Here is a 72,089-nt window from a genome sequence, read left to right on the forward strand (position 1 = left end):
GCATTAACAAATAAGCGTTTACAAGAACTTATCCTCCGATAAGAATTTAGGTAGAAACGATAATTCATAAATTATAGTTTTCAATTTAACATTACTATATTATAGGTATTATACATTCTTTTACTGTATGGCCAAAAGGCGGTTATCAATCTGATGCTTTCTACTGCCAAACTATTTCTAATTAACAAGCGTTACCTTTTTTTCCTATGTGCAAACAATATTTTAACTGAACCTTCCTATATGTCAGTCTGGATAGCTGTATGACTCTGTGTGTAACTGATTTTCAAACTGAATAAATCCAAAATGTAGGAAAAAATAGGCAACAATCTGATATTTTGTTAACAAGCGTTACCTTTAACAAAAGTTACCATTCGAAATCCCTTGCGTATATGCAATATTTGCTTCAATATTATACTTACATATAATGCGTTGAACGTTATAAATTAAAAATAGTTTTGTCATAATTTGAACACTTTATAACGTCTATAATAAATTTATAACTAATGAACTTAGTACAGGGTTTATCTTACAATTATAAAGTTCAATGACTTCATCGGCAAATAAATTTCTATCATGTATTGAGGTACAAGTGTTTTCCAATACCTGTTTTTGTTCCCCGCTTTCACTCAAAGTGGGGGATATCAATTTGGGTCTGCCTGTCCGTCCGTCTTTCTGTCTGTCTGTAAGGCTTCTTTTCCGCGTGATATCTCGAGAAGCTTTTGAGCTTTTGCAATGAAATTTTACATAACAAAATCAATAGGGGCTTTCCTTAGGCCACATGGAGAAATTTCATTGCAAAAGCTCAAAGGCTTCTCAAGATATCGCGCGGAAACGAAAGTGTTACAAGCAGACAGAAAGGCGGACGGACAGACAAACCCAAATTAATATCCCCCACTTTCAGTGAAAGCGGGAAAAAACATGACTGCCATTGAAATGGGGTATCAATTCTGTAAATGACTGCACAACGATGAGCAAGAAAAGAAATAAAAGACAAAATTATTAAAAAAATAAAATGAAACACCAAGACAAATTTTTATTCCAAATCATATGTCTCAAACAAAAAAAATCAATTCAAAGTATACAATTTGATGACCTAATCAACGGATCAAGTTCATGCAGCGTTAAACCTTGTTGCGACGTGTATATTTTCCCAAATTGATCGAATGTATATTTATATAGAGCACTTTTCCAGAACAAACAGCACTAGATGGCGATTTTACATCATATACCTGGTGCAATTATGCCTTTTGAGATCTTGTTTTCTTCTAGTGTTGTATAAGCACATATTACAATGTTGCACGATTCTACTTCTTATGTCTCCTCAACTGCCTCTAATATACAGTCATCCATCCTTAAGAAATAAAAAGAAAAATAAGAATTATCGTGCATACGCAACGTAGTTTGAACTTTACTGTCTTTTTTCCCTGGAGTTAAAGAGTTCCAATATTTAAAGGAACTGTGTGCTACATTTAAATGTCTATATATACTGTTGTACACTTCTTCTAAAACAAGTTTGGATAAACAAAACATATAGAATATATGTTTAGTAATTTTTGTATATTTTTCTTCGAATTATACATTTATGATCTATTTCTTTATCTGAATATTCATACATAATGTTTAAAGTTAATGAATATGCAAAAATAGATATTCTTACGAGAAAAAGATTAACATAAACAAAGGAACTATTTTCGTCTCATTTTGTACTTGAGCCGAATTTTCATCAATTGATATCTTTTCAAAACCCCTGGTAATGCATGCTGATTTTTTTGTCTACGAACATCTGATGGCACAATGATCTTAAATTAAGGAGGTTGGATCCTGTCATCAAAAGTAATGAGAATTTTTTATCAAATATATTTGTAGAATTTATACACATAGCTTTTTTTAAAAATCAAAACAAAAATTGGGGGTCAATGCGCTTCTTTTGGCGCTACAGAGCATTTAGTTTGACCTTTTTGCACTAAAAATACATCTTACACATAAATCAATTTTTAAGTTTTTTCTTCAATATTTTTTGTTGAAATAAATTATAGGAATAAAAACAGTCTTATTTTACCTTAAATAGACACATTAAAATTTGTGACAACGAAGAAATTTTCAAATTACTCCTCGTGTTCAATTATTTGACCTTTTTGCACTCAAACATTTTCATTTTTCTGGCATTAAAAATTTAACAAGCAAAAAAATCATTTGAAAGTAATGACATTTTACTGAATTTAAGAAGAATGGTTAAATGTATCGTATATATTCAGAAAAGAAATTTAAAAGTGGGGGTCTGTGACGTTAATTTTTAGATATTACTAAAATAGTGCTAATTTTAAGCTTAAATTAGGGCTATTTTTTCTTCATTTTCACAATATATTTGCTATATTTATCAAATATGATGACAGAATTCATGACAGTTTATTTAATATATAATTTATGACCAGTATAAAACAGTCCACTGCAAAAAAATAACTATGTGTGCAGACTGCATGTAAAAATAGGAATCCAAACTTAACATACTTTAGATACTTCGAAAGAGAAAAAATGATCATTTGATATGGAATTAAATCATGGAGTTTTAACTGAATGTAGTTAAATTGGCATTGTAGAATCCAAATTTATTGTAAGAATTAAAATATTATGGAGAATTTTTGAAATATAGGTTAAGATAAAAATCTGCTCAAAAGCGCAGGAGCGAACCTCGTTAAGAATATCTTGAAAAATTATCAGTAGGTACGGTACGTTGCATATGTCCTTAACATTTAAATATAAAACTCCGAATCATACATGACATTGTTCATAATTTTTAATATTTGCCATTTAGGGAAATAATTATATCTCTTGTGGACTATGAACAACGTACAAACGTTAGGTGCATATGTAAATATGTTAGCAAACGATTGCGTTTTTTTTAAATTTCTACTTAAATATTAATACAATTTTAATACAAACAATTGACACTTATTCAGCAGAATATGCAAAATGATAATTACGTTAATTCATCATGTTTGTATGTCAATAATCATACTCACCTTGCAATTTAAGAGGTACTTGTTCTTCTCTAGGTTTATTTACACGCAAGAACTGCTGCTAATTTTAGTATGTCGGTTAGATACTGTGAAACTTGATTCAGTTAGATATATGTCAAAATCTTTTATTCAATATCTATACTTACAAATTAATAAATTTTGCAAATAAACTCCGAAACGGGTGCACCAGAGTTCTTACTTACTCCTTTAAGAATACATAACATACAAGATGATGTTCGTAAACTATATTTAGATTTCACTCGCATAGTAAGTATCATACATTAATTAAAAATCTACTTTCATTTTCTATAAACAGTCATGAAATAGCAAAAACGTGAGTACGGTGGCGGTTCCGTTTGGCGGATCTAAGTTACTGGCAATTAATGAAACTGACAACAAGCAATCGTTTATTTATTTCATAAAACATCATCACTGAGTTATTCAATCAAAACTTGATTTAAATGATATAAAAGAATTAAGTTGTAATAACCGATTAAAAAGGAAAATGTGCAAATTCTTTTCGTCATTCACCGATCTTACTATTGACGGAAGTTTCTAGAACATCATATAGCATCGGGCCCGATGTTAAAAAGAAAAACGAGGCGATTATTAAAAAAAGAGTTCGTGTGGTCATTGAAATAAAATCATTGATAACACTATAAGTTGTGAATATATTTATATATCGAAAGACTATTAGTAGATTTTCCTACTAAATTTATCTGTAAAATTTGTATATTCCTCACTGAGAGCATCGTGGCAACGAACCCGCAGTACAATTTGTACTTCGTAATAAACCAGAGGCACATGTAGCGTGGATGGATCACACCCCCCCACCCCATCCCACCCCCTCCAAACTAACTAATAAAATATAAGAAGTCTTTATTTTCTCGAAAATATATGATTTCTCCGTTAAGTCTATCTGTATGTCATTATGTGCAGTTGATCTGTACTTTTGCAGTTTAAGAGTTTAGAGGAATTGGCCATATACGGTGTATTTTTATTATATATACCGTATCCGGCCAATTTTAAACCTTAACAAAAGTACAAACCAATTGCACAGAATGACATGCAGATACAAAAACCCCATTTTTTCGAGAAAAAAAGACTCCTTATATTTTATTAGTTAGTTGGGGGTGGGGTGGGGGTGGGAGGAGATCCATCCAGGTGCCTGTAAATAAACTTGCTTATATGAAAAGAAAAAAAATTAATGAATAAAGTATTGTTCAAATATAATTAAAGCTGTTAAAATTTTGTGCTTTAATCAATACATTTCAATTTCTTTTCTGAATACAGTCTCTTGTATCAAATACTTGGCCTATTCAAAGGGCGTTAAAACTAATTTTTACACCCCCTCCCCCCCCCCCCCAAAAAAAAAATATCAGTAAAATGTGCATATTCGCTGCTTTTATCCTTGACGGAAATGAAATAAAAGCACCTGAATACAATATCCATAACATAGTATAACATACAGGTTTCACAACAAACGTGAATTAATGAAATTGTTATTTTTCAAGTTTTTACGAAAGGAGGGGTTGGTGGTGGCGACGTACATCTACTGCTCCAAAACTAAATGCAGGATTTTGAACGGAGCATTTCTTCCTGGTATAAGCCTGTAGGCTGTCAGTAGAAACTTCAATATATGTAATTGGAATTTTTCTGTCGGTGTAGTGGTTTATATACAATTCTCCGCGCTTGCGCGGGATTTCATCTAGTTATACTATAATTTAACGTAATTTTGGTTTATCAACCGCTTGTAGAGACTAGAGAAAGAGCATCCCTTGATTCTTAATAAAAGGCCAAAGGATTCCTAACAATATGGAAGTCAGGGGATATACTTTCCTTCCTACTCTTCATGGTTGATTTCCTTTCTCCTTTGAAGTACATCTCCCTTATGCTTCAAGAAAAAAAGCTATTCAGGCAATTGAATATACTATAGAAGCTCTCAAGAAATTAATAGCAAGGTACTTAACAAACCAGAACAAATGTCAGACAATTTTTTTGTAGAATTGTTTTATTTCATTTATAATATTTTGCTTTCTTTTAAGTGATGGACCATCTTTAAAGAAGCTGAAAGGATAGGACACATACCAAGGGATTCAGTTGAGTAAAGAGAGAATATTTAAATATTCAAAGTTGCTATGTTGGATGAAGTTATTTAACAGTTCTCCAAGATATTCTCAGACTTTTGTTCAGAATGTTAAAGCAACAAATATTGCTGATCTAATGACATGTTGCTTGGATTCATTTAAAGCTATAACTAGCAAAAATTTTGAAACAATTTTTTTTAAATACTTTTTTGTCAATTTTGAATTGTTTATTGTTAAACTTACTATATTTGATGAATTTCTTTATTGTTCCTTTTTTCAGGTGTTGATCTTGTTTGTTTCTACTAACTTGTATGTTCTATTTTCTTAGTACCAATGTCCAATTAATTACAAAGATCAATGAATTGTTGTAAGTCTTTAACATGAAATATAAATTCATAATAAGATATTTTTGCCATTGTTACTTAAAATCAATGTGGAACAAGTAGATGTTGAAGAAAGCTGTTCATGGAAGGTATATCTATAATATCTATTATAATGACGATTATTTATAACATTAATCAAATGATTTTGAAGTTCCTAATATAAAAAAAAAACAAGAGGCCCATGGGCCACATCGCTCACCTGAGCACATAGGCTAGGCAAAAGCACAAATCAGTTCAGTATTGAAAAGATTAACGGGGGGGGGGGGGGCTTGAATTTTAAAATACCTGATGATGCTTCCATGTCAACATAACAAATGGCTTTGTTGTATATTCCTTTGTAAAAATCTGATCCCCTATTGTGGCTCCTCCCTATCCCAGGGGTCATCATTTGAACAAACTTGAATCTACACTACCTGAGGTTGCTTCCATATCAATATAACTAAACATAGCTTTTCTGTTCTTGAGAAGAAATATTTTTTGTATATGTTCTTATGTAAAACTTTCGATCCCCCTATTGGGCCCCACCCTACCCCTGGGGGACATCATTTGAACAAAATTGAATTTACACTAACTGAGGATGCTTCCATATCAAAATAACTAATCACGGCTTTGCAGTTCTTCATTAGAAGAAATCTTCCTTTATATTTCTATTTCAGACTTTGTTCCTCCATTGTGGCCCCACCCTATCCCAGGGGGGTCAACATTTGAACAAACTTGAATCTACACTACCTGAGGATACTTCCACATAAATATGATCAATCAGGGCTTTGCTGTTCCTGAGAAGAAGATTTTTAAAGATTTTTCCTATATATTTCTATGTAAAACTTTGATCCTCCATTGTGGCTCCGCCCTACCCCCGGGGATCATGATTTGAACAAATTTGAATCTACACTACCTGAGGATGCTACCATATAAATATGACTCATCATGGCTTTGCTATTCTTGAGAAGAAGATTTTTAAAGGTTTTTTCAATATATTTCTATGTAAAACTTTGATCCTCCACTGTGGCCCCACCCTACCCCCGGGGGTCATGATTTGAACAAATTTGAATCTACACTACCTGAGGATGCTTCCACATGAGTTTCATCTTCCCTGGCTTTGTGGTTCTTGAGAAGATTTTTAAAAGATGGTATTAATTTTTCACTAATTCTTTATTATCTCCCCTTGAAAGAGGGCGTGGCCCTTCATTTGAACAAACTTGAACCCCCTTCACCCAAGGATACTTTGTGGCAAGTTTGGTTGAAATTGGCCCAGTGGTTCTTGAGAAGAAGTCGAAAATGTGAAAAGTTTACAGACAGACGGACGGACAGACGGACTACAGACAAAATGTGATCAGAAAAGCTCACCTGAGCCGAAGTTCCAAACATATTGGCCAGTGTTGACTTAATAATGACATATTACCTTCAAGTGTACAAGCTGAAAGGGGGGATGTTTCTCAGCTCAAAATTATAAAGTCTGATTTGAGAAATAGGCTACGACAAAATTTCTTAAACAACATCCATGCAGTCAAGCTCTTATCTGATGACGTTCGTACGTTTAATCCTGATAATGCTATTACAAATTTCTTTATGAAAAGAATAGAAGATTAACTGAAAGAGTGTCCCTGCCAGTGTTTTGGAGTCAGAGTGAGAAATGCTGCTGAAGCTGATCATGAGACTGAAAGGCAGAATTAGTTAGATATAGTAAGAGAGAATGAGTCAGAGATAGGAAGAGAGTATGAGTTAGAGATAGTAAGAGAGAATGAGTCAGAGGTTTTAAGAGAGAATGAATCAGATATTGTAAGAGAGAATGAGTCAGAGATAGTAAGAGAGAATGAGTCGGAGATAGTAAAAGAGAATAGTGTAGATGGGAGAGGGACTGAGTCAGAGAGAGAGAGAGACTGAGAGAGAGAGAGGGAAAACTGAAACATAATCTACGTAACCTTACGAAACCATGAAGTCAATAGATTTAAATTATTTTCATATTCTTATTTTTTTAGTACCTCGGATGGAATATTCCATGATTTATTGTTGAATATAGAAATTATTTAACGACTGAGACTTGTTTTTTTTAATTCTCATCAGTGGGAAGAACGAGTAAACAAATGAAATAAATCATGTATAACGAGAAAATAGATAAATTAAAAATTCAGCCACAGAATATTCATTTTTTGTTTATATCATTTTCTTCGGTGTTCGCGCCAATACTAGCCGTCTCTTACTACAACATTCAAAACAAAATAAGACTATAAGAACTATGCACAAAATATTCATATATTAATCTAAATTGTGTTCAGTCCAAAACCTTTCGTTAAAATCAATTCTATCTTCAGTATGTTATTACTACTGGAGTTAAGTATTACTAAAATACAATTCAAGATTATACTGAAGAGGACCGACCGTCACGGTAGCTCAGTCGGTAGAGCGCTCGCTCCGTGAGGTCGTGAGTTCGAATCTCGGCCGTGACTGACCTACGTCGATAAAAAACAAAAAGCCCAAGGGCCTTGAATCGCTCTTCAGATAAACTGTACAACCTGTCACTTCTATTTGAAGCTTCTAAGTATCCTGTATATTAAGATAAAGCCTTGAAATTCCAAAGATAGGTCATCATGACCTACATTTTAGATGAAACACTCTGAGAACCCAAGATGATTCTAAGCCAATTAGTACCTGAGAATTGGTCATGGTGACCTACTTATCACTTGTTATTCTCTGAGGACCCAAAATGCATCAACTAAGTTTGATGATTCTCAGCCAATCAATAACTAAATATTTTTTAAAAATTATAACCATAAAATTTCAAAAGTAGGTCACAGTGGACTTTTTTCCAGATGACATACTTTGAGGACCAAAGATGCATCAACTGACAATGTTTGATGATTCTAAGCCAATTAGTACCTGATATATTTATATAAAGTCATAAAATTTAAAAAATAGGTCACAGTGACCTCCTTTTCAGTCGAGATGCATCAACTGACAAAGTTTGGTGATTCTAAGCCAATTAGTACCTAAAAAATATTTAAATAAAGCAATAAAACTTCAAGAGTAGGTCACAGTGACATACATTCCCATCAACTTACTCCGACGACCCAAGATGCATCAACTGACAACCTTTGATGATTCTGAACTGACTAGTACCCGAAATATTTCATTCTAGCTATATAAATTGAAAAATTGGTCACAGTGACCTACTTTTCAGGAGACGTACTCCAAGGACCCAAGGTGCATCAACTGACAAATTTTGATGATTCTAAACCAAATAGTACTTGAAATAATTAATTAAAGCCATAAATTTTCAAAAGTAGGTCACGGTGACCTAATTTTCAGTTGTCGTACTCCAAGGACCCAAGATGCATAAACTGACAAAGTCTGATGATTCTAAGCCAATTAGTACCTGAAATATTTTAATTAAAGGCATAAATTTACAAAAGTAAGTCACGGTGACCCACTCTGAAGACTCAAGATGCATCAATTGACAAAGATTGATGATTCTAAGCTTATTAGTACCCGAAGTATTTAATTATAGTCATATAAATTGAAAAGTAAGTCACGGTGACCTACTTTTCAGTCGACCTACTCCGAGGACCCAAGATACATCAACTGACAAAGTTTGATGATTCTAAGCCAAAAAGTACCGAAAATATTAAATACAGCCATAAAATTTCAAAAGTAGGTCAAGGTGACCTAATTTTCAGTTGTCGTACTATAAGGACCCAAGATGCATCAACTGACAAAGTTTGACGAATCTAAGCCAATAAGTACCTGAAATATTAAAATAAAAGCATAAATTTTCAAAAGCAGGTCACGGTGACCTACTTTTTTGTCGGCTTTCTGCAAAGACCAAGGATGCACCAACTGACAAAGTTTGATGATTCTAGGCCAATTAGTACCCAAAATATTTAATTATAGTCATATAAATTGAAAAGTCGGTTACGGTGACGTACTTTTCAGTCGACCTACTACGAGGACCCAAGATACATCAACTGACAAATTTTGATGATTCTAAGCCAAATAGTACCCGAAATATTTAAATATAGCTATAAAATTTCGAATGTAGCTCACGGTGACCTACTTTTCAGTTGACGTTTTTCGAGGACGTAAGATGCATCAACTTACAAAGTTTTATGATCATAGTCCTTAAAATGTCCAAATTATGCCTCTAAAACGCTTTGAAATCGAATGCCTGCAAAGTTCAAAAAGTAGGTCACTGTGACCTACTTTTTAATAAATATGTTTTGAGGCCCCAAAACGCATCATCTTACAAGATTTAATGATTCTAAACCTCTCAGTATTCAAATTAATGGCCTTAATTGTTTTGAAAAAGATAAGCCATAACATTCAAAAAGTAGGTCAAAGTGACCTACTTTTTAGGCGACGTACTCCGAGGACCCAAGATGCATCAACTGACAAAGTTTGATGATCATGGGCCTTAAATTGTTCAAAATATGCCTCTTAATCATTTTGAAAAAGAATGGCTGCAAAATTTAAAAAGTAGGTCACCGTGACCTAATTTTGAGTCAACAAGATATGAGGTTCTTAGATGCATCAACTGACAAGATTTGATGATCCTAGTCCTTATAGTAAGCAAAATATCAACATTTTAATAAAATGTAATTTTTGGTCAACTTTGAAGTGACCTCGAGACCACACCCTTTGCCCCAGGGTGATGCCTTGAACAATTTTTAATCTACAACATATCCTCATCCTTTTGTGTAAGTTTGATGATAATCTGCCCAGTGGTTCTTGAGAAGATTTTTTAGCAACCAGTACTTTTCTTTCTATTTTCCTAATTATCTCCCCTTGTTTAAGGGTCACAACCCTAGTTTTAGTATAAACGGGAGCCCTTGGGCCAAGGATGCCCTGTGACAAATTTGACAATAATTAGCCAAGGGGTTCTTGAGTTATGGCCCATATTCTAAAAAGGTTACGCACACCGCACAAATGGCCATAGCATTAGCTCTTTGAGCCTTTGGCTCAGAAGAGCTAAACATTGGTAGCATCTGTTCATTCGCCAAGCGCTCGGCATCTTGAAGTGAAAGTTGCGGGTCCTTCGGATGAGACCTTAAAAACCGAGGCCCTGTGTCACGGCAAGCGTTTGCACGATAAAGATCCCTCACTGCTCAATGGCCCTGAATACCGAGTAAAGGTTGAAATTTGAAGCCTTTCACCGGTATATGATGACGTAAAACAACATACAATCAATCAATCAATCTAAAGAGAACCGAGTAAGATCACGGGCAATGAGATGTCTCAATAACTCTGAACCCTTGATAGAGACGAGGTTACATAAGTTTACCATGGGTGTCAATGGGATGGGGATCACAGCTTGTTCTCTGATATTGATAAGGAAGAATAACAGAGTTGTATTATTTTTATTTTTCCTGATAACAAACAACAACAAAATGGGAAATTACAAGTTCAATCACCAGCAGGCATGGTTTACAAAAATTTCCTAAGAATTGTCTTAAGAAAGTTCCTCAGAATAATCTTAGAAAAATTTAGGATGATCCTAAGACAAACTTAGACATGTAAATCAAAGCTTATTAATGTTGTCCTAACTAAGACGTCTTAGGTGGGTGTGAATTGGTCGAGCAAAACTTTAAAAATGGACATCCAGGAAAATCTAAAGTTCATTTCACTGAAGAAACCCTTCAACATTTATGTACATTGTATCTACACTGAACCAAACTTCTAAGTGTTCACCTAACATTTTTTAAGTTTTAAAAAACAAATGCATACAATAAATAATTTCTTTAATTCATGGTTAATGATGCATATTTCAGTTCGATGTTGCGTAAATTTCGTGTAAGTATCTCATCAGAATTTTAAGCAAAGTGTCAAGGACATGATGTACCCTCAAAATGAAAATTCACATAAAATAATCTCTAAGGAATATGACCACCACTCGCTTAAATTACTGCAAGGCATATTCTTTTCTCATGAATACCATGTACCCCTGAATAGGGTATTAACCCATCTGCTGCCACACCTACTGCATGGATCTTTCTAAACCGTTGAAATTGTGTGGAAGGGGGGGGGGGTGCTTTGACATTCCTTACAAAAATCCCAAATGTATTCAATAGGATTCAGATCCGGGAATTTGACAATGCATCATCACAGATACCTTTTGGTCAATATTCTTGGGCGTTTCGCACGTAAGTGTACCTCTTTAAGGATGATTCAGACTGTTTGAGATGATATTAGAATGCCACCAGCACCAATTAAAATAAAAGTGAGTAAAACATGGTGCAAGGATGATCCGGATAACAACATTCCAACGGCTCTCCCTCCTTTCTCAATGGTCATTTTGCCAATGTTTTGTTTTTTAGTTACACCAGTTTTCAAAAATTGATAATGGTCACAAAAAGATGCAGATCACACAAAACACTTGCCGCAAAGAAAAGATTTATTGTTTTTACGCTTCGTCACGGTACATTGGTTTTCATCGGTGATAATTGATTTTCTTTCAACAACTGTTGGGAAGACTCGTTGGTTATAATAATTTGAAAATATCATACCATTCTATCTTGTAGTTTTTAAATAAATACTTTTATTAGAGTGAACAATTAGAAGTTTTGTTAAGTGTAGATAATATCGTTTATTAAACTGATTTTTTTTCTTTTTTCTTTTTTTTTTGATGCTTGTATTAAGAGAAAATTAATTGAAAACGAGATTGTATTAAGAGAAAATTAATTGAAAATGAGAATGAAGAGTAAACTTCATAGGATTACTATTTATACTACCCTAACAGAAAATTAAAGTTAACAACATGTATTACAATATTTTATTACTTTGTTTTATTATGAATCTATATAAAACTTTTTTGAGGGGTGGGTGGGGGGGGGGGGGTAGACTCTTTAAATCTCTTAAATATAATACCAATGATGTAAACATAGTAATAATATGTAAATATATACAGGTACTATTATTAATATGAAAAAATGCATGTAAAGACTAAGGAAAATAAAATATAACAATTTGAAATTCATAATAAGTAGAAAGTACTTTGAGAGTAAACTACCTCTAACTTTAACTTTTCTGTCTGAGCAAATCTGTTATAGAATATAATTCACTCATTTTGAATCATGAAAAGAGCTCGAGGTTTGTCCGTGGATGTTAAAAATACTCTTCTTTATTCAGTCAAAGTCATTCGTTGTATACTTGTTTGCATTATGAATCCCCAAATAAAGAAGAATTATATTTTTTTCCAAATCGGAAAATCATATTTTCTTAGTTAAAGTACATTTATCAATAATTATTGTTTGTTTGTACGTTGTTTAACGTCCCTCTCGAGAATTTTTCACTCATTGGGAGACGCCTCCACTTGCCGGTGAAGAGCTGCAAATTTTGTCCTATGCTTGGCACTAACGGCCATTGAGCAGTGAGGGGTCTTTTTCGTGCCAACACCTATTGCGACACCGGACTTCGGTTTATACGGTCTCATTCGAAGGACCGGTCCCACAGTGGGATTCGAACCCGAGACGTAAGGATCAACTCCTTACCTCGCGACTGTAGAGCAGACGGTCTAACCACTGCGCCACGCGGGCGACCCATAACTATTGAAAAAAAGACTGTAATATGTATAAAAAGGAATAATTCTAATACATATAACATTGATAACTGAAGAACTGTGGATGAGGTGAAGAAGAATGAGTATTCTTACAAGAGCAACTCAACGTCATGATGTATGACTACAGCAAAGGATGGGGGTATATTTGAATAAAATATTATTACTTTTTAAAAAAAATTACCGACGTTTGTTTAATAAGAGAAAAAAAAAGAGAGAGTTGGGTATAAGGAAACAGAAATATTTAGATGAAATTTGATGAATTAATATATTTAAATATTTTTATTGTATATTATTATGCAAAATTTGGTCAATCAAGATTGTTGTCAGTGTCCCTGAACACTGTATGAAGTCTAATACGGCGATTTCGACTATCCACAGGCAACCTTGGCACGGCATTTTTACTTAAGATAAACTTAAGATACTTCAGTAGCTGTCTAAAGATTAAGGCAATTGTTAAGAGTTTTCCTAAGATAAGACACTTTCGAAAACAGCGCTAAGAAGTAAAATGAGTTCTTAGTATATCTTAGGACGATTCTAAGTTCTAAGATCGCATTCGTAAACATGCCTGCAGGTCCCGACATATGTCAATCATTATGACATCGAGACAAAAATGCTTTTAAAACATTAGCAGAACTGAAAAAGTAAATGAATGGATTCGCCGAGTGAACAAGTATTTTTAATACCTCACTTAAATTTAAAAGAGTAAATTCGTCGCTAAAATTGCTATTAAGAATTGGATCTTTATACGTCATACGATCACTTAGAGCACTCTGAACGATTGTAAATAATGAGTTGCCCGTTCTCAGCAAGAGAATTAATAAAACAGTTAATATCATCCTCTTTTTTAAATTCCTAGCAGCTAATGATGATCTGATAGTTTTACATCGATTGACAACGAAATAGATGTTAAGAACGATGATTACAGAGAGAAGGATACCATCATCAGCTAAGTACAAGAAATACAGATCAGGGATGTTTAGAGACCATATAGCCTCAACAATAAGACATCCATACGCAATACTAAAAATCAGACAAATTGCTGAAATAATACAGATTTTTCCATTTGTGAGGTAGACACGGCTTTTTAATGGATGGACAAACATAACGTACCTCAATGATAAAAGTACTACTACATTCAAAGATGAAAACATTTTCGTTGCGTAGGTGGTTACATAAAAAATCCTTCGATATTTAATATATGCACATATTTGTGAATGTATATAAATGAAATATATATAAAAAGTTTCGAGAAAAAAATTAACGTGATAGAGGACATCTGCCACAGCTAGACTTAAAATACTCAGGTAAAATGGTTTTCTCAGCTTAGGATTCTGCAGGATTACTGCGATAGTTAATAAATTACATATAATTCCTAGGGCAGAAAATGCTGAGGCAAAGAATTTTAGTGAAAAGAATAACGACTTCTCCGCACCGAATGAAGAAGATCCCCCAACAATAAAAGACGTCGAGTTCGCAGGATTTTCCTGTCTTGTAGAGTGCGTAAGTGATGTATCTGTACACAAATGATTAAAAATATTTTCCAGCGAGAAATCTTCAGTTACTCTGACGTTCAATAAAGGAAGGCCCCAGATAGCAAGACTACATCGGGCCGACGTTGGTTGATGGTTGGTAAGTTGGTATAGTGTTGGCGTTGGGCGGTGAATGGTGGCCCAACATTGGCCCAACGGATGATATGTTGGCGTGAAAGCTTGTCCATCGGTGTTGGGTATGCGATGTTGGGCCAATGTTGGTCCATTGTAGTAAATGTTGGCATGAAACATGACTATTATATGTTGGGTATTTGATGTTGGCCCAATGTAGGTCCAACCAAGTAGATGTTGGCTTAAAACAAAGCCACTGTGTGTTGGGATGTAACGTTGGCCCAACATAGGGCCAACTAAGTAATTTTGACATGAAACACATGAAATGTGTGTTGGGCATGTAATGTTGGTCCAATGTTGGCCCAACGTAGTAAATTTTGATTATAATGAGGTATTGATATGACTTTCAAAGTTGGCCCAGCGTTGGTTCAACGGAGTGAATATTGGAATAAAAACAACTTTCATTAACATACATGTTGGTGATCAGTTAATTACACATATTAAATTTGTATCTTTTAGAACCACTTAAGATTCTTTCAATAGAGACATCTCATCTTTCGTTAAAATATTATGAACGAGGGATTATCTTAATAGCCCATTTATTAATAATTTACAGTGTGTGTGTTAATAAAATCGAAAAATTATTCCAGAACCTTATTTATGAAAATAAGATTTTTAATACTGATTTATGTTTGTAATTTACGTCCGAGACCATTGCAAATACATGTAGAAGTTTTAATTATTCTGCACAGTATATAATTTTGTAGATTCTAAATTTAGCATCATGTAACTTAAAGTGCTGAATTTTAGAGCTCCAAATAATTAGGCCAGTGGTGAAATCCACTGGCTCAGCAGGTGACTGGCCGGTTTCCTAGGAAACAGACATCCTAATCAGATCTGTTTCGTAAACTCGGAGTGGTCACATTTTATCACTTGCAACACTTGAACAAAGTATATACATGTGCGCGTGTCCGTTTTGAATCGCAAGAAAGAGGAAATGGATTGTTTTAGCCCTTGAAATGTAAGTATTGTCGTTTTAGGTGTGATTGATAGAATTTTATTTCTGTGAAAGTTTTAACTTGAGTATTATAAGTTTGTACAATTGAACAAATTATTCAAGAATTGCAATTTTCAAAAATATGCATGTATATTTACTAGTAATCTGGTTAAGTTATAACTTATAAGTAGTAAGTGACATCATTTTTGAACGGATTAAACTGATATATTTTTTTTCATATCATTTACCAGTATAGCATCTGGTGGGGAGAAAACTCTTTGTGTTACAAGACCATTGATGTTTGGAATTTAATGGACAGTGAGTGATTTATCTCAATTATCAGTGTGAGAGACATGAATTTTACAGACAAAGAAACAATAACATGAACAGGAAAAAAGGAGTGAATGGTTCAGAGGTAATATGGACAGGAGAACATTCCAAAGTTTCACAAATTTGAACACTGGGACTCTTATTCTAGAGGAATATTATATAGTGACTGAAGTGATATGGGATAGACTTAAGAAAACATTGAAGTACCTTTTATTTCCATAGGAGTGACCAAAAAAAAAAAAATAAAATAAAACATTTGTTTGAGGAACAAGCTAATTTACCATGCAGGATTTATTCAATCAGTTGTGTTTTACTCGTAATTATGGAAATAAAAAGGTTTCAGGAATTCATATTGTTGAACTAAAATAATTCAATCGCCGATCTTTTGCCAACATGTTTATAGAACGTAGGGCCAACGTTGGTCCAACATTCATTCTTAGCTTTAAAAAAAAAACATTGAACCAACATTGGGCCAACAGGAAGTTAAACGTTGGGCCATTGTTGGGCCAATGCCAGATAACCAACCATCGAATGTTGGCCCAACGTCGAGCCAACTTGTTGGTTGAACGTAGGGCCGATGAGCAAGATGATGTTGGGCCAACGCATAAAACTGACAGAGGGCCAACATAATTTTCACCGTTGGGCTTGCGTTGGCCCAACGTAAGCTTGCTATCTGGGGCATTCAAAAAACTGAGAACCATTTTTCAAGCATTGATCGAGTCTTTCTGATAGAAATCTGGGTATGTTTTGGATGCCAGTAATGGACTCACTACTACTTTGTATATCTTTTCCGGCCTTTTTTGAAACCAGTGATAAATTGGAAGAAGACACTTCTGTTACATCACTTGAACTCATGGCGTCTGTCGTCGATTTCTCTGACAAGACATATGTCCTCTCCGTCGTTCCTTTGGTAATGGGACACACTTCTAAGGAGTACGCCAATATGAGGAAACAGGCACACAGAGATTTATTCAGGATTCCTGTTTAACAAAGATGAGAATATTTGTAACCAAACGTCAAAGATAGCTTATGTTAGGTGCTTTACATTTCCATTTGCTTCTCAGGGTATGAAGAAAATGAATTTTACCTTATCTTTTAGTATACTATATAGCTGTACACTCTTGTTTAAAAGAGGAATTGAAAGTAGAACAAAACACCTGTGGAATATCCAATAACTTTTTAACAATGCATATTGTAAAGTCGAACTTCCTTTTGTTCAACCTCTTCTTTCAGAGGTCTGATATGTTATATTTTAACATTTGTGGGCAAAAAATGTGTGGTTGTTTTTATTTTTTCATATTACAAATAAAAGATATTTTGTGTCTGGGGACAAAATATCAAAGTTATTTTTTAATTGACATTGAGGAAGACTTTTTCCCCTTCTGTATGTTCTACTTTAACTATCTGAATCTAACAATCTTTTTGAACATAGAACACCTGGACTCTACACCCCCAATACCAGCATATTCGTTCTCATGTCTCTGATCATGGAGTTTGACTTGCTTTTGAAAACCTTTAATAGTAGCCATGAGCTGCCATACGGGGGAGGCATCATACCTTTCTTCACGCACCTTGTTTACATTGGACACGAAACTAGGCCAATTTACAGACAAGCATAGTTTATTACAAACCCAGAAATAAATAATATAACTTACCTAGGGCTTTGTGAGATGACTTTTAGTTGATTTTTATTTATTAAAGCTGAATACAACTCGTAAATAGGCATACACCGTATATAAGTCTTCCTATCTGGGGTATACCCGCATTTGTTACACCTGGCTGCTTATGTGTCACGGGTACCTTTGTGATATGGACGACACGTGTTCGTGTTTGATATCTCATATTACATTTGTAACATTTTATTGCAGTAAGCGTGTATTTGTGTCTGTACTGCAGTGACCTGTACAAGTGATGTAAATTGTATGAGTAATTTTCTTTTCTACAGTGTAAGAAGTCACAGTTACTTTTATCGCAACAGAGAGTTTTAAAATAGCTATTTCGAATTCGTCCGCCCACACCGGAGAAAACTGAGTACACTGAATACTGTGACTAAGTTAACGACTTATGTAGGTGCCGTACAGGTAACGGAAAACAGAGTAATTTAATGTGGCGGAGAAATATAGATCTCTGCCTTTTACGAATCGTGTTCAGCTTTAATCCAAAAATCTAGCTACAAGGAATACACATGTGAAAAATGAAAGCCATTTCTCTAAATGTTTAAAAGTTATGGCTAAGGTAAAATTTCAGTTAAGTTTTTCATAAGTAACACCATCAAGATCGTAAGCAAAGAAAGGTCTTGTCTCAAGGAAAACACCAACTTTTCATAACCGATGCATAAACAAAGTACATGTCTTGACAGTTATGGCCAATGTGAATTTTTTTTTTTGTGGAAAAAAACTAAAAATACCAAAGAGTATATGTCCTGAATCTCCAATTACGATCATTTAAAACTTTCACATTAATCTTAAAACATTTGGATATGTAGTTATTCTCAAAATTCAAGAAAAAATATTTCTTCGTATCTTTGTTTTGGGGTAAATCCATCATGCATCTATCAATTATATTATCAAGTAAAACATTAGAAGTTACTTTACATGAGTGTATTTCTCGAAGACTAAATATTGTGGTTAACATATAAATTTATTATACTTTCATGTTAAATACTAAAATCTGATTGGTTTAGACGCATTTAACAATCCGTAATGTTACCCTCAGCGTTAGCAACACACTTGACAACGGGTAACATTACGAAAATATCACATGCGTTCAAATCATGCGCGTACGGTTCACCGTAGAATTCTCATAACGTCGGTTGTGCGTTTGAAAGAAGCCGAATAAACGACGTCAATAAAAGCTTGCGTCCGATGTAGCTTACTTGAAAACAACAAACGACAGACGAAACATCCTTGCGAGTGCAAACTTTAGATGATAAAGGACTTTTTGAGTAGCAAACAAACAATAAAGAGGTTGGTAAATCTTTTCCGAAGATTTCTTATTGAGAAAAAAAGAAGCAGGGAGTTTGAAAGCTTTCTAAGCGTGAACTTAACGACGTTCTCCGAATTTTTTTATGACACCCGAAATCAATAAGACAATCAGTATAATAAAATAAATAGTGCACGTTTTTGAGGGTAACAGTTGAAATTGACACCCCTCGGAAAACCATTGTCAACCTCCGCTGACGCGTCGGTTGACAATGGTTTTCCTTGGGGTGTCAATTTCAACTGTTACCCTCAAAAACGTGCACTATTTATATAATGTTTATTAAAAGTTCATATATAAACTTTGGTTGATACAAACAGAAACCACCTTCAAATGTCCAATTATGAGCAGAGCATACAGGGACCTCTGCAAATAGATCATTGATTAGCTAAAGAACTGTAGCTCTCTGGTTCAGAAAATTCGGACAGATAAACCAGAGAGCTAAAGATCCAAGCATTGTAAAAACCTTCGATTTACACCGCCGCTTTGTTGTCGCTCGCTTTGGTATTATTTCTTGTATTAATTTTATGCGTTTCCCCATTTTACATATGGTATCCGATAATTATTCATATATCTTACTCCTATTCTTAATACTTTATTTACCTTTCAACGGTCTCAAATGGCCCAGTGTGGTCTTGGAACAGAATTTTAAAAAATCCTATCCCGACGTCCATTTTGGGAGTCGTGCGGAAAAAAAGATTTTAAAAGAACATCCATTTACTGAAAAAATGTGCATAAAAATATCTGGAGGTTCAAATTACATGTATATTCACTTGTCTATAAAGAAAACAATATGTATGTTAAAAAAAAAAAAGAGAGATAAATAAAACCGATAGATAAATAAAAACCGATCGGGCGTGTTATTCTAGCATAACACCAACATGGAGCTCGGAATACAATCTTTTTAATTGATACCCCAAGACAACATACGGCCGTTTGGAACCGTTGAAAGGTAAACAAGAGCACCGCTAAGCAGAGCATCCCATAGCGACAGAAACTTCACCGGTAATGGCAATGTCTCCATACGAGAGAAAAATTCTCAAGAGGGACCCAGCATTACTATATAAAGTTTAAAATAAGGTAAAGAAATTTAAATGTATTGCAACACGAATTAAATTTTCAAAGTCAAGGTGCATATCATCTTTGGGGGCAGGGGTCCATTTTTAACAACTAGAATTATGTCCATAGGACATGAATGCCCCGCCGAGGGTATATTAGTAATGCAACATGAAAATTTGTATTAGTGAATGAAATTTGATGAGAATATCCTGAATAGTTTCTTTAAAATTGAAATCTAAAAAGTTGGGTATAGATGATAAATTCTCACCAAATTATGTATAAGTGCATAAGCTAACATGTATACATCTTAAATGGTTTCTTTAAAACCAAGCAAAATGCAAATTTAAGAAAAGTGAGGTCAAGGTCACGGGAAAGGTCAAGGTCAAAAAATGTTGATGCAGTTGAATTGCTCTCATCAGTATGTATCAGCGTCAGCATATGAAGTTTGATAAAAATATCTTGAATGGTTTCTTTAAAACAGTTACACTAATTTAAGAAAAGTGAGGTTCAGGTCAAATGAAAGGTCAAGGTCAAAAATGTTGATGCAGTTGAATAGCCCTCATCAGTATGTATCAACAAATGAAGTTTGATTACACTATCTTGATTGGTATCTTTAAAACTGAGCTTAACACTAATTTAGGAAAAGTGAGGTTAAGGTCAAAGGGCAAGATCAAAAATGTTAATGCAGTTGAATAGCTCTCATCAGTATGTATCAACATATGAAGTTTGATTACGCTATCTTGAGTGGTATCTGTAAAACTGAGCTAAACACTTATTTAGGAAAAGTGAGGTGAAGGTCAAAGGAAAAGACAAGGTCAAAAAATGCTGATACAGTTGCATAGCTCTCATCAATATCTATCAGCACATTGATGAAAATATCTTGGATAGTTTCTTTGAAACTGAGCTTTGAACTGAGCTAAACGCAAAGCGCGAAGGATGGACAGACGGAAAGACCGAAGATGGAAATGACCAACATTATATGTCCCGGCCGTTTTCATGGCGGGGCATAAAAATCAAGGTGCATTTCATCTTGGTGGAGGGAGGAGGGCGCATAACATGCATACATGATTGGGCAATTTCCCTTATTCCTAGCAGATACATATCACGTATGCTCTAACTTTCGGTAATTTACCTATATCTGAGTATACCTCACAGTTGCCTGCAATATGCTTCAAATCTGAGAATACCCAAGGAAGCAATATTTTTTTCGTAATAAAAAATGACAATATACTTGTGACTTATGAAATGTTTTTATAGCTTTCAAGAATAAATTCCATATTGTAAACAGACACGTGTGGTAATGAAACCGCGACATTCATCAAACTATTTCAATTGCCGACAAGCTGTAACGGACACACCAACACGACTAATGATGCTTACTCCTCCATCTGATTCCATCTCTGTTGATTTAAGAGGTTCGTGTCTGCTCTGCTCCTAATTTTTTTTGAAAATTAATTTAATGGTAAAATTTGGAAATTCATTTCAATATTAAGATCATCTCCCTCATTCATGTACTGTATAGGGGATTAAGTTCACGGGTTGTAATTTTTAAGTTTTTCTCTCCTCTGACACGATCGCGGTTTGTTGAATTCGCGGAATCGGTATATAATAAAAGTTACCTCCCTTGTCTATATCCGTTTAATCCATAGCACAGCTAGAACGACATTAATCAGACATTAATCAGCGTTATGTATTCACTTCACGAACAACAGGGTAGGTTTATATAAAATAGTTAGATTAAATAATTAGTTGACGACTAATTAAAACAAGTGATGTTATTAAAAGTCCTTGACTATAAACGTCGAATGACTATCTTAGATGCTATTACGATGAGTGCATGTACAAGCCAAGATCTTTCCGAACGGATGATACATCGCAGCAAAAAACCACTGGACGGTAAGAAATGTGTTAATGTAGGTCGACGAAATAATATCCCTCCACATTTTCAGCAAGTTTGATTGTTATTTGAATGATTTTTTAAAACCAAAATGTTGATAAAAACTAATACGCATGATTATGCAGGTAACAAATACACGTGGTAACATAGTTACGCACGGGTAATCAAAACCCATGACCCACGTGATTTGATTGATGAAACATGTAGCGTTGGCTATTAAAACAGCTTTTTAACAAATACAGGTTATTATCTGTTGATCTAAATCAAAGTAAAGCGTGATTATTAAAATAATTGAATGACAAGTACTACTCTTAATTACTGAAATGACCATGTACTGCACGTATATATACCTATCGTAGTCTATTTTCAAATTCCAAATATAACATGGAGGTTATTGAAAACTTATTCACTGTTAATTGAATTCTCGGATTTATTAACACCGTGAATATAACGAATATTAACACCGCGAATTATTTTCCCCCTATACAGTATTTGGTCTAGTCTTTGGCACCCCTTTTTCAGCCCTTCAAGATTTTTTAATTAAATATTTCGGATTTCCAACGTTTCGACATGAACAACACTGATGAGAAATAATTTGTCGAAATGCGCATTTGGTGCATCAAAATTGGTTCCGTATATAAGATATACATTATGACCCCTGGGTCAAAGCCTCTGCTGGTGGACTGTTAGTCCCCGAGGGTCTCTACAGCTCAGAAACTAAGTACGTCCGTACTAGCTTGAAAATACGGATATATTTAATTGCTGTGGTAAAATTTAGAAATTCATTTAAAAATTAAGGATTATCTATCTGATGCATGACTCTGATCCTTCGACATATTTGGCTCCAGTCTTTGGCACCCCTTTTATAAAGTTTGATAGACGGCTCAATGCTTACTACAATCATGCTAATAGTTTGATGTCTAGGGATAAAAAAAAGGAAAAGATTTTTTAAAACTTGCATGAATTTTAGTGGTATTAGTCCCACCCCTCAGAACCAGGAGGCAGGCACAATAAAATTAACAAATTTATGGCTCCCCTTCACCCATAGATGCTATATTGAGTGAAATTTGTGAAGCGGTTCCAGAAAAGAAGTTGAAAATGTTCACGCACGACGACGGACAAATAACTACCTTTAAAATATTGCCTTTTAATATATCTTCACGGGAATTTCCAATATAAGATTTAATACAATATTAATATTGTTTCGCATTTTTCTGCTTTACGTTATTTTTTTTTTATTTTGAAAAAAACGTGCTTATTCGTCTCCTTTCAATTAAAATTAAATTCCAGAAAAGAAATTGAAAATGTTCAAATGTTCACGCATGACGACGGACAAATAACTGAGAGGATAGGTCACCTGAGTGACTCAGGTGACCTAAAAATATGTTGAATTACCTTTCAAATATTGCCTTTTAATATATCTTCACGGGAATTTCCAATATATTAAAATTTAATATAATATTATTTTTGTGTTCGCATTTTTCTGCTTTATGTTATATATATATATTTTTTTAAAAACTTGCTTATTTCGTCTCCTTTAAATTTAAATTAAACTTAACTTCCAGAAAAGAAGTTGAAAATGTTCACGCACGACGACGGACAAATAACTGAGAGGATGGGTCACCTGAGTGACTCAGGTGACCTCAAAATATGTTCAACTACCTTTTAAAATATTGACTTTCAATATCTTCACGGGAATTTCCAATATATTAAGATTTGATACAATATTATTTTTGTGTTTGCATTTTTCTGCTTTATGTTATATTTAAAAAAAAAAACCTGCTTATTTCGTCTCCTTTAAATTTAGCCTTTAATTTCCCATGAAATAAAGATGAATACTCTTATTCTAAATACCTAACCATCAATGTTATTTTTATTCAGTAAATGGGAAAAGGTTTGACCAGATATCAAGCTAAAAACTCATAAAAGTTATTAGTTTGACGTCTGTCTCTTACAATGTAAATTGAAATAGACAAAATTTGTTATATAACGTCAGGAATATAATTATATTTCTTACCATCAATTAAGGTCATTATTCTGCTTGAAGTCGCTTCTTAATCATAAACAGAACAAGCAATTGCTCAGAAAGAAATTAATAATAAAATTAAATAGAGATAAAATGAAAATAATTATTCATTTGAGGGTTGGGAATCATATTTTCTTTGATTGTCAAACTCTATCGCAGATTTATACTATGTGTGGATGCTTTTTTGTGCATTCATGAACTATCATGCTAGTAGTAAATAAATAGCTATCTACACTTAGATTTATTTACATCTTTAATGAAGCTACAAAGCAGGCGACACATGTGTTCCTTGGAACACTCTAGTTTGTTTAAATGATTTATTTCTGAAACTGTGAAAAACAATGCTCATTCATTACAACATATTTTGTTCATTGTGCTCTCCCTTTCTCTCTCTCTAAATAATCTGACCTCGACTGGCAAGAAAATAAATAATCTGTCCTTGACATGTGGTACTTTACCACCCCCACCCCCCAAAATGATATAGAGTTTTTGATTTTCCCCTTTTGGGGGGAGGGCCGGAGGCTTGTCAAACCTTTTTCAGTGAAGAAGAAAATAAATAATCTTTTCTTGATCGTCTTGAAAATAAATAATCTGTCTTTGAGTAGGATGAAAATAAATAACCTAACTCGAAAAGTTGTGCCCCCCCCCCCCCCCAATGAAATGGTCGTCCCCTCAGGTCAATGATGTCTATGGATTACTCCGTCTAACCTGATAAATAATTGTGACCGGTGTACATGGCGCACTTACTCCTCTTAGGCCCTGATCCTACATATGGGGCCTCCAGCGGTTCGTGCCCTATTAACAATTGGTATTGTTCCTAGGATTTAAGACTATGAGATTGACAACTGTTTGTTCTTTTCACCTCTAACATTGTTATACATACAGCAACCTTCAATTATATAACCTAAGAAATTTAAATATATCCGTATTTTAACTTTAAAAATATTAACTTTTCCCCTTACCTGTAAAAAAGACCGGCATTCTGCAAATCTATTCATATTGTGCTACAATAACACATGGAATTCTTCCGAAAGAATATAACAAGCAAGCGACAGACAAAATATTAAATATTCTTATTTTGATCATTTCGAGTTCATACATCGGGTAGTCTCATCATAAAAGGGGAAATTAAAAACAGACCACGTCAAGTAAAACCGATGAATGGGTTATAATTTATAAATTAGAAGTGAACAGGAAAATAAATGTAAGAACTTGGAATGGTAGTTTAGTAGGCACCTGATCCATGTAAAGCAAAGAAATCAAATATTTATCGCAGACGATATTCTGAAGATTTACTTTAATGGATGATCAGATACGACATAATGTAAAAAAAATCCTTTCGGTCTCTTCGACGATCAATTTTCTGTATATCTACTTTGAATCTACGTACGCGGCTAGGATATCACAATATACCAGCTGTAGTAACTTCTCTGAACTACCTAGACATGACGTCATATTAGCATATGATATAAAGTTTGTGCAACTTGAGCTGTCATGACAGGGAAAGTGTCAGAACTTAAACATTCCCTTCATATGACATGTAGAAATTGTTTTAGTTGATGTCTGTGAATTGTTGTTTTAAGCTTCATTGTGCTCTTTGCAATATAATATCTTTATTCCTGTCTGATCTGATATGTAGCGTCGCAGAAAATTCAAACTACTAACAACCAGAAGTCTCTGATGAGACTAGCTCTACTGGTTAAGGAAGAGAAAAGTAGCATTTGCACTTGAAACAGCAATAAATAGAATAATGTTCCTTGGTCTAGTTGCTTTGTGGAAAGATTGCTTGCAATCAGATTAAAACTGTTGCAGGAATAACATTTTGAAAGAATTTCAGGAAAATTTATATTCTAAGAAACCACGGCAAGACTGTTCATCAAAATTAAACAGAAAAAAAGTAATATAAAATCGGTGTAGTCTACTTGTGTGCAAAGATATATTGAAATCAGATGTAGACTGAAAGAGTAGGATTTTGAAAGTATTTTACAGAAATTTCTATGTTTAGTAACCATGGCAAGACCATTATTACAAATCAAAAAATGATACACATGTAATAGGGTTCGTTGAATAAAAACGAAAGCGATGATCCGTGGTTCATAGTGGTATTTTATGAAATAATAGTAACAGTAGGATGTAGAGTAGAGTAGACCCTGTAATAACAATAACAATTATTAGACAAGCTAAAAATAGACATTTAACTCCATTATAGTATAAAATCATGATAATAAATCTCATACTTTAAAATTCATATTCTCTTTGAATTAAATTGTTATAAAAATAATTACCACTTCTTTATCACAGATCAATTAATCATAAAAAAAATTCCTTTATTAGTCCCCTACCGGTGAATCCGGAGGGGAATATAGGTTTCCTCTGAGTCTGTCCGTCCGTCTGTCTAACTGTCCGTCAGTCTGTCTGTCTGTCCCACTTGGTTTTTCGCAATCTTTTTCTAAACGTTTGCAGATTTTGAGCTGATTTTTGGTATGCGAGTGTAACTTGATGAGTTACAGATTAAGTTTGCATTTCGTTCCGCTTCAATGATTTTTGACGGAATTTTTTCAGGGTTTTCCGCATTTTTTTCTAAACGCTTGCAGATATTGAGCTGGTTTTTTGGAATGTGACTTTACCTTGATGAGTTATAGATCAAGTTCGAATTTCGTTCCGCTTCATTGATTTTTGACGGAATTATGGCATTTTTAATTTTTAAGGAGGTTGGATCCTGCCATCAAAAGTAATGAGAATTTTTTATCAAGTATATTTTTAGAATTTATACACATAGCTCAATTAAAAATTAAAACAAAAAATGGGGGTCAATGCGCTTCTTTTGGAGCGAGAGAGCATTTAGTGTGACCTTTTTGCACTGTAAATACGTCTTACACATAAATCAATTTTTAAAGTTTTTCCTCCAATATTTTTTATTCAAATAAATTATGGGAGCAAACACGGTCTTATTTCATCTTGAATAGACACATTAAAATTTGTGACAACGAAAAAAATTTCAAGTTACTCCACATGTTCAATTATTTGACCTTTTTGCACTCAAAAAATTTCATTTTTCTGGCAATAAAAAATTAACAAGCAAAAATATCATTTGAAAGTAATGACATTTTACTGAATTTAAGAAGAATGGTTAAAAGTATCTTATATATTCAGAAAATAAAATAAAAAGTGGGGGTCTGTGATGTTAATTTTTAGACATTACTCAAATAGTGCTAATTTTAAGCTCAAAATAAGGATATTTTTCTCTTGATTTTCACAATATATTTGCTATATTTATCAAATATGATAATAGAATTCATGATAGTTTATTTAATGTATAATTTAGGACCAGTATAAAACAGTTCACTGCACAAAATAACTCTGTATGCAGACTGCATGTAAAAATAGGAATCCAAACTTAACATACTTTAAATCCTTCGAAAGAGAAAAAATGATCATTTTCTTCTAGAAAACCTTCCGCCACAAAATAAAGTTCCTCACTTAATGCTTTTAGTATAGAATTTAAACATGGAGTTTTAAATACATATAGTTAAAATGGCATTGTAGAATCTAAAGTTATTGTAAGAATTAAAACTTTGTGCAGAATTTTTGAAATATAGGTTAAGACATAAATCTGCTCAAAATCTCAGGAGCGAACCTCGTTAACGGGAACCAGATTACACTTGCCGGTAGGGGAATAGTATTGCTAATGCAATACTCTCAGAATGCTTGTTAATTTAGTCATTTAAAATTAAAAAAAATCCTAATAATTATCATAATCATTATCTGATATTAAATAATCCTGAATCAAATAATCTTATGTGATTTCATATTGAACATTTTCACAAATACAATTTCATGCATCGGACATAATACACATGAAATTCAACACAAAATATAGACATGCATGACAAATACTCAAAAATAAGTTCTGTCAACACATACATGTACATATAATGAAACAACACATAAACATAAAACACATAAATTACCTTTAATATGTTCAAAAGATCTGGATTACATAATGTATGTAAAGTAGCTGCGAGTCCTATAAAGAATGCACAACAATGAGTTATCTCCTGTAGCTGCTTTAAAAACTGTTTAATAATAATAACTGCTCGATTTAATGAAAAATACCTAGGCATTTAAATTGGAAGAATTATTTAAATTATATGAAACAAAAGATAAAATTCCTAATTTTACTACTAATCACATTAGTTATACACGTTATTTATAAAAAATAGTTTTACAACTTTAGACTTATTTATTCATTTCACCCAGTCCTACATATATACAATGAAATGTCTGTTTGTTTTGTTTGTATGTTGTTTAACGTCCCTCTCGAGAATTTTTCACTCATATGGAGACGCCACCACTTGCCGGTGGAGAGCTGCAAATTTTGTCCTATACTCGGCACTTACGGCCATTGAGCAGTGAGGGATCTTTTTCGTGCCAGCACCTACTGCGACACGGGACCTCGGTTTATGCGGTCTCATCCGAAGGACCGGTCTCCACGTCCCACAGTGGGATTCGAACCCGCGACGTAAGGATCAATACCTTACGCCGCGACTCTAGAGCAGACGCTCTAACCACTACGCCACGCGGGCGACCAATGAAATGTCTGATAAAATATTTATATTGCTCATATACACAATCTCTCAAACTTGCATTCGCCATTCAAACACCTTTTTTACTCTCTTTCACACAAACATTCAAAATCACGGTCATACATGAAAATAATATTAAGAACAGACCTGAAATCCTGGAATTCAACACTCAAAGAAAATAAACTACTACAGCCAAATTGAATGAAATCAGGAAATCAAGACATTCTGTCAGCCTAGACACAAAGACTGGTATGACCAGTTCTGCCCAAAAATACACTGTCCACAAAGAGATTTCCCTCCAAAACCTCGACGAATGAAATCTCACTGATGGGTCATTTCATAGGTCACTGACCTCTCAAAGTTAATTACTATAAGTGAAACTTATGTTTATTCATACTAAAGTAATTTCTAAATATCTTCTAAAGTATAATATACCTTAAATAAATAATAAACTGCTGAAATATATATAAGTTAAAAAAATTTCCTGTGAATAATAATATGAAAATTATTTTGTAGATAATAATACTAAACATGTCAAATAAACACCAAATCCTAAAATACTATATTACACTTTTCACATATTTACACTTTATAACACACAGAATTATTTATCTGAGTTTAAAATTTTGTGTCCAAATTATATTCAAATCAGACCAAAACTGTAGGAGGAGAAGCGTTTTGAAAGTATTTCACAAATATTTCTTTTTTAAGTAACAATGGCAACAAAATTTCACAGAAATTCTTATTTTTACTAGCTATGGAAAAACCGTTATTTCACATCAAGAAGCTATGAAGTAAGTTATGTATCTTAGTGTAGTCTACTTGTGTGCCAAAGTATTATATTGAAATCAGACCGAAACTGTAGGAGGCGTTTTAAAGGAATTTCACAAAGATTTGTATTTTTAGTAACCATGGCAACACAATTTATTCAAATCAAAAACCAATGCACTGAATTATGTATCGTAGTGTAGTCTAATTGTGTGCTAATTTATGTTGAAATCAGACAAAAACTATGAGGAGTAGGGTTTTTAAAGTATTTCAAAGAAATATCTATTTTTAGCAACCATGGCAACATCGTTCATCAAAATGAAAAATTGTGTATCTTATACCCCATTCATACGACAAAAATTTGCTTATGTGTGCAAATTTACAGATGAGTAAATTTACACACATAAGTAAAAGTTAATTTGCTATGCGTTCAGACGATATTTATGTACCCTAAGTAAATCCTCAAATTGTCATTTAGAATAAGGAGATGTCCCGCTTCAGACTTGTGAATTTTAATAGAAAAAGGTTATTTCCTTACTATTTGGGTATAAGACTAACTTTTGAATGTTCCTCAAAGAAACAAGAAGTCCGATCCACTGATTGGTACGACAGAACCGTTCTTTATGACTTAAAGGACGAAGATATGTTTGAGAATTTCCGAATGATTAAGGAAAATTTCATAAAGTTTTGTGAGAAGTTGGAAAATGCTTTGGTCCCGTCCCAAAGACTGTAGAGGAGCCGTTGAATGTAAAAATTGATTGATTGATTGTATGTTGTTTTACGTCCCATTCGAGATTTTTTCACTTACATAGAGACGTCACCATATACCGGTGAAGGGCTTCAAATTTGGACCTTTACTCAGGGATCTTTATCGTGCCAACGCCTGCCGTGACACGGGGCCTCGATTTTTAAGGTCTCATCCGAAGGACCCGCAACTTTCACTTCAAAGTGCCGAGCACATGGCGAAGGAAAAGTTGCTACCCATTTTTTTTTATCGACTTAGTCAGTCGCGGCCGAGATTTGAACTCACGACCTCCCGATCACGGAGCGAGCGCTTGGATGTTAAGAAGAAGGCGGCTGTTACCATCTACAAGTTAGCATCTTCAGCGGAATAAGGGACAATTGTAAATCTTTTTGGTGTTGGGAAATCTACCATATGATTGCAAACATCATGTTTGCGAGGCCATTATGGAACATCTGCTTGAAGAATATGTGTATTTTCCAGAAGGAGAATGAAAAGGGTAAAAATAACAACCGTGATCGTTTTAAAAAATCTTCGAACAATACAAATATGTGAAGAGGGAATAAACACGGACCCCTGGAAATTCTAGAGGTGGGATCAGGTGCCAAGTAGGAGTAAACATTCTCTGTCGACCGGTTGCACCCGCCGTAAGCCCTATACATTGATCAGTTAGATGGAACTTTCTGTAGCCAAATTCAGTATAAAACAAAGTCCTAACAATTGGTATGAAACAAGTCAACCAAAATACGATCCAATGATAGGATATATTTGCTAACAAGATCATTATAATGACCATAAAGTTATTTTCCGTCGGTCGCCATATTGGACGTTAACACGGCCAGATTTCTTCATTATTCAACCAATTTAAACTTCGCATACTGGACAATGAGGCGAAGATAACACAGTTTTCTTACGAATATATGTAAAAAAAAGGGTTCCTTTAGTTCATAGGTTAAGTAATTTAAAGAGTTTTGCCCTTATATTTCTGCTCAAATACCAGTTTGATAAAATAACTCGAACGGAAAATGCATCATATGAAATCTATTTATTTACCAAATGCTGACTTGAAACGAGGTTGTTGAAATCCCTGTAACATCAACTTATCTGTCAGTAGCCTGCCTCAGTTTAAAAACTGAGAAAGGGTGAAGAAAGTCACCAAGGGCTAAACTGTGGTGGAGCGATTGATGGAACAGGAAGGGGTTCTACTCATTGAATCTGCAGGGTATTTGCAACCTCAGCTATATCTTTAGAGACATAAACATGGTTTTGCCAGGAAGGGTTCACGATGCCCGCGTTTTTACAAATTCGAAAATTTATTTCAGAGGAGATTATGGCTCCTTGTTTCCAGAGTGGAGAAAGCAATTTGGAGAAAGTACTATGCTAGTAGTGCTTCTCGGCGACCCAGCGTATATCCTTTGAAGACTTGGCTTTTGAAGCCATACACCAACAGACCTACCCTTACAGAAACTCAGTTCACTTTCAACTTTTGTTTACGTAGCGCAAGAATGACCCTTGAAAATCCGCAGCATTTTTAAGAGCTTTGCTCTCTAGCCGAAAAGTTTACCGACTGATATTATACATGCCAATGCATATACAACTGTAACAACGGTTAAAATTGAGATTGATGCAATACATATGACGAAAAACTTACATAATTAAATTTGCTGCGTGTTCATACGACAAACTTTACACACGGGAGCAAATAATTTGCTACAACGTGTATGCAAAAGTTAATTTACACCTTGTCCTGACCAGGTGCAACTTTACTCAACTGTGCAGAATTTGCATATCAGCAGATCAGTTCATACGACAAAAATTGCACATATAAGTAAATTTACATATGTGTAAAATATACTGAGGTATGCAAATCGTGTCGTATGAATGGGGTTTTAGTGTAGTGTACTTGTGTGCCAGGTTATACTGAAATCAGACCAAAAACTGTAGAAAAAGTAGCATTTACAAGAAATTTAACAAATTTCCATTTTTAGTAACCACGGCAACATCTTTCATCAAAATTAAAAACCGATGCACTGAATTACCTATCTTAGTGTAGTCTAGGAGTAGCGATTTGAGACATTGTTTACAGACAGGCAGACAGACACCTTACTACCACATAAGCTCTTCTGGTCTCTGACCAGTAGAGGTAATCAAAAGCCTGAAAGGCTTCAATGGCGTCGAACAAGAAAAACAATTTCAAAAGATCTTTTTTGATTTGAAGATAGCAATAAGTCAAATGCAAGTGAGTGACTCAGTAGACATAATTAAAAAAAAATAATTTTAAACAAAATATCACAATTACAGTCTGGGACTCTATGTCATTGTTCGAATGGAGTAGGGGTCGAATTGATCAGACACCGTCGAACATGTTCATACTAAATTCTTTTCAGTCAATTAAAGGATTTCAATATTCTGTCTAATTGCCAATGTCAAAGCATTGTATTCGTGATTGCATCTAAACTACAACTATGACTCTGCTCTGTTACAAGTACGATCGAGTTACGATATGGCGTGGTATACGGTATACTGGGAAATGGAGGAAATGGAAAAATACAGTAATACTGGTCAATATCATCGGTTATTAAGATAAAGTTGGTTAGAAGATTGTATAAGTAAAGCTAAGATTTAGAAATTCAATCTTTTTAGCCTTGTAGTATTCGTGTTTATATAATTTTGTAATTATTTTACTGCCTTTTGTGTTGTTTGTGTTACCCGGTTATCGTTCCGAAATGTACTTCATGTCATTCGACGCACCCCTATCTGTAGAAATTCATCCGCAACAACCTTCACGTTTTTCTTGTGTGAAAATAAAACATATTATCGTTATTTTGCAATAGAATTAATTGTAGATATAATTGATGCAATTATCATAAAAGGGCTAACCCCATTATGGACTCCAGTCTTAGAACCTTTTAAACCTCAAACACTGAAGTTTGAGGACGACAGAATCCCGAATGACATTGGGCCGATTATACATTTCGTTTGTATAACCCGGGATTTTTGGCTATGCGAGTGAGAGGATACATCAAACATAACAACTCTTTGAATCCTTGAGCTTGGTCGCTGTGACCCAAGTCAAATTTCTATTTTTTCTAAAGGACGCTTGGCTAGTCAAATTCCACCTCAAACAAGCATTCTGAAAGTATTGCATTAGCAATACTAGTCCCCTACCGGCAAGTGTAATCCTATTCCTGTTAAAAATTGAAAATGCCATAATTCCGTCAAAAATCAATCAAGCGGAAAGAAATGCAAACATGATGTATGACTCATCAAGGTAAAGTCACACCAAAAATCAGCTCGAAGTCTGCAAGCGTTTATAAAAAAAACTTGCGGAAGACCCTGAAAAATTGTAAAGGTTGTAATTCCGTCAAAAGACATTGAAGCGGAACGAAATGCAAACTTGTCACGGAATTCATCAAGATACACTCACTTATAACAAAAATCAGCTCAATATCTGCAAGCGTTTAGAAAAAAACTGCGGAAAACTAAGTGGGACAGACAGACGGATGGACAGACTCAGAGGAAACCTATAGTCCCCTCCGGACTTTTAATAGCTGCGCTTGTTTTAATTATTCGTCAATTAATTATTAAATCAAACTATTTATATAAACCTACCCTATTGTTCGTGAAATGAATACATAACACATAATAGCTAGGCTATGGATTAAACGGATATTGACAAGGAAGGTAACTTTTAATATATACCGATTCCGCGAATTCAACAGAGAAGAGGAAAAGGTGAAAATTTAATATCCTTTACAGTATGTGACTTATGTCACTTGCCGGTAGGGGACTAGTATTGCTAATGCAATATTCTCAGAGTGCTTGTAATAATTTTACCACAAAAAAAAACAAAAAAAAAACAAAAACAAAAAACAAAAAAAACCAAGCCCAAGTCTACAAAATAACATGCAACAAAGACAGTCACAATTCAGCTTTCCACTGAAATCGCGTCTGTCCCGGCCGCCTGGTTTATATGCCTGAAGTCGCACATCCCCGAAATTTGTTTTCCTTCAAAATTTGCAATAACTATTTTAATTTTAATTTGAATTACTATTATTTTGTCCTCCAACACTTTTTCATTTCCTAATGCACTAAAACAATCATTTCCAAACTTTTGCATAATCTTAAAATATAATCTGTTGCAGCTAATTTATACCAACAACTGACATCTGGTCACTTCAATAATATTGGTTGCTCCTTCACCTTAACCAAATATATCTTTTTTGATAAACAAGTAAACAACCGCATTTTAATGAATCACTTTCTTGGAACCGTACAGGTTAAAAGGTCAAACCCTAGTGGTCAGCATCTATGTTTATTTTTATCTTCAAAGCTCGCATCTGTTACCTCTCTCCGCCAAATAGTGCCAATACACCAAAAATATCTAACATTCTTAATGTATGCAATTTTTGTTATGATACAATTTCATTTTCAAGCTATTATTCATTGTGAGCGTTTTCAAAAATTTGGTTTATAACTATTGCTATTTTCTATTTCGGATGCATCGACTGACACATTCGGCGCGATTTCAACTGGGCGCTTGCTAGATGACGTTCGAGCTCCAAGAGCTCGACGCCATTAAAATTAAAATGAGGAATGGAACAAGTCTGTACACAATATTAGACTTTATAAATGGTGTATGCATTAGACTGGCACATGTTATTAGAGATACATAACACACACATACATCTGATGCCTGGATTGATATATATTTTTTGACTGATTTTGAATAGAAATTACATAAATAATAAATACCTAAAATATAAAGAAATCGTAACTTAAAGTTTTCTTTGGTGCTAAAAATGCGACTTTTGGTTTCGTATGATTCTATACAAAATTTTTCACATAATTTTAACATTGTGACAAAATCTTACAAAATTCTCCCACTTTACACGGCAAACATTATTCAGATTACCTATTTGAATATAAATGCATGAAAAATACTGCTGATTTCTGAAAATAGTTTGTGTATTTATTCTTAATATCGTTTATGACAAGTTCTATCAGATGAAAGATTGATTGTTTGTTGTTTAACGCCCCTCTCGAGACTTTTTCACTCATATGGAGACGCTACCACTTGCCGGTGGAATGCTGCAAATTTTGTCCATGTTCGGCACTTACGGCCATTGAGCAGTGAGGAGTCTTTTTCGTGCCAGCACCTACTGCGACACAGGACCTCGGTTTATACGGTCTCATCCGAAGGACCGGTCTCCACGTCCCACAGTGGGATTCGAACCCGCGACATAAGGATCAACTCGTTACTTCGCGACTCTAGAGCAGACGCTCTAACCACTGTGCCATGCGGGCGACATCAGATGAAAGATGCGACAAAGAAATAGAGTACATTATAAAGCAAAACTAAATAATAATAAATACCAGTGGTGTAAATACCGTCATTTAAGAAATAAAGTAATAAGTATGGTACGTAAATCAAAAACAAGCCTGCAAAGAAAAAAAAATTACCTCACAAATAACAGATAGAACAATTCCACCTGGGAAATGGTGGCGAATTGTAAAGTTCATTACTAAATTTTCTTGAAAATATACTAAACCTCAAACAACAAAAGCCTATGGTAGAATTTTATACACCCTATTGATAAAGCTTGTATACTTATTAAACACTTTGCAGAAATATCACATATTGATGTTAGCTCAGAACTCCAACTACTCCCACAAGGGCCAGGTCCATCATATTCAATAAACACAATTCACATCACACCCCAAGATAAGGAGGATCAAATGAAAAACATCAACCCATCTAAACTCCTTGGATCTGATATTTCATCACATACTAAAAGTATAATTCCTTTGATTAAGCAAAATTGTTTAATGTATCATTAACCAATAAACAGCTTCCTCAAATATGGAAACTCTCAAATATTACACGTCTATAAAAATAAAGGGAGTCCTGAAGAGCCAGGAAACTATAGACCAATTGCTTTAACAAGTATTCTTTGCAAGATTATGGAAAAAAAGTAATATTAAAATATCATCACAATTATATGCTAGATCATAATCTTCTATCCAAAAATCAGTCTGGATTCCAACCTGGGGATTCCACTGTAAATCAACTTCTAGAGATATACAATACTATTATAATCGGTTTAGACCAAGGCAAAGATGCGAGTCCCGTTTTCTGTGATGTATCAAAGCATTCGACAAGGCCTGGCATAAGGGATTATTATTCGAACTGAAGCAAAATGGAAATATATTGCACTGGATTAAACATTATCTTATTCATCGTGAACAAGTTTTATTAGAAGGATACTCCTTAGTAAGAGAAAGCATAAATGCAGGTGTTCCACAAGGTTCCGTATTAGGTCCTTTTCTCTTCTTGGTATATATCAATGAAATAACTGTTGATTTAGACAATCAAATTAGATTATTTGCAGATGATACTTCGTTGTTTGTTATTGTAGACTATGATACACTAGCCCCTACCCTCTCTTTAACAGATGACTTGGAAAAAAATAAGCAATGGTCGAGACAATGGATGGTGAATTTTAACCCTAATAAAACTGTAAATGTTAACTTTACTCGGTTAAAAAATCACATCCACAAATCTCATTTGGTTATACTACAAAGAACTACATAGCACTGATGCAAGGCCATTGTCACCTTGGACTTATATTGCAATCAAATGGCGGTTGGTCTAAACATATTTCCAAAATATATGACAAAGCATGCCAACGTTTAAATGTTCTTCGCACATTCAAATAAAACTTAAACAGGGATTCCCTTTTTAGTATTTTTATTGCTTTTATTAGACCTATTTTAGAATATGGCAATGTAGTGTGGAATAATTGTACATAGGAATAACAAATTGTTTACACGCCCTCACCGATAAAATTAGTACATGGAAATTCGACTTGTGAATGTACAGAAGCTGAATTGCTAGAGGAGAAACTTGTATTTTTAGTTACCCGGATGAAAACGGAAGTGAATTTATACTGCACACAGATGCCATTAATGATGCTATTGGAGCAGTCCTGTCACAAATACAAGATGGTAGAGAAGTTATTTGCTATGGAAGCCGTGTCCTGTCTAGCTCAGAGAAGAAAAAAAAACTATTTTAAGAGGAAAGAAATGCTTGCAGTAGTATATTTCATCAAACAATTCAAACATTTACTAGGACGATAATTCATGTTACGGAACGATCACGGGTCACGCAGCTAGGTTAAGGACGCCCATGAAATATACGCCTTAACATATTCAGGGAAAATGAATACAATTTTAATAAATTTTTTCAACAGCATTAGTTTTGATAAATGTGAATTGTGGTGTTTGCATTTGTATAAATCGGGTCTCTGCTGAGATCAGCCAAAGCGACATCGCTTAGATCAGCTGTTTGTCACGTGACAGGTTTTAAATTAGAACATTTTTATACTACAAGAAAAGATTGTAAAAGTTCAACGATATACGGGCATTTTTCAGCTATAAAATTTATTACGTTTTCTTTGAGACAAATTCCTTAACACGAAAAGTGCTGGGAGCAACTTCCTCATGCTCGGAAATTGTTTCAAATTTAGCCGTCTTTCTATAAACTCCAGACAAAAATGTAATACGCATTGGAATAATGCTACATTACGGAATAAATAAACAATGCACAACCAGCTCCCAGCACTTTTCAGAATAGTAGGAATAATAGCTACATGTGTAGAAAAATTCATAATTCAGAGTGAAACGGAAATCGTTGAAATTTTGATATTTTCGAGGGGCTGGACCCCTCATTCTGGCACGTTACTGTACAAATGTGCACCCTAGGGCTCTATATTAACTCTACACATTATCAGTTTAGTATGACAATAAAATGTGGATCAATATATTTCAGAATACTAGATGAAATCCCGCGCAAGCGCGGGGAATTGAATTTATACCACTACCGACAGAAAAAAATCTAATAATATATATATTGTAGTTTCTACTGACAGCCTACAGGCTTATAGCAGGAAGAAATACTTTGTTCAAAATCCCGCATGAAGTAGAAGTATGTCTCCAACCCCCCGTAAAACTTAAATAACAAAGTCATTAATTGACGTTTATTGTGAAACCTGTTATATACAATGTACTATGTTATGGATATTGTACTTCAAATGCTCTTATTTCATTTCCGTCACGAATAAAAGCAGTGAATATGCACATTTTACTGAGAAATAGATTTTTTTTGGTAAAAATTCACAGGTACTTGGGTTTTGGTTTATAAATATGCATGTACCTTATTGATATGTAAAAACTGTACCTTACCTCTTTTTTTTTTTACATATCAATAAGGTACATGTATACATATTTATAATCCAAGACCTAAAAGTACCTGTTTAAAAATTAGCTTTTATTTAACGCCCTATGAATACACTGGCGGATTTAGAGGGAGGCCCAACCCCCCTCCCGTTTTGTGTCCAAAATATACATAAAATTTAATAAATCATTTTTTTTTGGTGTGTCCGTGGGTCCCTACCCCAACCCCAAACTGGTTGCCCTCCCCCCTTTTTCAAGAGTCCTGGATCCGCCACTGGAATAGGCCGAGTATTTGATACAAAAGACTGTATTCAGAAAAAAAAAACTGAAATGTATAAATTAAAGCACAAAATTATACAACATAACTGTACTTGAATAATGCCTTATTCATTGATATTCTCTTCATGTAAGCAAGTTTATTACGAAGTACAAATTGTACTTCGGGTTCGTTGCCACGATGCTTTCAGTGAGGAATATATACAAATTTTACCGATAAATTTATTAGGAAAACCTACTACATATATGTAATAGTCTTTCGATATATGAATATATTCACAACTTACAGTGTTATCAATGATTTACCATTATTTCAATGACCATTCACACGTACAAAAGCTATTTTTTTTTTAACATCGGGCTCGATGCTATGTGATGTTCTAGAAGCTTCCGTCAATATTACGATCGGTGAATGACGAAAATAACTTGCACATTTCCCTTTTTAATCGGTTATCACAACTTATTTCTTTTATATCATTTAAATCAAGTTTTGATTGAATAATTCAGTAATGACGTTCAAGGAAATAAATAAACGATTGTTTGTTGTCAGTTTCATTAAAAATTGACAGTAACTTTGATCCGCCAACCGGAAACGCCACCGTACTCACGTTTTTGCTATTTCATGGCTGTTTATAGAAAATAAAAGTAGACTTTTAATTTAATGTACGATACTTACAATGCAAGTGAAATCTAAATATAGTTTACGGACATCATCTTGTATCGTGTGTATTCTTAGAGGAGTAAGTAAGAACTCTGGTGCACCCGTTTCGGAGTTTATTTGCAAAATTTATTAATTTATAAGTATAGATGTCTCTCTTTTGGTCCGACTAAGCGTGTTTCGTGTTTATTTTTGTTTTTACAAGCTACGATAAAAGCTTGATCCACGCCTCAAGCAGAGAAACTGCGTGTCAAACTACGAAATGACGTCATCTCAGTAAGTACAGCGAGATCAAGCTGGCTTTCATTCTACATACGCTAAGTGCTATTATGGCAAGACAAATTGCACATCCATTTATCTTTATAATATTTATGAGAAACAAAATTATTTAGTGTGTATTAAAAAGAACATATAGTATTTATTCACCGAGATTCATTTGTGTTGTTTTAACGTCACGTCATAATAGCTTTCCCGAACCTCTGCATAGGCTGACGTATATATGGGAGTCCTTAACCTAGCTGCGGACTAGTGTGGCTGCATAAGATGAAAGAACCAAAGGGTCAGATGGTAAGTTGGATTAAACAACTAGGATCATATATGTTCAGAATTGAACACTCTACCTGGAGAGCAGCATGGAAATGTGGATGCTATGTGATTCGACATGTAAACGTGGATCTACAAATAGTGATAGTGACAAATTCTCTCACGTTAGTGAATTACGGGGAACATTTAATAAAGTTAAAGAAGTTGAGGATGACGTTTTTGTTCTTAACAGACATTAAGAGTTAATGTCAGTGACTGTGCACCAATACTAGAAGATAAAAGGCATAGAGCTAACAGACCTACCAAACAAAAGCTGGGAAACAGCCAACAGAACCATTGGGTATTCAAAACATTCAAAAACATCAACTCGAAGACAGCGGAATGTGCATTATTATCCAATGCCAGGAAAAAAGCAACAAACCCTCATTATTAGTGATATTGCGTGAAAATTCTGAGTGTAAATTTTGGTTTTCCAGATGGAATTTGTTATATATGTAATTATGTATGTTATTATGTATAAATAACTCCAGGAAATGAGGATTACAAAATATGTGTTCCGCGGAAATTAAAAAAAGTAATTCTATGGCAGTTGCATGATTTCAATAGTGCGGCGCATATGGGAGAAAAGGAGTTAATGACGCAGAGTATGTGCGTAACTTAGAAGACAAACTGATAGAAATTCATCAATTGGCTAGAAAAACGATGAAATGTAACTCCGAGAGACAGAAACAAAATTTTGACAGAAATATATGAGAAGTAAAATGGACTGGACCATGGATTATCACAAAAGACTACCGGGGTATCAGATGTATTATACCCGATTAAACACTCGGAAAATTCAAAACCCGTTGATATTCACTCAGATAACCTTAAACGATACCATGACAGTAAAACTGTATCATGTGTTAATTATGATGCTGATCCAGAAGACCCTGACGTTTTTAGTTTCCCGCTTTCCAACCAGACCGACCCAACTGTCTCGACAACCTATACTGAAACGACGGAACTTCAAAAGGCTAGAAGGAACATGGAACAGGAGTCGCAGCTTACTACCACCTTGACACGCAAGGGCCGTGCAGATAAATTACCAAAGTGCTACTTATTGTAACCATTGTAGAAAAAAAAAATTAAGATTAATTCTATGCACATGTTGCGGAAGAAAATTATAAGAAAGGATAATTTACAACGACACCTCAGAGAAAAACATTTGGACCAACTTATTGTAAACTGTTCTAATTGCCAGAGACCATTTTCAAGAACTTTCAGCCTTAAAAGTCATTTACAAAATTGTCACAAACTTTCCGACAAAAATGCGGGAATCGACGTGAAACTAAGTAAGAAAAAGATGTCGCAAGAAGAACTCAATAAGGTTAAGAAATCTGTATTTTTCAGCTCTATGTAAGAAGGTATTACTCCAGTTATTAGTTCACCACCACATCCGTAAACAGAATACGAACCAATTAGTGAAGATGAAGATTGGCCTTCAACTGGGTCCGTTTTGGAAAACGAACTTCTTAACTCAACAAATAAGGCGAACGCGAATGCGTTCGTGTAAGAGATCTTGTTTTACTGTGCTGAAGAGGCACAGTCAGGCCTTAGTGAATTCAGTACATGTATCTCTGATAACAATGGTTATTTAGGGGAATCGGTCGAAACTGAGACGCAAAGCGAAAATACTAGATCACGGTGTAATTATTTATAAAAACAATTTTAGTGACATGCTTTAGCTGACTTTGAAATATTCTTTTAAACAACTGTTATTACTTTAAACAAGAAAGACTTTAATAATGCTAATGACCATGTAACTCAAAATGTGTCGATTACATCAATATACTCAACATGTCGTGAGTTTTCTATTTAAGCCATCTGTAACTCATGACCGGTACTGTGCGAATTGTCATTGTTATATTTTATTCGAAACATGTTACATACAACATTGTTCATCAGTCAGGTGCAATTTTTGGATTTACAGAATTCGCCCTACCGACTTAAGTTTATAATAATAAAGTGCTATTCCATCGTTAGCATTTTTGTCTCATTGTCGCCGGAAAGTTTTGGAGTTATTTACCCCGCTCATAATACGTCAAAGACAGTTACCGTATCCGAAACTATCATTCTCAAAATAACTAAGAAAACCATTTCTCACATTGACGGCACCTCGGAGATTGTTCGGGATACCTTCCCACTCAGAAACTGTAAACTCAGACGAATTAGATGTGATAAAGTTTTCGACTGACGTATTAACTGAAATTCCGGAACATTTTCGTAATCGGAGGATCAGGATTGTTGAATTAAATGATTGAAAAAAAAATATTGTGAACTTATGCTGCCGGTGAATGTGTTAAAATAATGTTTTATTGTCATTTATGTCTGGATTTATATAATTTCATTGTATGCTTTGTCTTCACAGTTGTTAAAAATGTTTACTCAGATTTATTTTTGTTTGTTTATTGTACATGTATTTGAATTCCTCTAATTACTTGATTATTTATATTTAAGGTTAAAGTATTGCTGATTTTATGTGTCATTTTCTGTTTCATTTTGAACAGCGTCAAAAATTAAGTGGGGGAGAGTTGTTACAATAGCCAATTTATAATAGTTGATTGTCAGATTACAGATTGTTAAAGCTACTTGTCAATAATTTTCCATTTAGCTGTTTAATCTTATCTATTTGTAAGCGAGATCATTTTATTGCCCTTTAATTATAGTGATACTTGCCTGTATTTCATTGTTTCATGTTATGTATTGTCTCCCCACTTAGAGGAGGAAGAGTATCCACTTCCCACATTTTGGAGGCTCTGTGTACTACATAAGTAATCAAATTTGATCATTTGCGGAGTTGAAGTTGCTCATTAGTTGATGTCATGCTAGTTTAGTTTTTCATACGAATGCTAGTTTAAATATCGCACAGAATGGGTTTAGAGAGGATAGCGGGATTTTAGGGTATTATATATTCTGTGATAAAACTCATTTTCTTTTCCCATAATCATTTTATTTTTTCATTAAGTAAGTCCTCCCCTTTATTATTAAGTAAAAGAATATCAAATTAAGTTAAACACTTAGTCCATAGATAGTACATTTTTTCAAAGTTAATTGTTAAATAACCACATGTATTTAGGCACATTTTGTTTATACTAGTCATCCATATATCCTTTAATTCCATAACTTTGTATCTGAAAGGTTAGCTGACAGGTTTAAAGTCTGTAATCTTGTCCAGTAACGTGTTTTAACAGTTCACGGTTGGGTGACCGTTTCTTTTGTGTATTCACGCTATATAAAGCCGTGGTTCGGGTATATCGGCGGACTGCTCTCATAGCGGCCACTGCTCTGCAGCCAGGGTTCTCCATCATCTGCAATTTAACTGTGGAGGACTGATTGATTGTATGTTGTTTTACGTCCCATTCGAGAATATTTCACTCATATAGAGACGTCACCATATACCGGTGAAGGGCTTCAAATTTTGACCTTTACTCGGCACTCAGGACCACTGAGCAGTGAGGGATCTTTATCGTGCCAACGCCTGCCGTGACATGGGGCCTCGGTTTTTAAGGTCTCATCCGAAGGATCCGAAACTTTCACTTCAAAGTGGCGAGCGCATGGCGAAGAAACAGTTGCTACTCATTTTTTATCGGCTTAGGTCAGTCGCGGCCGAGATTCGGACTCACGACCTCACGGAAATTGGAGGAAAGCGCGTAAATAAGTTTTTTTTTTTTTAAATTCGCGACATTCTATCGTGATCAAATCTAGAGTAAACATAACAAGAGTGTTAAACACTAAACACAATATTTAATAATGTAAAAACATTTTAAACATTGATAAGTCTGCATTTCATGTCTTTCCACATTTTTACAGTTTTTTTTATTTCAAATGGAAATTCCTCAGGTTCAGGCCCCTGTGTAGATAGAAGCATCAGACTGTTGCGCACTTTATTGCTTAGCCTATTCCTCAATGGATCCTTCTCCTCTTCATGGCACTAAACCCTCTCTCACAATATGGAAAACACAATTTACAATGTCAAAATGAACTCATACTCATCATTATCTTTTTTATTAAATGTATATAATTGCAAATAGTGATTTATACAAAGGCATACCAGCTGTTCAACCATGCACAACTGTGTAAGTTTGGAAAGGTCTGGATACAGTTGGCTGCACTGCTGGACCAACTGTTTGAGACTATCACACGAGTTCCATAATATCTCTTTTTGGTACATGATCTGTCTGTAGGAGAATTCCATTAAAACTTTTTCCTGGTAGTGATCACTTCGCCAGACTATTAAGAGGGCATTTGGACATATGAAAGGAAGGTACAGAAGGATCCAGGAAATTCCTCTTCACAACATCGAAGAAATCCGCAATGTAATGTATGCTGTCTGCATTTTACACAACCTATGCATAGATAATGCAGATAATATCGATGATTATATCCATCAAAATCCAGATGAAGACCCAAATCAAAATATGAACATCTATCAGAATGGACAGGAAGGCATATTCAGACGCACACAGCTTGTGAACATGCCATAGTTTAATTTAATTTCATTTACACAGTAACTATAAACGTTCATATATGTGACATTTGATATGGTCAGTTTATTATTTTTCATATTCATGAGTAACCTGTATTAAAGTAAATTCTCTATCTCTTATCTTGTACGTTTTCCAACAGTGAAGTACTTAAACTGGAAAAAAGGCTCGGGAAATGGTTTTAAATGTTTTTTCAACACCATTCAACAATGAAGTGTGCTGAATTGTGCATAAAAGATAGTGTTAATCTTTTTGAACTGTGTACATAGGAATAAGTAAACTTTCTTTCCAGGTGTTTTTTTTCTTCTTTGGGGATTATTATTTGACCAATAACCATGATCATAAACCAGGAAATAAATGAATACATTTAACACAAGTTCAAAATCTTCAAGATAATCAATTTCAATACAAATACTGGTTTGAAATTTAGTTTCTTCAGTGTCAAATACACGTCTGCATTTGGATTTGCATGGGAGCATGTAGCAGCATAATCTCATACAACCTCTTTCATGTTCAAATTCATAAAGTTGTTTTTATTTTTAGATCAACTACGATTGTCCTTTCCTACGTAGTGAAAAAGCTGCAGATATAATCACCATTATTTTGTATTTTGGCACTACAGTCAAACCTCCTTATCTCGAACTCAATGGGATCGGAAAAAAAATCCAGATATCCGATGATTCAATATATCAAGGGTAAAATACTTAAAGATTAAGGGTTTGGGACTTCCAAATCACTTCGATATATCCATGGTTTTCGAGATATTAGTGTTCGAGATAACGAAGTTCAACTGTATATAAAAGAACTCGCATATACTACTCAAGTACTGAGAAAGTGTGTCCATTATCAAGTCATCAAGTTCGCTGATAGGCCCCTCTTGAGAATTGCTGGGGTTTTATTTACGGGACTTTTAGACCAAAAACGAGATTGACACATAATCAAGATATATTTTTTTTCTGGGAGACATACTTTATACATATATAAACTGCAATCAATATAATTCTATGTTCAGAGCGTAAATATTTATTAAATGTACGTCATAAAAGAACGCATGGACTGAAGTTCCTGTCCATTGTTGTCCCGGATGGACTCATTGCAAATCTGGCCCTTTTGAAGGAAAAAGGCACGATGCCACTCTATTACGAGAAAGTCAAATCCTTCCTCATTTATATTGATTGATTGATTGTACGAGGGTTTTCCGTAAAGTTCGCGGACATGTCTGAATTTTACAAATTAAAATCTCATTTATTAAAAACTGTGCTCAATTACCTTTCTTTTGTAGAATTTTATTTTGATTTGAAATGATACATGGAAATTCAACACATTCATTGCAATACATAAGGTTTTGATAAGGAGATTTTAAAATCCAGAGCAATGGAAACAAGCCTTCAAATCGATTTTTCTTTTTTAATTTCCTTTCCTCTATTTTTCACAATAAATCGCGCTAAAATTGATTCAAACTGTATTACTATATAATTAAGTAATCTTTCATCAAATCAGCAAATTAAATGTAATCGTTTTTCTAATACGACCCTGAGATTCATCGTAGAATTCATAACCACGTCAGGTGGACTGTTTGAAAATGTACCAGATTTTTGAACGCTTGGAGCAGTGCGCAGTTACAGTTTTGTGTGAATATTGGGAAAATACCAACAGAGAAACAAAAAAAAAAAAACAAACTAAAAGCGCATTCCAAAGTTAGCCGCTCATTAGTATTTTAATGGCACAATCTATTTTCGGATGGACGGTTGAGTTTGGAGGACGATAAACCAGAGGGCAGACCTTCTTACTAGCTGTCAGGAGATGTTTTCGATGAGGTGCGCGGCGTCATCAATGCCGACAGACATCTGATGGTACGTGAAATTCAGAAAAATGTGAGATATCTAAAACTACATCACATAAAATCTAAGTAAATGCCCGTTTCTGTGCACGATGGGTACCCAGAATCCCTACAGCTGAAAAGAAGGACAGGTTAAACGCATCTAACACTTTTTACAGGATTATCACAAGGACGCAGCAGATTTTTTATATGCTGACTTGCACTAACGACGTTTTTGACGCTGTCACTGTGTTGCAAATGGAAACAACAAGTCTTTTTTTCTTAAGCTTGATAATTTATTTTCCAACGATTGCATTGTCTTAAAAATTTAAAAACAATATGAATAAAGTATGAATTTTATATTATGCTTTACTCACTTTTCTTCACAAAAGCCTAGGCCATGAAATAATGGTCGTCCACGAACTTTACGTAAGCCCCTTGTATGTTGTTTTACGTCCCGTTCGAGAATTTTTCACTCGTATAAAGAAGTCACCATATACCGGTGAAGGGCTTCAAATTAAGACCTTTACTCGGCACTCAAGGCCATTAAGCAGTGAGGGTCTTTTTTTATCATGCCAACGCCTACCGGACACGGGGCCTCGGTTTATAAGGTCTCTTCCGAAGGACCGGCAACTTTCACTTCAAAGTGCTGAGCGCTTGGCGAAGGAACCGTTGTTTCCTTTTTTTTTATCGACTTAGGTCATTCGCGGTCATGATTCAAACACAGGACCTTCCGATCACGGAGCGAGCGCTCTTCCGACTGAGATACCGTGTCGGCTTCCTTAGAAAATTTCATGAATGACAACTTAGGCCATCCATTCAGTCTTTATGGCGACAATGCATATCCTTTGCATACCCATCTTCTAGCGCCTGTAAGGGTGTTCGTCTCATGCCACAGGAAGTTGAGTTCAATAATCAGATGTCAACTGTTCGGCAATGTGTTGAATGGGGGTCAGCAAGATTGTTCAATTATTTGCTTTTTTTGACTTTAAGAAGTACTTGAAACTTTATTATCTCCAACCCGTATCCAAGTATTACCGTGTTGGTTGTTTCCTTACAAATTGCCACATTTGTCTATACGGTAGTCAGACTGGTTTCTATGTCAAGGAGGAGCCACCAACATTATAGCATTATATTAGCAATTACTGACTTAGTCAAATTAAAAATGAAAATGTTGACAAGAAATCACAAAGTGAAAAATGTATTCAGAACTTTATTCAAAATATTACACACAAAAAAAATCACATAGCTCCTACAGTTCTAAAATAAAAAAAAAATTTCCCAAGTATTTTTTACATCATAGGTGTGAATGGCACCTTGATTTGGGTTTTGGTCAGTTATGAAAAAGATACAAGCTGTTGACCCTAGTCAGTTTGATGCAACATACTACTTTTTGGGTACATGATATCTGCAGGTAATTCCTCCTTCAGTTTTCTACATGTACTAGTAGTTTAAAAATTAGTGTTTCTTAAATAAGGATGCAAGAACCTCAATCATCATCGTCCGTTCTTCTTTTTCTAGTTTGAACCTCTCCATGTCCAATTCTCGTTTTTTTTCTCTCAATACTTATCCTTTTTTCTACTTCTATGTTTTTCCTTCTCCATACCTTTCTCCATCTGTGATTTTTCCTTTAAACAATCCAGCATATCATTCCGTCAGCGTTTTAGTCTCTTTCCCGTCTGTTGTGCAGCTATCGTCTACAAATATATACTTACATTTCCAAATATTTTCCCTCAAGATTCTTAGCAAATTAGAAGACTGTTCATTTTCTCATGAATTACCATGGATGAGCACGAATACCTCCATTGTTACGTCATAATACCGCACTCGACGTCAAAACTATAGTGCAAACTGTTTTGCTTTAAAAAATGACAGTTGAATAGCGTACTTTGTGGCGACTCATCAGAAAAATAATGTAAATATAAGAAATGAATTTAATTTTTGAAGATTCATGAGGACATGAACTACAACGGTTCTTACCGTCATATTTATATCATGAAGCGCTAACGCGCTTCATGAAATATGCCGTCGTGAAGCGTCGTAGTTCATGTCCTCATTAATCTTCAAAAACTAAATTCATTTCTTAAATATAAAATACTGCCAGGTGTTGCTATATTTCACAAAATGTCAACTATATTTTACAATTTGCTGCATTAAGTTATCGAATATCTGAGACCATATAACTGTAATCGGTAAATAATCTATTTCGGAACATAAATATATCAAATATTGCGTAAGCAATTAAAAATTTAAGATTCCTCATAGCCTCATTTCACTTCATATTACCTATTTTCATATTTTCCATCTCCCTTTTGCGAATTGTAACGGCCATATTATTTTTTTTCTTTTCTTTCTCATTTTTTTTCTTTTTCCCCTCTTACAAAACTATTTAATTTCATGTAATAGTTCTTTTATTGGAATGATCTTCCTCTCATCCAGATCTAAAGAAAGAAAATAAATTAGGGGGGGAGCAAAGCCAAGCACGGTATATCTACAAGAATATCCAGTTCTATTTGCTATAAATCCCAAATTCTGGACTAATTTTATCCCAATGAAAATACATAAATAAACATAACCGATAAATAAAATTGACAAGAGGCTCAATGGTCTTAATGGTCACCTAAGTATAATGTAACGATCCATAGATTAAAACAAAATATAAGCTGATAAATAAAGCTTTGTTGCCCAAAAGCAAGAGAAATAGGATAATCAGGAATTTAGTACTCAAATCTTAAAAGTTGATTCATTTATTTGCCTGTACTTTCCCCCAATTGTCACTATCCTCATGCAGACTAAACAAACAAGAGGCCCAAGGGCCTTAACGGTCACCTGAGTATAAAACAACAATCCATATAAGATCCATAGAGTATAAAATAAACTGATAGAAGGAGCTTTTGTAAATCTTTGATCGTCCATTGTGGCCCCACCCTATCCCCAGAAACCAGAGTCATGATTTGAACAAAGTTGAATCTATACTACCTGAGGATGTATCCATGTAAATATAACCAATCATGGTTTTGCTGTTCTTGAGAAAAGAATTTTTTTTCAAGATTTTTCCTACATATTCCAATATAAAACTTTCATTGTCCATTGTGGCCCATCCTACCCCTGGGGATCATGGTTTTAACAAACTTGAATCTACACTACGGAAGATGTTTCCACATTTCATCTTCCTTGGCCCAGTGGTTCTGGAGAAGATTTTTCCAATGTATTCCCATGTAAAACTTTGATCATGCATTGTGGACCTGCCCTACCCCTGGGGGTCATGATTTGAACAAATTTGAATCTACACTACCTGAGGATGTTTCCAGATAAGTTTCATTTTTCTTGGCCCAGTGGTTCTGGAGAAGAAAATTTGTAAAGATTTTTTCTATGTATTTCTATGTAAAACTTCGATCATATCAAAATGACTAATCATGGCTTTGCAGTTCTTGAGAAGAAATTTTCCTATAAATTCCTATGTAAGACTTTGATCCTCCATTGTGGCCCCGCCCTATCCCGGGGGTCATTATTTGAACAAATTTGAATTTATACTACCTGAGGATGCTTCCATATAAATATGACCAATCACGGCTTTGCTGTTCTTGAGAAGAAGATTTTTAAAGATTTTTCCTATATATTTCTATGTAAACTTTGATCATCCATTGTGGCCCCATCCTACCCCCGGGGGTCATGATTTGAACAAATTTGAATTTATACTACCTGAGGATGCTTCCATATAAATATGACCAATCAGGGCTTAGCTGTTCCTGAGAAGAAGAATTTTAAAGATTTTTCCTATATATTTCTATGTAAAACTTTGATCGTCCATTGTCGCCCCACCATACCCCCCAGGGTCATGATTTGAACAAACTTGAATCTACACTACCTGAAGATGATTCCATATAAATATGACTAATCATGACTTTGCTGTTCTTCAAAAGAAGATTTTTTAAGATTTTTCCTATATATTTCTATGTTAACTTTGATCATCCATTGTGGTCCCGCCCTACCCCGGGGGGGGGGGGGGGGGGAGGGGGTTCAGGATTTGAACAAACTTGAATCTACACTATCTGAGGATCCTTCCATTTAAATATGACCAATCAGGGCTTAGCTGTTCCTGAGAAGGAAATTTTTCCTATATATCTCTATGTAAAACTTTGATCGTCCATTGTGGCCCCGGCCTACCCCCCGGGGGTCATGATTTCAACAAACTTGAATCTACACTACCTGAGGATGCTTCCATATAAATATGACTCATCACGGCTTTGCTGTTCTTGAGAAGAAGATTTTTAAAGATTTTTCCTATATATTTCTATGTAAACTTTGATCATCCATTGTGGCCCCATCCTACCCCCGGGGGTCATGATTTGAACAAATTTGAATTTATACTACCTGAGGATGCTTCCATATAAATATGACCAATCAGGGCTTAGCTGTTCCTGAGAAGAAGAATTTTAAAGATTTTTCCTATATATCTCTATGTAAAACTTTGATCGTCCATTGTGGTCCCACCCTACCCCTGGGGATCATGATTTTAACAAACTTGAGTCTACACTACCTGATGATGTTTCCATATCAGTTTCATCTTACCTGGTCCAGTGGTTCTAGAGAAGAAGACTTTTAAAAGATACCATTAATTTTTCACTAATTCTTAATTATCTCCCCTTGGAAGAAGGCGTGACCCTTCATTTGAACAAACTTGAATCCCCTTCACGCAAGGATGCTTTATTGCAAGTTTGGTGGAAATTGGCCCAGTGGTTCTTGAGAAGAAGTCGAAAATGTGAAAAGTTTACGCACGACGCACACCGACGGACGAAAACAGATAGCAATAGGTCACCTGAGTGACTCAGGTGACCTAAAAATAGTGACAGATCCGTCCTTGGATTAAAAGTATCGTCAACCACACATACTGGGTTGCAGCATCAAGTGGAAACAATGGGCAAATGAAGACTGACAAATGGAAATCCTTAAGCAACCATCTTATCAATGTCCATGATCATGATTCTGAGGTCTTTCCAAGATGTGAACATGGCCAGTTAGAAGAACCTAGAGACTGGATGCAGCAAGGTCATTATCCAACTAAAAACTTATTTTTGTTTGATTTTATAGCATCTCACAAATGTTAACAGTTTTTTTTTTCATTCTAGGCTCTAGATGCCACAAGATGGTTAAAGATGTCGTGGAGAGTCCCTATCTTCTTCGAGATCTTCCAAAATTGTCACCTGTTTACCAGACATATGGGCTTGAAGTTTTTCACTCTGTGGTGAACCATTTTGCACCAAAGAGTACGCACTTCTTTTACATGCCAATGCATGCAAGGTTTGTAGCATTTCTTTTTTTTAAATTTCTGTATACTTCTTAATATAAATAAAAAAATCCTTAGAATATTTATTTATTATTCATTTTCAACAGGTTGTGTATTGCTGCATTTCATTACAATGAAAATGGAACAAGACGTCAGTCATTAACAAGAGAGGGTGAACTACAGTGGAGTGTATCATACCCAAAGGCAAAGAAAGGACAGGAATGTGTAGTAAAACCTCGAAGAGTGTCTGCAACCTTTGGTAAGTAACAGAAATGACTAACAAAAGCTAGTATAATCTTAACATAATCTTAATATATGCACTGAATATATAATGTAATCATCCAAAATCACTTATTTGATTTCCTTCCAAGATCTTCATTCTTATTTTCTCTTGATTGCACAGAATATGTTGGAAAATTGCTGGAAAAAAATTTTGTTAGAAGACAGCCTACGATGATTTTGTGTTTGGCCATAAAGCAGATGAACCACGTCCACTGACGCATGATTATGAAGACTTTGACAAAAATGAACTGATTAACAGGAGGACATCTAGATATAATAGATAAATTTTGATGGAATGAATTTTAAATGTGTTGTATTTAATACAAGATTAATTCAATATGGAATTTATATCACTTCATAAACGTGGATATTTGAAACCGGCATAAGACTCTGATGGAAATGTCTGTCTGATTTTGGATACCACACAAGCTGGGATAATTTTTCGTCTCCTTTTTCCAAGGATATGCCAGATCCAACGAGTAAATCGCCTGTATGCTAAGTATCTGTATAATCTGTAATATAAAATGAACCATGAAGAAAATGCTAGTTTTATATATAAATTCATTTGAAGGAAAAACAGCTTTAATATGCTTAAATATAAAAAGTTATCTGTGTAGATTATCTTACTGGTGAATTGGTTCGTTGTCATCAAGGGGCCCATCCGTGTCTATAAACTCATACATGGAGAGTTCCAGGACATCAATATTTAGACAATTTCCCTGAAACCCATCATGTTCCGTGATGCACTTTAAATGTTTAGCTTCTATTTTTTCTAAAATGGGTGCAATTTCATGACAGCATAAACATTCTTCATCAGTTTCCATTACTTGGCACCTTTGACAGACACACCTTATAATATGAATAAATCAAATTATTATATTTATTCTTCATATATTAAATATATGTATTGATAATGCTAATAATGAAAGTGTAAACATATGTTGTCACATCTAAATTATAAGGTAAAACTAGGCAAATATTTGTTTTGTTTTCATACCATGCTAAATTCTGTCTTCGGGTAGCAATTCCTCCTACTGCATTTTCCTCATTTAACCCCAAATCACTGTCCTCTGAATCTTCAGATTCACTTCCATTTCTGCCTTGAGTGTTGTCTAATAAAGGCTCAAAATTATAGGGTCTAATTTCTTCTGGTGCAAGAGAAAATCCATCTGACGAATCTCCTTCCATTGTTTTGAATAAGATACAGTGAAAATTTGCAAGAAGCTCACCTCTGACGTATAAAACACCCACGTGACGCTTATCTCATTAACTGTCGGCATTGCTCGGAGAACTGCTTCGGCTAGTATTTATAGATTACTTTATCCAGCTGTGCGTTGTTATCTGATGCTTGTTTAACAGATTCAGTGTGAGAATCTGACTTAAGAATGATAAATACATTGAATGCAGACAAAATATTTTTTGTGTCATGTGTCCTTTAAGTGTAGGCTGTACTGTAGGAGAACATGTAAATAAGTTTTTAGTCGACACTGGTTCTCAGGCTTGTTTTATAGACATAGATGTTTTTATGACTTTTGAGAATAGACCTCCTTTGAAACCTTGTGTTTTGTCTTTAACCACAGCCGATGGTAGTGATATGAAAGTTTCAGGGAAGGTTGACTTAGAGTTTAGGATAGGAGATAATTTGTTTTGTCATGAGTTCATTGTTACAGAGTTAGGAGACTTGTGTGGAATCCTTGGGATGGATTTTTTAGAGAACAATGATGTGACAATTCAAGTTTCTAGGTGTCTCATGTTGATAGGTGGTCAGCAAATTCAGTTAGAGAGGGAGACAACTCCTATTTGTGCGAGAGTCAAGGTAGCAAAGAACACAGTTATTCCCCCTGATTGTGAAGTTCTTGTATCAGGGTATGCTGTAGGTGATTTGGACGCTTCTGTAAATAATTTGTTTGAGCTGTTCAAGTTTTTAAATCAAAAGGGTCTATTAGTTGCTAGAACCTTAGTCAATCCTGACAAGATTTTGTTTTCTGTTGTAAATATTTCAGACAAGGCTGTTAGGATCAATAAGCACACAACAGTGGCTTCTGTACAACAAGTTGACATTTTAGAGTCTGATAAGTCTATGAGTAATCTAGTTTCTTCAGAACTCCCTGAACATTTGCAAACATTGTTCGATAGGTCTTGTGAGAGGTTATCTGAAAAAGAGAAATCTGTTGTTAGAATTACTGATACAGTATCAGGATATTTTTGCTGGACCTGATGGTAGATTTGGGAGAACAAATCTTGTGAAACACAGTATAGATACATGTGATTCTAAGCCTATTAAAATTCCACCACGTAGATTACCTTATGCTCAGAGAGAAATTGTAGAGAAAGAGATTTCAAAGATGCTCGATAATGATGTTATAGAACCTAGTGATAGTCCTTGGTCAGCTCCCTTATTGTTAGTTGCTAAGAAAGATGGTTCTTGGAGAATTTGTGTGGACTATAGGCAACTTAACTCAGTTACTAAGAAAGACGCTTATCCATTGCCTCGCATAGATGAGTCACTTGATTCCTGAGCTGGAGCTTCCTGGTTCAGTACACTAGATTTAGTTTCTGGGTATTGGCAGATGGAAATGGAAGATAAGGATAAACCTAAAACAGCTTTCTCAACTCATATGGGCTTATTTCAGTTTAAAGTAATGCCCTTTGGCATGTGTAATGCTCCTAGTTGTTATGAGAGGTTAATCGAGTTAGTTCTTAGAGGTCTCAGATGGGAGAAATGTTTATGTTATTTAGATGACATCATTGTGTTTGGAAGTAGTTTTGACCAAGCTGTGAAGAATCTTAAGCTAGTGTTCGATAGACTCAGGTCAGCAAATTTGACCTTGAAACCCTCAAAGTGTGTACTATTCCAGAAAGAAGTGTCATTTTTAGGTCATGTGGTGTCTGATAAAGGAATTCAGTGTGATCCTAGTAAAATTGACAAAGTTAAGAAATGGCCTGTACCTAGTAATGTCACAGAGGTTAGAAGCTTCTTAGGGTTAGCAGGATATTATAGGAGGTTTATTCCCGAGTTTTCCACCTATGCAGCCCCTTTAACATATTTGACAAGAAAAGGGAAGAAATTCTGTTGGACTTCTGATTGTCAGAAATCATTTGAGAAACTTAAGGAACTCCTTTGTTCAGCTCCTGTGTTAGCCTATCCTGATAGTACCTCAGAGTTCATCTTAGATACAGATGCTAGTTTGACAGGATTAGGTGCTGTTCTATCTCAAGTACAAAATGGCGAGGAGAAGGTCATTGCTTATGCTAGTAGGACTTTGAATAAATCCCAAGTCAGATATTGTACCACTTATAAGGAGTTGTTGGCAGTAGTTACCTTCATTCGCCTGTATAGACATTTCCTTTGGGGTAGACATTTCACGGTTAGAACGGATCATGCTTCTCTTGTTTGGTTGAAGAACTTTAAGAGTCCAGAAGGAATTTTGGCTAGATGGCTTTCAGTTTTGGAGACTTATGATTTTTCCATTCAACATAGGCCAGGGAAATTTCATTGCAATGCTGATAGTTTGTCAAGAAGGCCTCCCAGTTATTGTAAACGTGAAGATTGTCCTGATTGTCATTTGGGGGATTGTGTGGATTCTGGTGGTCGAACAGGTGCACTGAAGCAAATGGGCAGCATATTATTGTCCTCGGCCGCTAAGGTTGCTCCTGTGAGAACCGACCAATGGTTCAACTCGGCGGAGTCAGGGTCCCACAATTCTGTTGATGACAATGGTGATAATAGTTGTGATGTTGTACCTAACTGGTTGGATACTTGGTCAGTTGATCAGTTGAAAACTTGGCAACAAGAAGAACCTGTAATTGGGCTAATTATTAGGTTAAAAGAAAGTTCCATTGTTAGGCATGTTGTTTTGAATGCTTCTCCTGACTTGAAAACTTATTGGGGATTATGGGAATCTCTAGAAGTCAAAGAAAACATGTTGTATTACAAGTGGAAGTCATTAGATGATAAGGAGACTTTGTTATTGGTTGCTCCTAGACATATTAGATCTCAGATATTTCATGAACTTCATGAGAATAAAACTGCTGGTCACTTAGGTAGAGAGCGTACCATTAAATCCATAAAGCGTAGGGTATATTGGCCTGGTATGTCTTCAGACATTAAACGATGGTGTAGAGAGTGTGATGTTTGTGCCAGAGCAAAAGCTGGTCCAGGTTTTGGGAAGTCATCTCTTCATCAATCAGTTATAGGTGCTCCTTTAGATAGGGTAGGAGTTGATATTTTAGGCCCTCTGCCCAGAACAAGTAATGGTAATGAGTATGTCATAGTTCTCTGTGATTATTTTTCTAAGTGGGCTGAAGCTTATCCAGTACCTAATCACACAGCTTTGACAGTAGCAGATAAGATAGTTAATGAATTCATCTGTAGATTTGGTGTCCCTAAACAGATTCACTCAGACCAAGGTCGCGAGTTTGAATCGGAACTATTTTCTGTCTTATGTAAGAAGTTAGGCATTGAAAAGGCACGTACCACTCCATATAGGCCACAGTCAGATGGTTTAGTTTAGAGGATGAATAGGACACTTTTGCAAATGTTGTCAGCTTATGCAAATAAAAATAGGGATAATTGGGATGACAATATACCCTTTGTTCTTATGGCATATAGGTCAACCATTCAAGAAAGTTCAGGTTGTTCACCAAATTTAATCATGTTTGGCCATGAAATTATGAGCCCAGTTGATCTTATGTTAGGGAATCCTCCTTCTTCACCTATTCCCACTTGCCCTGTAGAATATGTAGAGTGGTTAAGAATAGTTTTAGCTAATTCTTACAATTTTGTGTCTGAAAATCTTAGACAGGCAGCATCAAAACAGAAGAAATACTATGATAGGGGATTAAAACCTAGAGAGTTTTCAGAAAATGACTTTGTCTGGAGGTGGTATCCACCCTCAGCTGGTGTTAAGTTAGGATTAGGATGGGTAGGGCCATATAAAGTTATTAAAAAGATCACAGATGTGACTTACCAAATTCAAAAAGACCCTAAGAGCCCTCTCATTGTGGTACATGTAGATCAGTTAAAACCCTATGAAGGCATTTTACCTCCTAGAAACTGGACACCAGTAGTTACTTCCCTTGACGAGTCATTTGAACCCCCTGTAGATCATACTCCTGTAGATTTTAATGATCAATAGGAAGTTGAGGAGACTGTTCCTCCTGTTTTTAATTTACCTAGTCCTGAACCCCTTAGACAGTCAAGGTGGGGTAGAACAATCAAACCCCCTGTTATCTACTCTCCTTGAGACCAGGCATCTAGGCATTTTATTTTTTTTTTAAATGCCTATGTAAATAGTTATTTTTATTTTTGAATTCCATATATAATATGAATATACTATATAAAAGGTTTGAGTTGACCTTTTGTAGTGATGACAAGTGATATTTAATTTTTGAAATATCTCACTCTAGTTTTAAGAAGTAGATCTTTATTACTTATTAATGAGTTAGTTTTTGGTAGTCATTTGTTTTCTTTTGAGAATAACATTCAAGTTAGCACTGATTTTGACTTTAGTGGATACAAGGTCAATGATAGATGTTTTATTTATTTAATAAGACACAGTAGTTGGCAATGATTTATAGTTATCTAGAAGTCAAAACAGTATATTTCAGTTCTTTCGGCTTATTCAGTAACAGTAATAATAGACATGAATCATTGAGAGCTTGGTATTCATAGTTTAATACTGACCGTAGATGATCTTTAAATTATCTCCCTTGTACTGTGCTGAAATCAACACTTAAGTTTTTCTTATAGTTTATCTATGGGAGGTGATGCATGGTCATCCCTTGTTTAGATTATGTTATAAGTATTTGCGCGCTACTTGATAACATTTTTTGGGGTTTTTATTCAGTGGATTCTGAATTTGGTAGATAACTATATCGATTAACTTTCCATACATTCAGACATTATTTAAATTAAGCCTTAGAATTTAAGATTTTAATTTTAAAAGTTATTTTTCATAGAGATAAATTGACTTCAGGACTTGCATTGATGGTGATTAATCTGCTTTAATACTTTTCTAATCTTTGTTTTACAATTTTCTCCAAAATTAACAGATGGATACTTTAGATATAAGTGTGGACCCTTTGGAACTACAAAAGTTTGAAGCTGAGGAGGCAGTGGCTACCGTGTGGCCGGAGGCAGGTCAGCTATGCCCGATACAGAACTGTCCGTGTCGCCCTCATTTGTTCCGTAAACTTGGAAGTTACAGAGCCCATTATTTGAGTTTTCATAAGGACATGTGCGCCATGTATGACTGTCCAAGTTTATTTTGTTGTCAAATTTTCTACAAGAACAATGACATGTATCGTCATATCCATCAGGATCATAAGGATCTTCAGTTTTGTGTTAGGAAGCGTTACACTTCCAACCCGCGATATGTCGATCCCAAGGGGTACCTGATGCCGCTACCAGCCATTCACAAGCAGGCTAGGGACCTAGCTGCAAGCGCAAAGAAACGTTCTTCACAGGAACCATTGTTCACACTTTCAGACAACTCCAACCCTAGGGATGAGAGGTTTCCTCCTGGCGGATATAAACATTAACTTTGTTCATTTAATATATATCATATTTGAAAACGAAAATTTATTGTAAATTTTGTTTTTTTTAAGGGGGGAGGAATGTAGTGGTTTAGATTTTTATTTCATAGCCATCATTTCGTAAATAATATTTTACAAGTATTTGCTGATATTTCAGTCAGATTATTCTATTTATCATTTGTTTTCAGTTGTTACTTACGTAAAACCCCTTTATTATGTGTCTGTTATAAGTTAGGACATGTGTTGACATTCCACATGTTTTACTTTTTAAACAGGAAGTGTCATCCATGTTGGCAGTCTTTCCGTAGTACTTTTGATAGCTGTGTTCTGATTGGTTAACTTAGCTTTAGGATCTTTGATAGTCATTGGTTTTTATTTTGAACCTTGCTAGGGTATTTAAACCCGTGTTCGAGCAGTTTACTTCACTTTGTTAGGGATAAGCCTCATGGCTCATTATCTCTGATTTTATGCCAACCTCAAGGTACACGGCATTATAGGTTTCATTTAGCACGTGCTGAGCGAGCACTATATGATGGGTTAGATGTAGGTTTTATAGAATAAAGTTATATGATAGGTTAGGATGTAGGTTATTTAAAGTAAATTAAGTTTCCCTTTCCAAGTCCTGCCTGGTCTAGGGATATGTAGATAACAGGTTTATTTTCTAGAACCACTATTTATTATTTATTTTGGGTGTTGTTTATTTTCTGGGTCAGTTATTTTTAGAACCTAGAATTAGCATTGATATTTTCAGTTCAACTCTAGAGTGTTGATAGTAGTCATATTGGGTGATGTAGCTCTTTCTTTTTACACTTTTCTAATGCATTCATTTTATAGGATTTTTGACAACTTTCATAAGTATGGAAGCCCAGTAGGGACATAAATTATTTTTCATAGTTTTTCCACATTCCTCCCATTTTCTATTACATTTTTCAATTACTTATTTATTTATTGAGATTATTCATTGAGATTATTGTGAATCACCTACCAGATTAAATTACATTTTTGATAAAGCCCTATTAATCCTGTGCAAATTTCAAAGACTTTTCTGTTTGTTAAATTTTGATCATTATTAAGGTCTTCCGTTTCCAACGGAAGACCTTCTACTGATTCTGATGGTTAAGATTATTATTCTTTTTTTTTCTTCTTTTTCCTAGACGCCAACTTTGAGGCCTCATACCTCGCTCATTTCTCAACGGATTTTGCTCAAATTTGCAGAGTTTATAGACGTTACAAAACTCTATCAGAATGCTGTCAAACAGTTCAAAAAGTCACTTCCGCTTTTGAGTTATTGCCCTTTAAATGAAAATTTATTACGCTTCATTTCCAGACAAAGGCTCCGAGACTACAAAAGCTGGAGCAGAAATTCTACCGAATTTAGATATTAGAAGGATTGAAGTTGTGCACATCGGTTTTTGTTTTTCGATTTCTGTATTCAAAATGGCGCTAATTAGGGGTCAAAATTTAGAACGCCTAAAAGAGCGAAAATTTAGACATATTTTCCTTTGTATCTTTAAAACTAAAAATATTTTGATGACATGTAGAATAAAAGTTGTGCACAATTTCAAGGCCTTTCATTTGACACCACTAAAAAAGGGGCTGGCCCCTCAAATTAGGGAACTGGAGCCCTTTAAATTTTTTGCTTTATAACTCAAAAACGGTAAATATTTCGAAATGGCTGTCGTTAAAAAAGTTGTTCTTTAACATCTTATTGATTTCATGAAAATGTTATTTTGTTCGAGTCTTGTGTTTTAAATGCGCCAGAAGCTTGACACATATACAGGTAACTGTTTTCATTCAGCAAGTAAACGAGAGCTCTTCATGCGTGTAACTAAAACAAACTTACCATAAATGATAAATCTGGCTACATTAGATGCTAATATTCTTTAGAATAACGTTCTTGAAGTGTTTTGTGCTTTATTTCCAAATTATTTTTTGACAACTTTTCGTTTTATTTCATTTTTTTCAAAGTCGAATAAACCAGTCTACTAAAAAAAGGGGAAAAAAGGTAACCTTTTCTTCTTATCATATATAAACAAACAATATACTGAGAAAATAAAACATAACTTTGAAGCATAGACTATATACAGCCATTAAATGTGCGCCTTTTACATTCGCCTTGTGTGTTTACAATTATGTAACACCTCCCTCGATAGCGCGTGGCAAAGGAGGTCACCGGGGATCAATCGGCGTGTGTGATCCAGCGACCTAGTCATACACAAAACAAATCATAGAATGGCCATTCCAAATTCATTTTGTAAACTAAGTTATGAGTGGATAAATATGTTGAATTTTTCAGATTATTTCATATCTTTGATTAAATCGCTAGTGTATTTTATTTAATATTTTATTCGCTGAATTACAGGAAAGTTGCATAGTTATTTTTATAAACAATTTATGTCTCGATATCGAGTTAATTGTCTGTTTTATTCATAATAAAATTCAAAATATGTAACCTTAATTAATTCCTACTAGTAATGGAACTTTTGAAACTTAAATGTACATGTATGTAATCTAATATACGTTCTTTTGTCGACGCCCTTAAAATGTACAACTGTATGTATACAAAGCGCCCCAAATATATGCATATCGAGCGTACATGGAAATACAAAATCCCACATTCACACGCGCCTCCAAAATATGTAGAATGAGACATACATGAGTAACTGTATTTGAATATTACAATTTTATTAGACACCTAACCTTGAACAAATTATTTTTTCTACTAAACTTGTTATTGTATGCGAACAAAATGATAAACATGTAATTATTTATAGGTTCCCATTATTTTTTCTGAAAATCAGAACACATTTATCAGCTCTCTTAAGGTTTTACGGATACATACAATGTACACGCATGCAAGTACAGAACATGCACGTTTTATAAGTGCATATGCAAGAGCGCCCCAAATATATGCATATCGAGCGTTTGAAATTCAGAAAAATTCTAAATCCCAAGTCTTTTTCCCATTATCTTTGCAATAAAATATCGGTTAAACTGAAATGATTTTATTGATTTACAGCATATATTAAAGTCAATTATAGGTCCGCTGAGTTGATCATGAGTTGTTTTCATAACGGGTAGTCCTCCTGGCCAGTAATCGTCACGGTTTGTAACATCGTAATTACACAGGTAAATACTAAGATGTCAATCCATATATTTCCCATAAGAAATGAATTACCGGGAGATGTCTCGTTTTCTCTGATCATATATTAATTGACAGCGTTTATGAACAGCTGTTAAAACACAGGCCTTTGTAAACCGGTAAATCACAAAAAAGAAAAATCCGAGACAAAAAACAGAAAATATAAATGTCTCTGGAAATAACATTAATTGCCTTTAGATAACTAAAATAAATTAATGTCCGCCGATTTTTGAATTAATCTGAACATTCATTGATGTGTACCTGTACAAGCAGTGTGTATATTTTTTATGAAGCCTTCGTCCAAACGAACAATATAATAAATCTTGAATGAATTAACTAACCCCTCAGTACACACACATTCGCCTACACCTGAAATCTAATCAAAATGAGATCTTTTTTACGGCCCGAAATTCTGATATAGTCGCTGTATTTCTAATCCGATTGACTATACATGTACAGTACAGGCAACGCGGATCCCGTATTTCCCGCGCCCCGTCGCGGTATAAACACAACGCGGGATTTGGCCAGGTGAGACAGGTAAACCGCGTTCCCTCCGCGGGAAATTCATCACCTACCTGTCCCCGCCGCGGTTAAATCATCGATCAACTAGTATCGTAAACAAACGGGAGTTATCTCCCCGAACAGGAATTTTGCGAAATTCCCTCTTTAAAAAAAAACAAATTAAAATCCCGCAGTGTATGTATATTTATGAAAGTATTTTCTTTTATTTCGCAAAAGGTGAAAATAATGAATGAACAAAAAAAAAATTGTAAAGCAGAATATATTCAATCGTTTTTTATTTTATTTTATTTATTATTATTAATTTTGTTAAGTTATATATCAATACTAAAGCGACATTTTTTTTAAATAGTATCAAGAAAACTATTTATAAGCTGAGTCATTTGAGAGTTTAACGTGACAAATTTTAATGTCGGAAATATAAGTTCTAATAACTTCTCTTTTCAAATTATATGCGAACTGCAATGTTACATACACGTGCTAAACAATAGTCAGTGCGAGTTCCGATTAACAGTTTTCAGCATTCCTATGAGGAAAAAAAAAATATCTATATACTGTTCTTTTTTTTTTTTTTTACCAAATTTAGAACAATATAATTCATTTAAATAATTTCACTTTACTGTATTAATGTGCAAGCATTTCCCTGAAATTGTCGAATGACCGGAAAGCTGTAATATTCGATGGTGAGCGTTTGCAGTGAGTGGGCGCGTGAACGTTATAAAAGATATCAATAAAATATAACAATTTTTTTCCCCTCGATATTTACTTCTTTTGTAAACAGTGGTTTGTTTTTAATTTAAACATTTCTCCAATTACAGAAGATGGAATGTGCATGGTAATGAACTTCACAAACAATTAAAACGGGGGGGATATCACTAAAACTTATTATTCTAAATAATACTCAAGAAAAAAATCAATGTCAAGTTTACTTGAATATATTCTGTTTCTTTGTGTATTAAGTATTAGTCGCGATCATTTCCTGTATATAGGGATTAGCAGAGCAAGAGCAGGAAACGGCATGCCCTAGGGGTTTCACACCTGTCCTAGAGTACCTGTGGTAAATTTCTCTGCATGTGCAAGGCGTTGTCTAGCCATACAACACACCAGTCCCTTCAACGTTTCATTATTTCATTATTTCTTCATTTTCAAATGCAACTACAACCATGAAAGTTACGCTAGTCAATATATATTTTTTTTTACCCTGAGTGTATATTAAAAGGAAAAAGATCAATCATACTTTTAAAACAAATTAATAGAGTTTAAATGAAATAAAATAGATCAAATTATGTTTTATTACTTTTTTTAAAAGCCGACGGGCTTGGTATTTATGTTTCTGTTTAATATATATGTACATGTACATGTGCATGTATTATGCAAGTAGAATGTAAAATAAAAAAAAAAACGTACAGAATGTTACGGCACGTGCAATGTTTTTCCTTCGGTCAGTTTATTGATTTATCGAGTCCATCGATTAAAACAAAATATTCATGATAGAATTTCAATGAAATGAATTGCTTCTGGATTATTTTTTTTCCAGTTTCAATATGTCGTTTCTGTGAACAGATAATATACTGTAGCCGATTTATCAGTTTATTGTCCAGTTGTGGACTTTGACTAATTCTACGATCAAGTTTCTGAAAAACACCGAAATAGTGACAGCCACAGACACTATTTAAGGTCTTCCGTTTAAATATTTTTAATATTTAGTTTTTTAGTTTAAATATTAAAGACAAAAATATCTACCGAAACAAGATCATCGTCGCAAGCCACGGGTTTTGTTTCCATTCTATTTCCACAAACCCGTGGCTGCCTCCTACCAAATTCTCTCGTTCTCGCGACTGAATCATTGAATATTTATTAAGTGACGCCAGATTTACCCTGACCAATGAAATCACTCTGTAGCAATTTTTGGTACGCTTAAATGGCGGCGCCCATAATGAAATCATGTTTGGTATGCGTGGCAGATTTATTGAAAAAAAATACGATAGATCCTGAAGAACAGATGTGAGTAACGTATATTCTAAAATACTTACAAGGTTTTACATTAAAATACAGGGTTTCGAATGTAGACGTTGTGTGAGAACGCTGAATAGCGTTACTCGTTAAGAAAGGAAATTCGAACCGAAGTTGATGTACAGCTCGTGGTTATGGTTACATCCTAATACAAGATAGACTGATCATTTTCATTGGTTCTGACTTGAAGCGTCAGATGTTATTCCATTGGTTGAATGTATGTTATTAATATTCATGAGAACGAGAGAAATTTGAAGGAGGCAGCCACGGGTTTGTGGAAATAGAATGGACACAAAACCCGTGGCTTGCGACGATGAAACAAGATATAATAACATATTTTGGTGATATGTGGTAGGTACATGTATATGATATTTTAGGCCCGATATCCAAGAGGGGTCCAGTGTTAACAAATGGAAGTGACTTACCTTCTCTATTTCATAATACCGCGGGTATGATTTTTTAATAAAACGTTAATTCTACGTTATTTTTATGGATTTTTCATATGGAATACATTGTAAATGTGTACTAGAAGATTAATTTATGGAAAAAGACGCACCTGTGCAGCATTCAAGCTTAAAAGACCATTCAAACAATACAAATCAGGAACAGTGCAAATCTTTTGAAATCAGAGGTAGAATCAAGTGCCATGGATCTGTCATGTTGTAAATTTTGAACTTACCGGTTGTCAGTATTTACTGCCACCCGGTAAATTCAAAAAAATTTATAGCATGAGAGATCTTTTTCACGCTAGCACTTACCCCGACACGAGACCTTATACGGTGTCATCCAAAGGACCGATCTCCACGTTTTACTACTTATCCAAACTGGGCATAAAACATTCTCAATGAATTTTTTAATCATTATGTTGAACCTAACAAATTATTCCGACTCGCTGTATGATCTGAAAAAACATGGCTTAACTTATCCATTCAGAAACTCACAGACTGGGATTGCTTTTAACCAGTGTGTGTTATTGCCTTGATGCAAGGTCATTTGGTCGAGTCAAGGTCACTGACAGAGAAACTGTAATTTCGCTACCGTATTTGTACTAGTGAAACATTGCTGGTATCATGCAGTGACATGGCCTTGACTCAAGTTCAAGGTCACTAAGGATAAGATGTTTTGACTGTATGTATGGACTAAAAGAACATGACGTGTCACTGTGAACTTTTCAAGTCGGTAACACAGATTGGGTTTTATGACGAGAGTGTGTCATGGTTTGACGCAAGGCATTTGGAATGTTCAAGATCACGTACATTCCTTTACAGTTTTTCCTAGCGAAATATTGTAAGTTGCTTCCCCTTACAAGATTGCTTACATGTATAACTTTAGAATGTGGCATGACCTTGACTCAAGGTCACTTCTTCCTTCCGCAGCTCCAACGGAAGACCTATTCGTTGCTTTGCAACGAGCTCGCTCTAGTTTATTATTTGTTATCATTTACAAAGGTTAATTCTCACTTTATTAAATTTATAAAACTTACAACTGTGTTTTTCATTTAGCGTTGATCATAGTTCAGATATCCCCTTACCTGGGTTGACAATCATAACTGGAGGCAGTGTACTGCTTTAAGCCAAGTTGGCTATTAACTTTGTTAAGTTATTCATTAAAGAGTTCTACTTCCGGTTACACTAACGTTAATAAACGCCCGTAACAACAATTATCCTATAAATTCCAAATTGACCAAATGCATGATATGTAATTTGTCATCTCGTCTTTTGTTAATGAGTGACAAAAGTTTGCTAATATAGCAAAAATAATAAATTTACCGGCGACGCCAATTGTCGTGTAACCGATATATTACATATTCAGTAAATAACTGGCGCCTTACCTTCAATGACGAAGGCGACAGTCAAACATGAGTCCAGGTAAAACAAACCGGCAAACAATACACAACAGGTAGCGAAGACTTCTAGACCGGGACTGAAGCTTCAGTGACGATAATACTAGGCATCACGTGACATACCCAGTATATGGACAGACCAGGGTCAGAGGTCAAGACAGTAGGGAGAAAGTGAAATATGTAAATAAGGCAATTTCACTACACTACATTAGAAACGTCAGGGTCCCAAAATATCGCGCTCCCGAAACATCCATAATACGGCGACACTATGTCATAATTACAGTGCTATACTGATAGAGCTGATCGTCCTTTTTTCTTTATAGAACGCACGTAACCATTATCTTTTGTCTTGTGCTTGATGTGACTCGACTAGACCTATGTACGCGTTATCAAGTTCTCTAAGATAGAAACAGAGATAAGTCGTACGAGTGTTATTCATTATCTGATATGAGTACTCGTACGATATTATTCCGATTTATCCCTTTTGATTTTTGTATGTAGACGTTTAATAAAAGAAGAGCCATTCAATTTTGTGAATGCAACGTAACTGATAGATACAGATTATTCTCATACAAATGGTTTTTTTCTACAGATTATAAAAGTAAAATTAAAAGAAAAACCACGACTAGACATCTCCCGCAATATACATAATAATTTTAAATTTAAACGTCAAATCCACTCAAATGATGTAACCGTTTTCAGAAAAGTTAATGTTAGTTTAATAGAAATTGTAAATAATGATTTTAACAATTCAATTTATTTAGGATTAAATTATGTCAAACGACAGTCCCCCTGTCGGCGCCTCTCGATTGGCTTGTTTACTAAATAATAGGGGAGATCTGTCGTTGAAATGGTATTTTATCAGCGGATTAAATTAATTTATGAAATGATGAAAAAGAGATTTTAAACATTTTCAGTTCATAGTTCATTATTTTCCACTCAAGACACATCATTTTAACAGTTAATAATGAGCTCCCATCTCCCTCCCAAAATCACCCAATAGTTCATGAACATCTCGGATGTCTATATTTTCACTACAGGTGAAAGTCACTTCTCTTTCACTTCGTTCCTTCCCTCTGGAAATTCTTGACCAATACCTTGGTACTTTTCACTTTGATTGAACTCTTCTGTGCCCGATTGCGCAGGCGAGGCATAATTTGTTGAAGAAAATGGTTCTGCAGAGGCACCCTTTCCATAAGAATTCGAGTCTTCTTTTTCAATATTGTCATTTCCCTTAGGAGTGGTTAGAATGTCTTCTTCATCTGAAGAAGTGTCTTCATACAAATCACAATTCACTGTGGAATAATCCATTTTTTTTAAAATCAATATTCTAAATTGTCATCTCCTTCGAAATCTTCCAAAGCTTTATACAAGATATGCTGAGAATTATAATGTCTCTTAAAAATGAATAATCTTGAAAAACTGTTCACAAGTGTCACATGTAAAATATTTCTTCTTTTGAATTACGATGTTCTATTTGGTGTTGCAGTAAATTCCTTTTATATCGCAATCGAAACATTTATGTATTTCAATCCAGAGTTAATTTAGAAGTGTTTATTTCTTAAACCTTGTTGATGTCTTTATAATCTTTCCCAGCCTTGTTTTCTTTTCCATGAAATATATGGAGATTACGAACAGTATTCAAGCTCAAAAGTCCATTAATCAATACAAAATAGGAGCAGAGCAAAACGGACCTCCAAACATCAGAGGTGGGATCAGGTGCCATGGAGGAGTGAGCATCCCCTGCCGACCACTCACACCTGCCGTGTGCTCCTTGTCATGATCGGGAAATAACGGAAAAATCCGTCGACAATTCAGTGTGTAAAATAATGGTCTAACAATTAGGATGAAAAACGTCAGTGAGCATTTGATTCAATGATAAATTGTATTCGTTGACAAGGTCATTGTATCGACCACAGAACTTACGAAGTGATGACTTTAAATTAAACAGCTCATATTCTTGTTTCATCAACTTGTTTGTCAGTAATTTACCTCGTTTTATAAATTGTACATACGTAGAGCATGCTCTTGCGTATCGAATCAACTGAGAGATATATACCCCGTATGCAAGTGATGAAGGTATATTGCTGCATAAGTAAGGGAAGTTGACGATTGAAAAGTTAAAGTCATCACGTTTGTCACTAAGATTGGTTGTTAGATTACCATTAACGTCTTTTTCAAGTAAAATATCCAAATATGAAACAGATGTGTCAGACTCGGTGGTATCTTTTATCTCAAGCTCACCAGGATATATCGTATCGACATATGAATGGAAATAGCCATTGTTAATTGACAATACTCGTCGATATATCTAAATGTCGAGTTGAAGGCCACAGCAAGTGTTTTCTTTTTTTCACATACAAGATAGACAAGGTCTGCTAATAACGGGGCGCAATTGGTACCCATGGGAATTCCAATAGATTGTTGGAAGACCTGGTCTCCAAAAACCACATAGATATTGTCAATCAGAAACTCGAGCATCTTTTTAATGTCAACTTCAGAGTACTTGTGTGTACAATCAGAATGTTTTTTAACAAAATAATTTTGTAAATGACCAATGACAAGGTAAGTTAATTTACGAGTTCCATTTTTATTGAAAAAGCAGCTGTCAATGATATCAAAAAGCCTGGACTTTAATTCATCGTGGGGAATGGTTGTGTATAAAGTTGAAAAGTCGTAGGTTTTTAAGCTGTTGATTTTGGTAAAATCTTGTGATTTCAAATTTTCCAAAAGTTCCTTGGAATTTTTAAGTATCCACATCTGATTTACACCACTTCTCGAATATATTGTTGCACAGTACTCTTGAAGTTTCTCCTTCATTACTGTTAATATCTTAGTGAGGAGTAAAGAAAGAGGCTTGGTTGAACATTTACTGGAACCCGCATCGTATCTTTGTTTGTAAGGATTTTTATGAAGTTTCGGAATCCAATATAGATATGGTAATTATACCCCCTCACAAACGAAGTTTAGGGGGGGGGTATATTGGAATCAGCATGTCCGTCTGTCTGTAGACGAGATTTTGTCCGGACCATTTCTTGGAAACTGTTGCAAGGATTTGTCTGAAAAGAACAAGAGCCACTTAGGGCCCAAAAAAATCGAAACTGCTCAGTTTTGGTTGAAAATGCAGTATTTCTAACTTAGACCCTTGGTGACCGTGTATCTATTGAACATATGACGTAATTTTCCCTCTAATCAATGCATTATGACGTCATGAAATGCTTCATTTTTCCTATATCCTGTAAATTCCTTTAAAAATGGCCAAAAGTTAAGGTATTTATTTCAATATTTCATATAGAGCACAACCTCTGATCCAAAATATGCAATTACATAATGAAAGATCTGTTTCTGAAGATCACAAAACATGTTTAATTTTTGGATCGTGGGCTGTGCTCATATTTTAATTCTTTGCTGAAGGTAGTCAAATATGCATGTTTTCTGCAAAATTCAAGAACATTGCATTTTTTTTAAAAGTCTTTTTCAATACCTGGATTCTCAAAAAGAAGTTTTGTTATAGGAAATGAAAGCACTAAGTCTCTACTTTATTTTGATATATGAAATGGGACAGAGGGTGATAGTCAATTAATTAATATAAGGACAGGGCCATTTTATGCATAAAGTGAACCTAGCTCTTTGTACACTTATTTTTCGCCATATGAAGTTGTGCACCTGGTATTTTCATCATGGCTGAATAATTTTTTTTTGCATTTTACAGGTGTTCTTTTTTTTTTTCATTTTTATTATGTGGTTTTGTCCAGATCTGTTCCCAGAGACTATTGCATATATTTGTATGAAAATTTGTAGACTTATTATTTACCATATGAAGATGTGCACCTGATATTTTCAACATTATTTGATAATTTGTCTGTATTTTACGGGTGTTTTTTTTTTTTTCATTTTTTTTGACTTAGTCATTTCGGGTTCATGTCTAAGGTCTGAGACATAGAATCTAGAACATCTGTACAAAAATGTGAACTATAGCTTAAAACTACTCATTAAAACTAAAAAAAATCACAAAGTATTAAAAACAGTTTTTTACATTACACAGCAGATAGTGTAAATCCATTTGTCCCTTGGGAGTAATGAGTGGACATGCATCCAGTTAAAGATTAATAGCGATTCTCTGTAACCACTTCTTTGCCACGCATGGTCACCGATTTTGATGAAACTTTGCCCATTATTACAACTTGACACCAGAAACATATATCAAATAAAATTTCGTTGCTATGTGTCTTGGTTGCCATGGTAACAGCCAGAAAAGTTGGGGAAAAAAATGAGATTTTCAGCTACTTTGAATCTTTATTAAACCTTAATAAAGACTAAGAAAAACAAACAAACTATTACCACAAAAACAGGACACCTTGTTGCCACTAATGCTATAAAGAAACTATTTAGAATTTATCTTTAGGTAAGTGGTAACCATGCGTACATTTGGAATACATTTTAGATGCTGAAAAATGCTGAAAAACGCTCAATATTCACTAATAATAGATGTTACATGATCAAACTCATCAACAACCAATGAAAAACAATAAGAATATGTGACCTTAAGTAATTAGGTATTGGCAATATTATTCTAAAAATAACTTTCATGGTTGGCATGGTAACACAGTGTAACCATGCAAAAAGATTTGGTTAATGCTACTATCTTGAGGAAAAACAATAAAATTCATGACTGGCAAATATACATCCTCAAGATCTTCCAACACGAACAACATAAGAAATATTGGGATTAATTGTTACTTTGCAGTGTAACCATGGAAACAACGTACCAGTTGTTTAACGTGATATTTTTTTGTTGCTTTTGGAATTTATTTAGCTTTTAATCAAAAACATATTATTTGACTCACCTTGAATAGTACTTATCTGGTAGAACTATAGTTAAATATCATATATTGATAAAGTTTGTTGAAAAATACAACACTGTTGCTATGGTTACCAAGAAGGGAAAATGTTCGATTTTGTTAATTTTATATCAATATCAAATCCTATGTGCCAGCTTTTTGCATCCAGTTAGAGATTGGGTGGTAGTCAAAATTTAAAGTCAGGTTAGTTGTTCATATATATATCAATCATAAAAATTTGGGGAATCTACAAAGGGTACGAATCCAAGGAAACAAAATATTTTTCAGATTTTTATGCATATTTTTTCAGATAATTTCCATAGCAACGCTCTATTTCAAGAATTGAATTTGAATTTTTTGAAATGTGAAAATTAGGGTCACACCAGCGCCTTTAAAAATTGATCATCAGTTTTATAGAAATATGCTTTTTAAAAAGATAGGATAAGATTAAAACACTAAGAAAGTAAATCCAAAATAACTTTGTGGTATTAAAACCATGGCAACCATTGCCAACCTATAAAAAATATATTTCGTCCTTGGTATATGTTACAAGTATCTTTTGTCTATTATTTGCTTGCATTTCAACCTATAATTGTATCATTTGTTTGTTGCATTCGTCAGTTAAACAAGTACTCTATTTTCACTGGTACAGTCGCTTATGTTTGATTCAAAGTAAACCCAGAGCTTTTTTATTTACAAAACTCGGATCAATTTTTGATACAAAAACTTTCCCCTTGGGTGATATATCGCAAACTTTTGCAGTTTTAGGTTGTAACAATATTTTTTTGCGACTCGAATAGCTGGGGAAATATGGATGTCCTCTTGCAATGGAATATAAACACCATTCACTCCCATTGTACCTAAATCATAATACTGACCCCATTCTGTATCAGCTAACCCAGGGCTAAATGAAATTTCGCTTCATCCCTTGAACCATAAAAAAAATGAACGAAACATTGCGAGACCCCCTATCTGAAACGAAGAATCTATTTTCTCTTCATTTTCTAAGGATCCCCGTTTACAGAATGTAAATAAATGTCAGAATTTTTTTTTAAATTTTGAAATATTTCATAATGTTCTGAAAATTTTAGAATTAGGAAGGCAGGCATAATTCAGCTCCCGTATCTACTAAACTGCGCTGAGAACCAACGTTGATCAAAACAGAATTTGGACTCCCTGCTATATTAATTTTGACATTTACTTTATAACAACTCTTGTCGCCCGCGTGGCGCAGTGGTTAGAGCGTCTGCGCTAGAGTCGCGAGGTAAGGAGTTTATCCTTACGTCGCGGGTTCGAATCCCACTGTGGGACGTGGAGACCGGTCCTTCGGATGAGACCATATAAATCGCAGTAGGTACTGGCACGAAAAAGATCCCTCACTGCTCAATTGCCCTGAGTGCCGAGTACAGGACAAAATTTGCAGCTCTCCACCGGCAAGTGGTGGCGTCTCCATATGATTGAAAAATTCTCGAGAGGGACGTTAAACAACATACAAACAAACATATTACAACTCTTCTTGGTCACGTTTCTATTCGAGTTAAAAATTC

General features: G+C 34.6%; 2 protein-coding genes across 2 annotated transcripts; one reads left to right on the forward strand and one right to left on the reverse strand.

Annotated features, from left to right (window-relative positions):
• Nucleotides 1-39,733: 39,733 nt before the first annotated feature.
• Nucleotides 39,734-51,635, forward strand: LOC133198376 (uncharacterized). The gene is made up of 5 exons (XM_061334472.1): nt 39,734-39,757; nt 39,966-40,073; nt 50,932-51,127; nt 51,208-51,379; nt 51,473-51,635. The coding sequence occupies exons 1-5, from the start codon at nt 39,734-39,736 to the stop codon at nt 51,630-51,632; spliced, it is 660 nt and encodes a 219-aa protein (XP_061190456.1). The 3' UTR covers nt 51,633-51,635.
• A 357-nt stretch (nt 51,636-51,992) lies between these two features.
• LOC133198832 (uncharacterized) lies at nt 51,993-53,085 on the reverse strand. Its single transcript, XM_061334799.1, has 3 exons — nt 52,645-53,085; nt 52,275-52,496; nt 51,993-52,159 (listed from the first exon to the last, which is right to left on the reverse strand). The coding sequence occupies exons 1-3, from the start codon at nt 52,833-52,835 to the stop codon at nt 52,003-52,005; spliced, it is 570 nt and encodes a 189-aa protein (XP_061190783.1). The 5' UTR covers nt 52,836-53,085; the 3' UTR covers nt 51,993-52,002.
• Between the last annotated feature and the right edge of the window lie 19,004 nt (nt 53,086-72,089).

Source organism: Saccostrea echinata, unplaced genomic scaffold (assembly GCF_033153115.1).
Source record: "Saccostrea echinata isolate AGI-Se365-2 ecotype Australia unplaced genomic scaffold, CSIRO_AGI_Sech_v1 ptg000033l, whole genome shotgun sequence".
NCBI lineage: Eukaryota > Metazoa > Mollusca > Bivalvia > Ostreida > Ostreidae > Saccostrea > Saccostrea echinata.

Coding starts and splice junctions, on each gene's coding strand:
- LOC133198376 (XM_061334472.1), top strand. CDS start 39,734: ATGAAAGAACCAAAGGGTCAGATG. Junction 39,758..39,965: donor AAGAACCAAAGGGTCAGATG/GTAAGTTGGATT, acceptor TGTTCTTAACAG/ACATTAAGAGTTAATGTCAG. Junction 51,380..51,472: donor TACATGCCAATGCATGCAAG/GTTTGTAGCATT, acceptor CATTTTCAACAG/GTTGTGTATTGCTGCATTTC.
- LOC133198832 (XM_061334799.1), bottom strand. CDS start 52,835: ATGGAAGGAGATTCGTCAGATGGATTTTCTCTTGCACCAGAAGAAATT. Junction 52,497..52,644: donor CGAAGACAGAATTTAGCATG/GTATGAAAACAA, acceptor TCATATTATAAG/GTGTGTCTGTCAAAGGTGCC. Junction 52,160..52,274: donor GACAACGAACCAATTCACCA/GTAAGATAATCT, acceptor TTTATATTACAG/ATTATACAGATACTTAGCAT.